Source organism: Clytia hemisphaerica, unplaced genomic scaffold, assembly GCF_902728285.1.
Source record: "Clytia hemisphaerica strain Z4C2 unplaced genomic scaffold, Clytia hemisphaerica genome assembly, whole genome shotgun sequence".
NCBI classification, from domain to species: domain Eukaryota; kingdom Metazoa; phylum Cnidaria; class Hydrozoa; order Leptothecata; family Clytiidae; genus Clytia; species Clytia hemisphaerica.
The window spans coordinates 351,034-417,601 of NW_027103240.1; the positions used below are offsets into that span (position 1 = coordinate 351,034).

At 35.5% G+C, this 66,568-nt stretch overlaps 1 protein-coding gene across 1 annotated transcript; it reads left to right on the plus strand.

Annotated features, from left to right (window-relative positions):
- Positions 1 to 27,664: 27,664 nt before the first annotated feature.
- On the plus strand, positions 27,665 to 51,437 carry LOC136799122 (calcium-activated potassium channel subunit alpha-1-like). Its single transcript, XM_067055851.1, has 28 exons — positions 27,665 to 28,161; positions 28,718 to 28,782; positions 29,333 to 29,447; positions 30,145 to 30,259; positions 31,075 to 31,150; positions 31,562 to 31,637; positions 32,097 to 32,180; positions 34,344 to 34,433; positions 34,987 to 35,078; positions 35,514 to 35,624; positions 36,540 to 36,728; positions 38,101 to 38,170; positions 38,523 to 38,588; positions 39,328 to 39,414; positions 40,086 to 40,201; positions 40,640 to 40,708; positions 41,131 to 41,217; positions 42,653 to 42,732; positions 43,112 to 43,244; positions 43,634 to 43,778; positions 44,546 to 44,641; positions 45,020 to 45,106; positions 45,764 to 45,805; positions 46,853 to 47,009; positions 47,909 to 48,115; positions 48,447 to 48,580; positions 49,387 to 49,581; positions 50,141 to 51,437. Exons 1-28 carry the CDS (start codon positions 27,814 to 27,816, stop codon positions 50,378 to 50,380), a joined length of 3,372 nt encoding a protein of 1,123 aa, XP_066911952.1. The 5' UTR covers positions 27,665 to 27,813; the 3' UTR covers positions 50,381 to 51,437.
- The last annotated feature ends 15,131 nt before the right edge of the window (positions 51,438 to 66,568 follow it).

The following is a 66,568-nucleotide window of genomic DNA, read 5'->3' on the forward strand; positions in this document are numbered from 1 at the left end:
TTGAGACCAGATACTTAATAAACATTCCAAGAACATTGTAAAGTTTTGCAGACCTTGAACATGCAATCAAAATGAAAATAAGAGCATTTTAAGAACACATCAAGGCTTAAAACTAAAAAAGTTAAGAACAGCAGCAGGCTTGAGAAATTTTTGATGTTCTTATAAAAAAGATGTATCAACTCAGGCTGCAGGATGTTTTAAAAGTCCAACTGTGTTGGTCATGTAAGCTCTGGTGAGACACAACAATACATCCATTCTGTACAGTTGATTTAACAGTCATCGCGGAAAACGCTATTCTTGCATATAAAAATTGTTAACGGTACAAGTTCAGGTTTTTTCGATGGTAACGTTCTTAATGTTAAATTTTATGTAATTTGTTGATTTCAAGAAAAAGCGTCGAATTTTGGACATTATTTTTAAGAGGACAAAAGAAAGCTATGTTTTACGTTTTGAAAAGGGACGGATATACTAGATAAAATCGGGATAGACTGATCAATTTTGATCAATTTTTCAAAAAGAGCTTTTTGAAATTAAAGAAGCTAGTTGGAATTTAATATGACGCACCTGACAGATGACGTAGATTATTGATATGAAGGTATGAGGTAAATCCTTTCTGATCCATCTCAGAACTTTGTTCAATCGTATTCACTCACAGTCCAGGAATTAAGGGTGGAAATTCGCTTTATATGACATAACTTTATGTGATAAGCCGCAGCGGACCGCAGTACAATAGTAAAACAGCTGGCTTCAGAACGCAAGGTCTGGCAGGGTCATAACAAGGCTCCAAAATGGTACTCGTAGCCATTCTTCGAAATGCTTAGCAATGTAAGACAAGTAGCCATAAAGTAAGTGGAGAAATCCAGGGAGAAAGAGTGGCAGCCTCCCCTATTTTAGGGTAGATAACTATCAAAAGACTGCAATGACAAGATTTACTTGCTTATGACGTAACAGTTGCCTCTCTCAAATGGATGACACGTGAGGAAACATTTATTTTTCAAACGGAAAAAGAATCCAAAGTTGCGTCAACGCAGGAAGACATATCAAATGTACAATCAAGGTCATTATATTTGAGAAAAAAGGGAGATCCACCGGGAAGTTTTTGAACCACAATCGATTTGTAAGTGCTCTAAAGTAGGTTGGAAGGGTAGAGTTTTAACTCTGAGTTTTAACATGAGACTTAAGACTTTGGACCTTAGGATGTGAGGATCCAAAAGTTCAAAAATAGTCCAACAAGACTCAGAATATAGCCTGGAAGTCTGCCAACCCCTCCCAAATTGAAATATACGATTAAATTAAAAAGATAGCCAAAAATCGACTTTCTCGCCAGAACTTTAAATTTTGAAAATCGTTAAAATAACCAAAATTCTCAATATATTATGACCTTAATTGTAGTAATTTGATAAAACAATAGGGTTTGAATTGTTATAATAATGTTTAAGATGATGTCCCTAATTAAGGGCACTGACCATAGTGAAGTTTCATAATTGTCGTGTATAAAATGTGCTTTTCTGACTACCAGCAAAACTATGAAATGTTAAATACTTTTTGTTAGGCCAACTATTCCTGAATCTGAAAATTTAAAAATCGCAATGAAAAAATTTGATGAAGAAGAAAATGAGGACTTATGCGAAGACAAAAGTATTTCAACTTTGAGGACCTTATTTTCGGCGAAGAAAAAAAATTGAGGCTACTAGTCAAAAAAAAAAAAATTCGCACAAGATGCGAATGTGTATCTTTAGCCGAACAACAAGTAGATTTTCGGAAAAATTTTTGTACAAGCTTCTTCGTCTCAAAATCTTGAAAATAGTGGTTTTTGACCAATTTTTCACATCCCAATTTTTCGTACAAAAAGAGTCATAACTTTTAATACATCCATTTAGAAAGTTTTTTCCGAAAATTTTTAAGAAGTTCAACCTTTTGCAGACAATTAATAAAAAAAAACTGAAACAAAGAGGTTAATTGGGGGGGGGGGGGGTTTTCAGGGGTCTTAAATACCGTCATACCGACAAAATTTTGGGTCAAATACCGTAATACCGTCGGTTAAGGAAGCCTTATACCGATACCGATATTATATTTATGTTTTTTTTCGAAAATAATGAATTTTCAGTTATCAAATCTATTGTGTAGTAACAAATTAGAAACTGTACAAACAAGTCTTGTACTTTATGAGCCCCCCCCCCCCAGTCAACCGTCAATTCAGGTATTCACGCACAAATTTTTGCCAATTCACGTATTCAAGCGCGAAAAAAACCATTTTCACGTTCACACACCAATTTTGCTTTTACATCTTTGGTTAAACGATTGTGACCTTATTGGGCTAAATTTAACCTTTTTATGGTATCTTTTAAACAGATTGACCTATTCTTATACCAAACATTTTCGCCAATATATAAAGTTTTTTGCTAGTTTTGTGACTTTTACAGCTATTTGAGCTTTCATAAAGCAATATTTTAGGTCTGCCGCGCCAAAATTACTTGCTTGTTACGGGAAGCAAATGCAAAATTAAGCCTTTCCCCAAATAATTTCTTCCTCGCAGACCCGTAAGATGTCTTTTATATTGAGAATTAATTTAAAATCGAGGTTTGGGCCAACCATGGTCTGAGAAGCCGAAAGACTTCAACACAGGCTTCATAGAGGTGGTGCTGTGGTGCAACTAGAGGACGCGAAGTTTAACTCCCCTAACAGAGGAAAGAAAATAAATAGAGAATAAGAACCGAGCGAAGCGAGCGCGAAAATTTTTCGACAATTTTCGCTCTCCTTTGTTATTGAAAAACGGCCTTAATACGCTATTGTTAGCCAAGTATGCCTTGTTTGGTCACACAATTTTTGATTTTATTTAACACTGACCATTTGTTGGCAAAAAGAAAAATATGGTACGGTGAGCGACGTACCTGCCGTACCCGGTGCGGCGTTCCAAGAGTTTCGCCCAAGAAAAAATTTAAAATTTAGAATGCCTAGATTGCCAGAAAACGCATCATGTGCATCATGATGTGAATTATTTTTTAAATCGTTCGATGCTGCGCAAGATGTTTTACTAATTATTGAAGGAGTAAATATCGCCTTTACTTTTACTGTCTCTAAGTTACTGCAGTATCAGTATCAGTGAATACGGAGAGACGACCATATCATTTAGTGCTGACGGAGAAAATTTTATCTAGACTCATTCGTTGGATGCAGTATTTGCATCACAAAAAATGTCATTAAAAAATGCGCCCGCAGAAAAATAACGAAAATATTTGTTTAGATATCGTAAAGTTTTGCTTATTTTGAATAACCTCACCATGACAATAACTCAATAGGACATCCAAGATTGTGCGAGCGAAGCGAGCAAAAAAATTTTACTGGTTAAAATAGCGGAATAGACTTAAAAAATTTTCTGCATGAAACTCATGAAGAAACTAAAAGGTAAATAGTTTTATACCGAAATACCGTTTTTTATTGATAAAAATATCGAAATACCGACAAAAAAACAGGCAATTTACCGATACCGGTAGAAAATGAAATACCGTAATCCCGTCGTTTTTTTCTCGTAATACCGATTTACCGGGGGTAAAAAGGCCCAATACCGTCATACCGTAAAAGTGAAAACCCCCCCTTAATTACCCATTAAAACTAAGCACTTTTTGTAAAAGAGGGTAATATAACATTTTATTAACGTCTTTAAGGTTCATAATGTCATTTTTGTAATCTAATTGCTAATTACTCTTGATAGAATAAATTCAGAAACAACTTAAAGACAATTTTTTGTTAAAAGTGTCAGAACTCAAAACAAAAGTTTTATCTTCAAATTTCGTAACCGATCTTCTGATTATGTAGCCTGGATATCCAAGCTCAAAATTTTAGAAAAAACAAAATAAATTTACCTCAACATACAAAGTTCTAAAATTATAGAGCTTGGTCTCCCTAGAGAATGAAAGTGAAAACCCATGTTTCCTAGCCAACCCAGGGCAGCAAAACAGAAATTAATAAAAAGCAGTCTTACAAGATTTAAAACATCCAAAGATTAAACCAAAGTCCATAAAAAAATTTGCATGCATTATCATGACCAACCATGTTTTCTTGGAAAATGAACTTGCCTCTGTTTTCTTCTTTTTCATGTTTTCATGTAACAGAAAGCCTTATCTTCACTAGCAACTGGAGGACTATCCTATTTTTGCTTTAGAATTGCTCAACGCCGTGTAGATTGGCCCTTACGGTTTTAGCGAAGTGAGCGCAAGCAAGCGGACTGCATTCTCTTGAAGAGAATGCAAATCGCTCTAGGGAGACCAGGCTGTAAACCAGAACATAAAATATCAAAAACTAGACTGTGAAATAGTTTACAGCCTGGATATCCAGGCTACTGATTATGGTCACAAATTTGTTCGAGTCAAGATAATTTCAAGTTGTACAGAGTAAAGATTATAAGGCATTGTTAACTGAAGGGACTGGTATAAACTTGTTCGAGTTAAAGAGACCTTCTAGCTATAGAGGTTCGAGTTAAGGAGACTCCATTGTATACACCAGTAAATCTTTGTGTCGCAGGACGAGTTGGCCGAGTCAGGTAAGTGCAGTGGTTTCTCTGAATCCTGTCCTGGGCATGATCTTTTCTTTTTCTCTCTACCCGAAACAACAATCCTTTAGAATGGAACCATAATTTTGCATGATTTGTATTCTTCAGCTGGGCTGGTCGAGTTGAGTATGAAATTTGGAATCATCTCTGTTGTTGTTTGTTGAATTTATGGTAGCATTGTTTTGTGGAAGATGGTGACGAGTAGCCTCTTTGCCATGGTAACGGAAAATTTGCCAATAAACTGGTATGTGTTTGTCAAATGATTAGCCTTATTTTTAATTTCGCCTTAGCGAAAGTATTACGATAGGCATGGTGCGATATCGGACGAAAATTTAGAAAACGAAAGTACTTGATACGGTGGACAAACTCACTAAAATCAATTTACAAATTACACGCTCGTATAACCACGGAAGATCTTCGCAGGTTTTCTTTGGATTACGTCATTATATCTTTGTGTCTTTAGCTTCACAGTTTTGATTTTTCTTTATTTTCTTATAAGCATATACTTTATAAGAATCAAATCAATAACTCTTGATAGACGGTGATATACCTTTCGGTAATTAGTTCTTACAAAGTAAACAAGGGATGGGGCACAATATGAGCATATTTATTTTCTTATAAGCATATACTTTATAAGAATCAAATCAATAACTCTTGATAGACGGTGATATACCTTTCGGTAATTAGTTCTTAGAAAGTAAACAAGGGATGAGGCACAATATCAGCATATTTATTTTTCTTATAAGCATATACTTTATAAGAATCAAATCAATAACTCTTGATAGACGGTGATATACCTTTCGGTAATTAGTTCTTAGAAAGTAAACAAGGGATGAGGCACAATATCAGCATATTTATTTTTCTTATAAGCATTTACTTTATAAGAATCAAATCAATAACTCTTGATAGACGGTTATATACCTTCCGGTAATTAGTTCTTACAAAGTAAAGAAAGGTTGGTGTACAATATGAGCATACTTGTTTTTCTTATAAGCATATACTTTATAAGAATCAAATCAATAACTCTTGATATACGGTGATAAACCTTTCGGTAATTAGTTCTTTTTACAAAGTAAACAAGAGATGGCGTGTAATAAGAGCATTTCTTTTTTTTATAAGCATATACTTTATGACAGTTTTTAAAAATTAAACAACAATTGTTATTAAATTGGTCTCATTTTTTAAGCGATTTTAAGCCTCGTTGTTCTTGTTGTAAAATTGTTTCACCAAGGCTCGATGTAAAGTAGATTTCAGATTAGCTTCATCTACTTCTTGTTTTTCCCATGTAGTTCAAATTCTAGGCGAAATTTTCGACTTCAAGTCGTCTTGTTTAGCATTTCTGAGTCTCATTGTTCTTATAAAATTTATTCCATAAAGAGAAAGTGCTCTGACCAAAATAGACTTGAAACTGTCTACCTAAATCAACGGAATTTAACAAAAAATCAGTCACAATTTTGGGACTTGGCAAGAAATAGTCGAAATTTATTTAGGACAAAAACTTTAAATTCTAAAGAAATGCTAGGTGACCAAAGTTTTGTTCCCATTTAGACGATGTGACGTGAATCGGGGAAAAATTTGACGGAAATGACGAAAATGACGGAAATGACAGATTCTTTTAACAAAACAAAGAGTCTAATGATTTCAATCAATGTGTTCAAGTTTTCATATCTTTCTCAGATCTCAGACGGCACACAACGTCAAAACAACGTCCATCTAACGTTCCTAACGTCCAAATAACGTTATTTGAACGTTAAAACAACGTGGCGTGCAAGCTGGGATCAAAACTTTCAGCTCTCCGATGCAGATAAGTAGGGATTTTTTGTTTTTTAAACACTTTTAACCTCTTAGAGACGGTAAGGTATAAATAAAGCACTCATTTCCTACCCAATTAAGCATCTCTTTACTATTTAAAAGTTAAATCAAATCATTATAATGGTCTGTAATAGCCTTAAACATAATCAAAAACAGACTTTTTCTTCAAAATGATTTCAGTGCCGTAGCAACTGGGGGGGGGTTTGGGTAAGGGGTGGCTATGCCAAAAATGGTTATTTTGCAAAATGCAAAGTTTTTCTTGTTTTTTCTTGAAAGCATTTTGTTTTGAGTGCATTTTTAAGCAATCTAGAGCTTAAATTTTCAAAATCCCCCCCCCCTCGGGCCAAACCATGGTTGGCCCTCGCGGTGTCACTAAACTTTAGCCCCCCCCCCCCAATAAGAAAATGCTTCCTACTGCACTGAATGCATCTTGTATGCAAACGATAATTCGATAATCTTCTTTTTAGATGAATCCTTAGATTACGCGAGTTGGTGTAAAAGAAAAACTTGGAAACAGAGTTTTTCGAAATCTGGCGATAGATTTTTATACATCCAATCAAGTGGCTTCATTTTCAATACACATTTTTTTAAGAACAAGTTAAGAACATTTCAAGGCTTTGTGAACTCTAAAACACCCAATTTCTTAGGAAAATTGACACTCACAAAATGGTGAAATTAAGAACATGTTAAGTAACAAAAAGTGAAAGAGAGTGAAACTCAAAAAGTTAAGAACATCTGAAGGCTTCAAAAATTTTGGATGTTCTTATAAAAAACGTGTATAAGAGAATTAGTCCCTTTTAGGCTTAAGCCGCTGTGGTTTTTGAGGCTGATTCGCATAATTGATCCATTTGAAGTAACATAGATGACAAGTGTTTTATTACTGGTTAACGACCAACTAAATCAAATAAGAGCTTGTAAAAACTTCAAAACTTCCAGCTTTTCCAAACCGCTCCATAGTCACTCAACCGTCCTAAAAAGAGCCCAAATTTAGCATGTAATACATACCTCAAGCAAAAATTTGGCATTTTTGTGGAAATTTTAAGCATTCCTGGGGTGTCTGGGGAATAATTGGCAATTTAATGATAAAATGTTCTACAAATTGGCATTATTCTTAGGTTTAGTTACCGAATTCCATGATGGTGGTAATCTTACCATATTCTTAATTTTTTGGCCAATTTCATCATAAATATTCTTATAAAGTATATTTTTATTAAAAAAAGCGTGTATCCTAAGTCCCTTCGGGTTATCTAATCCAATGGACGAAAATGCAGTAAACAAAAAGAGATCTTTATTATACAGCACATTAGGATTAATAATCGATTGTAATTAAACGAGAATTACCGATTTCACCTATCACGTGATATGTAAAGACATAAAAAAGATGAAGTCATTATAAAGTGATTAGTTTTTACATCCCATTAAAAAAAAAGGTTTCCATGAAAAAAGATATATAGACAAGAAAATCAAAAAGTTGAACAGGTTGTGGTGTGCTGTGGTTCCTTGTGAGGGACTTTTCTGATGAACACCAGACCTGCGTTAGAACGTTTTAAAGAGGAAAACTTGAAAGGATTTTGAATTTCTTTGGGTTGGCATTTTATTCAAATCACTATGATATTTCTTTCTCTTTTTTGCTTATTTCGACCCTTGATGTGCACTTTGAGAAGCTTGGAAAAAGGACCCTTAAGGGCCGCTGGTACGGTCAGTCAGGACCTCTTTGGTCTTTTTTAACATTAGTTCGGATAGAATAAAAACATACCTGATCAACACAACCAAACCTTCTGTCTTGCGTTTATTCTTTCCTTCCCAACAACTTTCGCTTTTGCTTATGTAGGTTTTAAGATCCACAAGTAATGAACCTCTTATAGCTTTATCTGAATAAATCTGGTTGAAAACCTTTTGTCAGGTTTCATTCCGTACGTTTTTTATCCACGTGGTGAACCGGTTTCCCCGATTTCCCGATAATTAAAAATTGGAAGTTTCCCGTGGGCGTGATTGGGCGTACCGCCATCGCGAAATATTTTTCGTGAAAATTTACCGTATTCTAACGCTAATATAATCTAGATAGGAAACAAATATTAAATTTGATCTTTTTTTTCTCGTATTTCTAAATTTCAAGATAAAAAGAACTATCTACGAATTATTATTATTAACGGGCGTTGAATCGACATTGACATATTTAATGATGTCCTAATCAATGCCGTGCATATTTTGTCAGAGCCGTGCATATTTTGTCAACATCCTTTTCATTGGATAAATATCACTAAAATATACAAGATAAGTAAAAATAAATTTATCGCCCGCGAGCACGGCTTAGCTAAGCACACCTCTCTTATTTATTATCTAAGAATTGAAGCGGGCAAAGATTACCGCGCGGCTGATAGCGGACGAAGGTTTTTTTGAAGATATTTTCAGTTATAATCCAAGGTAGAACAAACTAAACATAGAAAGGGAGTATTTTTTAGTGCTCTATACGATGATCGGTATTTTTTTTGAATTCTATGTTTAGATTTTTCTACCCAGCCCCGTTGCTATGTACGCGCGCCCTGTTGCTAAGACCTTTGCTTGAAATCGAAAGCGAAACCAAGATTATTTAGCGCACACTGCCGTTTGCGTAATATCGATAAAGTGAAATGAGGTCCTGACTGGGTACGGTAGGTCGTTTAACTTGAGTGCCACCTCTCCTCAGAAATAAGTTAAGAACATTTTAAAACATCTTGAGATCATTCTTAAAACTCAAAAAAGTTAATGAAGGTTTCAAAATTTTGGATGATACACGTTTTTTTATATTGAACAAACTATATAAGAACATAAGGCCTCGATGGCCAAAATGTTAAGAACAAGTTAAGAACATGCTGAGGCTTTGTAGAATCGAAGACACCTGATGTCTTAAGAAAATGGATAAGAATGGTTACAAAATGGACCAAAAGTTTAAAAACATTCAAAGGCTTCAAAAAATTTGGATGTTCTAATAAAAAAAACAAGTAATACTTTAATGGACCTACCTATTTATAAAACGAATAATTAGAATTTAATGGAAGTAATGTATAATTTTGGGCATTGCCATTTTACATCATTGTGCGAAAAATCATGAAAATCTGTCGAGTATAAGTTGAAAAAATGAAGGAAACCGTTTTACGCCGGTTTTCGCCTGTTCCGGCGATTTCTAAGGAGTTCCGGATTCAAAGGATGATTTTTTTGGAAATCAAACAATGCTAAGTTTTGGGCATCATCATAAAGAACATTTTTCTGTAAAGAAACAATTAAATAAGTTGAAAAAATGTGACGGAAATGTGAAAAAACGACGATTTCCGGCACATTTCCGGTTCTACAGACCGGAAAAAATTTTTTTTCGGCAAATGGTTTTCGACACCTTTTCGGCAGTATTAATGTGCATCTATGTGCAAAAAATCGCAAAAAACTAATGATAAAATCTCGAGAAAATCTCAAAAAACCACTTTTTCGGGACATTTCCGGTTCTACCGGCCGGAAAATTTCTTTTTTGAAAATTGGGCTCTGTCACATTTGGGCATTGCCATTTTACATCATTGTGCAAAAAATCATGAAAATCTGTGGAGTATAAGTTGAAAAAATGAAGGAAAACCGTTTTACGCCGGTTTTCGCTGTTCCGGCGATTTTTAAGGAGTTCCGGATTCAAAGGATGATATTTTTGGAAAATCAACGATGCTAAGTTTTGGGCATAATCATAAAGAACATTTTTTGTAAAGAAACAATTAAGAAGTTTGAAAAATGTGACGGAAATGTGAAAAACGACGATTTTCCGGCACATTTCCGGTTCTACAGACCGGAAAAATTTTTTTCGGCAAACGGTTTTTCGACACCTTTTCGGCAGTACTAATGTGCATCTATGTGCAAAAACGCAAAAACTAATGTAAAATCTCGAGAATCTCAAAAACCGCTTTTTCGGGATATTTCCGGTTCTACCGGCCGGAAAAAATTTTTTTTCGAAAATCGGGCTCCGTCACATTCGAGGGTTTATAGTAATGCACCTTTGTGCAAAAAATCAGAAAAATTGAATGAGCCAATCTCGAGAAAAGTTGGTAACTAACTAACTAACTAACTAACGAACACGGGTTAATTTATAGGACCTCCACCCCACCGGGGTAGGTCCAAAAATGTATTGAAGTTTCTATCGATCCCAAAGTTTCTATTCCAATATGGGTAGAAATTCTATTGTTCTCAAGTCAAATATGTCCAAATCAATTTTAAAATTTAGCTCGAATTATAAGGTATTTTTGGGGACAAATTTTTGACCTATGACACAGGGGTGTTTTTTTCAAAGTGTCTTTCTCCTCAAGATTTTTGGAGACATTTAAATTGTAGATTTTTATAGAACGTTTATTTCACTGAAGATTGCCACATGAAACTTTGAGTATGAAATTAACTTAAATCTTTTTCTTTACGTCTATATTAAAACCACGCAGGCCACGCTTTTTGGATGGGAAATATAGAAAGTGGTTTCATATCCCATCCAGGAGTTTCCAGGAGTTTCGACTCTAGCTTTGATGAAATCAATGTACAGGGTAAGTCAAAACTGCAGTCAATCAAATTTAACTTAAATTTGATTGAATGGAAAATCATGGTAAGAAACTTGCGTTTACAAGTGGCATTTAGCTTTTGCTGACTGATAGAATGGCAGGATCATGGATGGTTTCCCAAACTGACTACAGTTTTTACGAATACATAACTATGGGATAACATTGGCACGGGACAAGAGTATATCACGCAATAATTCCCCCTTATCAAGTAAATAAAACATTTCTCATCAAAAGTAAAGTGTTTTCTTATGATTTCCACTTTTTTTTATATAAGAACAAACTATATAAGAAAATAAGGCTTCGATGCCCCGGTGGGGGGGGCACTCGATTCAAAAACGACCGTACGTGCGGCCCAAAACTAGTTATAAGAAATTGGACCCTTACAGTTCAGAGAAAATTAAGCCAAAATTGACTCTTACGGTGAATTTTCTTAAAAAGATTTGACCATTTTAATCAGAATTTCCCAATTTTACACCCTTTAGAGTATACTGGGGAGAGGGGGTTTCAAGGGGTACTGAATACCGAAATACCGGCAATGTTTTCCCGGAATACCGGAATAACGGACACAATCATAGGCTTAGCGAGATAACCTGCAAAATTTATGGATGAGAGCGGTTTTTACGACACTGTAATTATTGTCTTTGTTTTATCAAAAGATAATGAATGTGTCATAAATGTCTGCACTCCCTCACAAATTTTGCAGGGTATCTCGCTTCGCCTATGAACTCCAAATACCGTCACCGAAAACTTTTGCATTTTATTTTGGGCCTATTTCGTGAGGGAAGGTATTTCAAATGCAAGAATTGTTGATGAAATAAGGAGTAAGAAATACCCTGTTGAAAACTTCATTTTGGCCAGCCAAGCCTTAAGTTCTTACATAGTTTTTTCTAATAAAAAAACATCGCAAATGATAATGATGACAGTTAACTTAACAGGCACTTCTTAAGAAATGAGTTTGAGTGGATACAAGGGAAACAAGTTTCAATTATTTGTTTTGTTAATCCTTTCTTACAAGATTATCATCAAGCGAAGTTCTTTTTCTTTCGATTTAATCTACTTCTTGGATAAACTATCACTTTTTTCACAAGGGTACTTTGTCAAAATGAGATTTCAATCTGAATGACAGTTATAGAGGATTTTCTCTTGAGTTGAATTGATTTGTGAGAAGCATTTTATTGATGATATCAAGACCATGTTCAAATGTTACAGTTCCGTTCCGAAACGAAACGGTTCCAAGACAAGTGTGAACGTCAAAATTCGAAACGTCTAAAAAGAAGACGTTACAAAGCAAAACAGATCGAAACGGTTTCGTTCCAATTTTTTCATTGGGACAGAACTGCTCCGTTTTCTTGCTCCGAAACGTTCCGAAACCAATATGAACACACTCGATCCGTAACGAAAATCATACCGGAGCGAAACGGAACAGTAACGTGTGAACATGGTCCCATTTTTAGAAGGGTTTGTTTTGAACGATACTTTACAAAAGTTTTGATCGAACTACTAATCAAAATTACGTTGACAGTTGGTTCTTTGGAATAATACACTTTTTCTTCTATATAAATGCAAACTATATAAGAACATAAGGCCTCAATGATCAAAATATTAAGAACAAGCTAAGAACATTTTAAGGTTTCGAGGACTCAAACACCCGATTTCTTAAGAAAATGGACAAAAATATAATCACAAAATTGTGAAAATAAGAACATGTTAAGAACATTATTTCTAAGGCTTAAAACTCATAAGAACATCCGCGAAGGCTGAAACAAGTTTTGAATGTTCTTACACGTTTTCTTTATTAGAACATCAAAAATCTTTGAAGCCTATGGATGCTCTTAACTTTTTGAGTTTTAGACCTAAAAATGTTCTTAACATATGTTCTTAATTTCACCATTTTGTGAGTATTTTGATCCATTTTCCTAAGAAATTGGGTGTTTTAGAGCCCGCAAAGTCTTAAAATGGTCGTAACTTGTTTTTAAAATTTTGGCTATCGAAGCCTCATGTTCTTATATAGTTTGTTCTTATAAAAAAAACATTGATTCTTATCATGGCATGATTCATATTCTATAAAAAGGATCATTAATTTTCCAAGTAAGACCGAAGTTTAACGTCATGAGAAAATTCCGTGTGTAGAAAAAGGATTTTTTCCTTTCTGATTAAACTTGGGTTTAAATTTGAAGATAAGTATAGCCTGATTATAGCACTCGTGGGCTTTTGAAACTAACCAGAAGAGGTTTTCGACAAATAGTCACGACTAATTTCAACATTAAGTGTTTGCCGATAATTATGTATAAAAAGCATAAGTAACCCAACCTAAATCATAAAAAATGGAATCGACTCTTTGGTCGCTTTGTGTCAAGCAAGTGAGATTCTGCATTGCCATGGGCCTGGATCGACAAGGTTTCCATTGGTGAAAATACACCTTTTCAATCGTAGTCGCGCGGCAAATTTTTATTCCGTAGACGGGCGGAAATATCTTTAATGGTCGGAAATATCATAGCGTAATGGTCGGAAATATCATTTGATGGTCGGAAATATCTTTTGATGGTCGGAAATATCCAAAACTCTAAAAATTTGAAAATTTAATGGTCGGAAATATCCCGCGCTTTTAAAGATGCTTCATCAGCAAAAAAATGTAAACGAAGATGGTAGCAAAGGTGGTGTGGTGTGGCCAACTTGTTGTGTACTCTTATCCTTTCCTCCTCTAGCCCCCACTGCTCTCAAATCACCCTAAAGCTAGTCCCAATCCTACCTGGACACCCTCCCATTCTAGACCTTACCCAGAGGGACGGGCACTCGATCTGAAAACGACCATACGTTCCACGGAAAATTTGGCTTTCAAAATCGAACCTTTACAGTGCATCCAGCTGGCAATGCATGCAGAGAAAATTTGTAAGGCCAGAGTTGGCCACACCACACTACCTTTGCTACCATCTTCGTTTACATTTTTTTGCTGATGAAGCATCTTTAAAAGCGCGGGATATTTCCGACCATTAAATTTTCAAATTTTTAGAGTTTTGGATATTTCCGACCATCAAATGATATTTCCGACCATTACGCTATGATATTTCCGACCATTAAAGATATTTCCGCCCGTCTACGGAATAAAAATTTGCAGTCGCGCGTGCCACTTTTATCCCACTAAACTCGATCCAATCCTTATTTGACACATTTTTCTATTGTCTGTAAGTGCGAAAAAAGGGCTAGGGCGGTTTTAGTGGGATAAATCGGACTAAAAAATGCCCGCGCGGCAATTGGCAGCTACGGTCGAAAAGGTGAGTTAAAATGGATTAAAACTGAGTTAATTATGCAATAAATGATTGCTGAGTATCTATTTTAAGCTAATATATATTTTCTTTTATAAGAACATCCAACATTTTTGAAGCCTTCAAATGTTCTAAACTTTTTGAGTTTTTAGCCTAAAAAATGTTCTTAACATGTTCTTTTTTTCATCATTTTGTGAGCATTTGTGGCCATTTCCCCTAAGAAATAGGGTACTTCAGAGCCTGCAAAGCCTTGAAATGTTCTTTTTTTACTCTTTATATAGTTTGTTCCTATAGAATAAAACGTGAATTTTGGCAGGTGATAGGTATTGATCCCGTATTGATTGCAATTAGAATTAGGACTTGAAGCAGCTCAAATTACAAATTTCGTGAACCTAATCAGTATTAAGCTTAACCCCCGGATCGATTAAGCTTCATTACAGAGTAGGGGTTAACTTTTGATGTCTGAACATGCCGTTATGGCTTCTATTCAAAGTCGAACTTAGATTGTATTTTCTGAGTCAGGAATAAAGTAGGTGTCTGTATGCATGTAATTACAGGATGTCCCGAAAAAAATAGCTGTGACGAACCACTTCCATAAGTACACGTTTTTTCATTAGAATATCCTACATTTTTGAAGCTTTGGGAGGTAGTTAACTTTTTTTCAGCCTTAAGCCTTAGAACTTTCTGCTCTCATTTTCTCATTTGTTCTTATAAAGAAAATGTAAAAAAAATGTTTTCTGTATAAAGGCTTGGGGACACGAGAAGTTTTTTTTCGCGTTGGTGCAATGCAACATGCTCCATCCCACCAACCTGAAACGCTTTTCTTTTTTTTTATGCAACTAAAACTCTGCAAGAAACATAATAAAATGCACAGATGTTTTTTTAGCGACCTTGATTGACGTAAATAACTCACGATGAAAATGGGAAAAAAGAGACGACTTGACTTTCAGCCAAATATGTCATTTTTAGCATATTACTGCAAAACTGATTTTGGGACAATTTTGTTGACATCTTTTATGATAGGATAGGATTTTTTTAAAGTTTACTTTTATAGTTTGAGACTATCTAAACCAATCATGATTGATAGCGTTTATGTTTAAATTACGTCCCGTCACAGATCAACAGTTACTTATAGATTTTTTCAGAGACCGGATGATGCTGATATAGGTATAGGTATATCTGAAGATGTAATTTAGCAGACTTCGTTTTGGTTGAGCAGGTAGCATATCTCATAGATTTATAAAGCCCGAAGGGTTAGATATCGTGCTTTGGCTGAAAAGTGTGCCGAGGTTAGGTAGGAAATCCTAACGTAACATTACTATAATAGAATTTCAGCGCTTGACCAATAAGAAGCTTCGCGGGTTTTCGAAAACAAAAGCAGTAACATTTTTTGCGATTTTCACTTTTTTTTGCTAGGAAGAGCTTAAAGCACGACATCTAGCCCTTCGGGCTTTACAAAAATCCAACCGGTTTATAACGAAAAACAAACAGAAAATTATGACCAAGAGATCGATTGTTTTTAAAAGTTTGGAGGTATTTTTGTGTTCTTATTATCGTTTCATAAACTTTGATTTGGTTGTAGAATTTATTTTATTGTTTTGTTGTTTTCATATAATTTTTGAAAGCGAAAGTGAAAATTCCAAGTTAGACGATATCCTCTAGTCTAAACACAGGACTCACAGGACTCATCGCCGTAAAAAGTATCAGGAAGCAAATCATTACTCTGCAGACGAAGTTAATTGAAAATCTCTCGGTGTTGGCATAAAAAGACGTTGTTTTTGACTGGCACAGTATGTTTATTAACGGGAATCAATTCTCTAGAAATTAGAAAATAAAGACAGTCAATTTTATGTAGTTAGAGAAACAGTGCATTCATTAATCGAGTTCTGATGAACTGAGTTGAACATGTTTTAGCACTGAGATGAGTAAACGGAGTTGTGATAACTTGCGTTTTGACGGAATGGAATATTATAAAATTTCTTGTGAGTTGCGATCATTTTGTTGGACGATGTTATTCGTAACAGTAGCCGAGTGGTAAGTATATAAATATTTATTGTGTTAGAATCTGGGTGGCATCTCATCGTAGGTGATCATCAGCACAATTTCACACGAAGTTTTTCATCTTCATCTTTTTAAGCTTTTTGAATTTTATCTGTTTGAATACCACCTGTATAACAGACCCGGTCAGACCCGGTGGGAAACCAAATCTACTGTAAAATTTGGTTTAAATGTTGTCCTCGATTTGAAAAATACACTATAATTTTCATCGATTTCATCCCTATTGAAAACTTAATTACTTTCCCCATTGGAATTTTGATAGGAATCTTCATTCCAATCCAACACTGAGAGAAAAAGTTTCACTGGGGCAATGAGACAGGCGTGTATTGATGAATTCCATTCGGGGGAGGGGTACTAGGGCAAAATGGGTTACGGGGATGCGCTGCTGGTCAGGGTACCTTTTTTAACCTCCACGAGTTTCAGGTAGGGTCGCAAAAACACCAAAATAAAAAAATCTGTCCCTCGTAGGGTGCCTTTTTTAGAAAATTTGGGGAAAAAGTAGAAAATTTTGGAATTTCAGTCCCACTCAGGGTCGCAAATTTCGGCAAAGTTTTTGAAAAAACGAGTCCCACGTAGGGTCCATTTTTCGACCCACAGCAGAGCACCCCCATCGGTCGGCAAGGGTAAGGTATCTAAATCGAATGCAATCATTACATCATAAATTTAGATTTATTTATCTTTATTCATGTTAGTACCTGCTTCATTTCACGTGTCACTGCGACCTTTAATATTGCGTCATTGTTTCCGTATTGCAAACAAAAGAAGGAAGTACAACATTAAGTTCAAAATGATATGTAATCTCAATTATTGAAATCGATTTCAATTAAAGAATTGCTATGTTTAATTTGTACGGTAAATCATTATGGTTAGGTTCCAATTAAGGGCGAGGTCGTTTTATTGAGGAAGATGTTTAATTGTAGACGAGACAGAAATTTAATATGGCTGATATGTGTGTGGTTGCAATAGAGATGTTATTGAGGTTGGTCGTACTGCTATATAAAAACGCATCTTGGAAACCTATTGAGTTTATAAATGTTTGTTTACTTGAAAAGTTGATTTTTAAATTTTCTAAAATTTATGATATCTTCGATTCAAAGTAAGCGAAGAGTTTTTGGCACAGGATATGCATGATATATATGTTGATATGTATGTGGTTGCAAGAGAGATGTTATTGAGGTTGGTCGTACTGCTATATAAATAGTGGGGTCGTTTAGCATAATTTACAGGAAAAAAATAATATATAGCTGAAACTTTCTCCAGACCTTCTCTCTATAGGATGCTTATGCCTCAGGAAAAAATCCCCTAAAATCCCACTGGTGGAACATCCTTTTTTTGGGCAATTTCTTTTTTCCCAGCCAAAACCCTAAGGTCAAAAATTTTTGAAAATTTCAAACTCTTTTTGAGACAACATCATGTATACCATTCGAAAGCTCTCAAAAAACTATACAGAAGACTTTTAAACGGGTATGGCCGATTTCATTACCTAACTCGAGATATTTCATGCGCAAGTTCCACTTTTCGCCACATTTTGGTCTAAAATTGACCAAAAATTGCATCTTCTGCGTGAATTATCTCGAGTTAGGTAATATTATTTTTTTCCTACAAACAGCCTGTACTTTTGTAACACGACCACACTAAAAAACGCATCTTGGACAGCTATTTTTTTTTCTTTTTTTTTTTTAGATTTGAGTATACGTTATTTTTCAAATGTAGCATTAGCCTATTACAATCAAATAACTCCGGAGGCTTTCCCGGCACGCTATAAAACAAATCTAGGTTGCCCAATTTTTTTTTATATATAAATAAATCACTGACATCAATTAGTCAGAGAAAATTTTCAAGATTATTGACGAATATTTGTCAATGCCTCAGTGACACCGACATCATAAATCGCCGAAGAAAAGTTCTGTGTGGTTCTACTACCACGAAAACACGTATGTATTGCTCTAATGAGCATAAAGTTCAGTTTGAAAAAAAACCACGAGACAGCCTCTGAATATCGTGATCGTTCTTTGTTTGAAATCATATATGAGAGTCTCTTAATAAATTTTAGACATTCTCGACCAGTTCCACCCGTTGCTGCGAATACGAGGGGAGTGAATGAGCCGTTCTCAATTTGAAGAACTCGTTCGTTGTACTCTCGTTTTTTATCATTTTCATTGATTTGAACGGTTGATTTTTAAATTTTCTAAAATTTATGATATTTTCGATTCAAAGTAAGCGAAGAGTTTGTGGCACAGGATTGTCGTTTGCTTTCTTTTTGACGACTTGCCTCCGATCGAATAAGCTTTAAAGAAATCGAAGCTTTGAAATGAAGTTTACAATGTGTGAGAGTACAACACTGACCGTCTATGTCCGTTAATTGGGAAAAAACAAATTGTACCAACATCCGGACATGATAATTATACTTCTATAATAATTATTGTTTATTTCGGAAAATAGATGAAATATATTGTGGTTGTCAAAATATCTTAATGAGAAAATAATTTGCTTGTAAACGGATGCACAAAAAGTTTTGGCACGCGCTCAATGTTATCGTCCGTATAATATATTATTATGATATAACATAGTTTCTATATTATAAAACGTAATATATTGCGCGGCGGAGAGAGTCAGCTTTACGACAGCTACCCCCAAAAAAATTCCCGTCTTTACGTTTGTTCCTCTTAAATGAAACTCGTCTTAGGCTATAGCATAGTCTATGTTAGGTGTCTTCACTCCGTATATATTGGATATATTTTATGAATGAGTTCTCAATTTCAGACCTTATCTCTAGATTGATCTCAGAGAGGGGGAGGGGTTCTTAGGCAAATGGAATCCCACTAAGGGTCAGGAAAATAGGAAAATTTCAACTTTTTGCCCCCGGAATGATCAAAATCTGGTCAGATTTGGTCAAATTCGTCCCAATAAATTAAATAAATAATCGTAAAATTCACAAAGTTTTCCTTTTTTTCCTCCTTTTTTAGTCTCGCTAAGGGTCCAAGGGTCAAAAGTCGGGCGGCACACCCCCGTCAACTCGCAACCCTAGTACCCCCCCCCCTCCCCCGGATAGTGACGAAGCTCGTTAACAGATCAAGCCTGAGATATCTATCATGCAGACGTTATTTTCACAAGTTGATAGTTCCTCGAAAGTGACGTCTGAGTGCTGAAATTTTTTTGTTCATTGACAGTAATGAATATCTGGAAAATATGGACGCACGTCCGGATGTTGATTCGTTCTGACTCAATTAACGGACATAGACGGGCATCTTAAACTTCAGTAAATTGTTGTTCTCTTAAAGTATTGGATCGCAGAGAGGTTGTCAAAGTCAGAATCACTATATAAGGGGGGGGGGGGCGTACGGGTTTGACGGTGTGACAGTATTAACCCTTTTTTCTGTCGGTGTTTCGGTGTTTGAAGAAAAAATTGACGGTATTTCGGTGTCAAACATGCCATGCGGTGACAAAATTAGGATTTTACCAAATTTTGCTGTCGGTGTTGACGGTAATCCAGGAAATATGCGTCGGTATATCGGTGTCTGTGTCTGCGACCCCCGTACGCCCCCTTCTATGTAAGAACAAAATTCTTCGAATTCAAGAACATTTGAAATATATTTTGAGTCTTGAATCAAAATCTAGATAAGAGGCTCAAAAATTGATATTTCTTATGAAAAACCTATACGTACATTATGAGGAATCTTTTTTATGACATAGAATGACATATGATGACAAAGCAGAACAATAAAATAATCTCTCAGAAATTGAACTCGCATTGTGTCAAAAGGGGAGAAAGTTCTTTTTCTGTTTTGTTTGAAATGCTGACGTGTAAGCATATTGTAGGATGCCCTTTAAGTTTGAATGCTAAGTTAGATCTTAAATTTAAAACGACCTAATTCAGTGCTGATTATAACTCAAAGCATAAAGAAAGAGATCGAGCTAAATCGAGATAGGCGAGACTAAGTACACGAAATACGGTAAAAAAACTGTTTGATAAATCTGATTAAAGCTCTTTTACGAAAGCTGTTTAAAACTTCGATTAAGTGTAAATTACATGCCTGATTTACTCTGGATAATCATATAGGATAATCGATTTTTAAATAGATATTGATCATCATTTCTTGTCTGTAGGCACGGTGTCTAGATATAGCATGTAATGCGCCAATCTTTATTATGAAAAGATGAGGAGAAAGCTATTTGTGTAAACCTTTGTAAACCTTCAGCGCTGGCAGTAACATGAAGCTAGAGGATCCGGCTATGAAGCGTTAGGTGTTGTTATACTGTAGGAAAGTCGTTTTTTCGTACTTGCAAATTGGGGAAATAAGTCAATACTCTCGGGTACCTAGCCGGGGAGGAGGTTGGAATAAGTGGGGGATTAAAAAATCTCAAGACTTATTAAGTTGGGGGCGGGGTTGGAATAAAGATGTCCTGGGTCGAAAAATTAACTAGTGGGGACGCTTATTAGGTACGCGAGAGTAATCAGGAAAAAAAGACGTGATATTAGTTTAGAAATAACGACTATGGAATTTTGCGATTTCAAGGTCACGTGATCTTACAGTCTGGTGTGGTAGGAGAAGCCAAGATAAAGAAGGAACTTTGTCGCGTAAGCTGCATTGCCCTAGCCGAATATTTTAATAGAAGATATCGGCTTAACGTGAAAACTCAGATTTGACCTCCGAGAATTCCCCACAATGCATTGTGCGGAAAAAATTTTTTCTGCGCAAAGCATTGTGGGGAATTCTCGGAGGTCAAATCTGAGTTTTCATGTTAAGCCGATATCGTCTATAGTCTAGATATGGATGTAGGTTTGACTCCAAGCAGAGTCATACGAAAGATCTCAAAATATTGCTTGATCCGTTTATGCTTGATGTTCTGTAATTGTAAAACAATGGTCAATGATAATTATGAGGAAAGGAGCGCCGCCCTTTACTTTGGAGTAGACAGCCATGTACAAACTTTAAGTGGTGCAACCGTGTTACCCCGCTGCTGGAGAAATATTCGTGTTTTTTTTTCTTTCTGGTTACGTTAGCCACTATTTACTTTATACTTCAACAAAAAAAACCTTTAAAACAAACAACTTCTTTTGAAAAGCATCACAACAATAAGTCAAGTAATTAAATGTTATGATATGCTGCCATGGGATAATAATTGTTTGTTAACGAGCTAATTAGCATCGCGTGCAATTAAAGATACGTATATACATCATCTTTTTTAGATAATTTTTCTTTCTTTGATTGCATTAAACAAGAGCTTTACTGACTGGTTTTAGATGCCCTGGTTTTTTTAATATCGAGACTTTTAATTATTATGAGCTTTCAATTTTGTAGTTTTTATTGGGTATGAAAGTTTTCTGGCACTTGTAGTATTTGTATCTTGGTTTCAGTTTTGCAATTTACGGTAAATTTACCCTGCTACATAACAATCTGACGAATATGCTATCTCAAAATCGTAAGGACCGCGTTCATCTAAAAGGACTAGGAACGACAACAGAATTGCGTGATTGTGTTTGTGAATTTAGGGCGCCGTATCAGTTTTTGACTTTCCGGCGCACAACAAGATTCTTGTTGTAGAATTTTCCACGGGAGGACTATTTTTCTCAGATGTATAATTTTCAAGCGGCTTTAGAGATTTACCGTGCGCGTAAGAAAATTACGAACATCTGTTATCAGGTAAGGTAGAACTAGATAAAAAGCTAAACACAGAACACGTGGCCGAGATCTTCGGCATGTACAAAGTGCGTAGAATTAGTGCCATTCAAGTCTTCCTGTTACAATACCCGTTTTTTTATAAGAACAAACTATATAAGAACATAAGGCTTCGATGACCATAATGTTAAGAACAAGTTAAGAACGTTTTAAGGCTTTGGGGACTCTAAAACACCCGATTTCTTAGGAAAATGGACAAAAATACCCACAAAGTGGTGAAAACAAGAACATGTTAAGAACATTTATAGGCTTGGTTGGTTGGATTTTATCTATTTAACAGTGATGTATTCTCATGGAAGTAATCGTAAAACTAAAATAGTTTTAGTTTTTAAAAGTGATATAAATCGTACTGACTTGTGCGTAGCCCAGTTGAACACAACGTTGTATGTCCACATAACGTCAGATGTGCGTTGAAACAACGTTGTGTTCCAGCATAGTAATATTTTCGAATGATGTGTTTGGAGGAATCAGATCTGTTTTCCGTGACTGGAATGAGACTGAATGAGGTGAAAAAAGCCGATGCGGTTTCGATTTTTCTCAAGTAATTATGGTTTGTCTGGAATCAAGACAAAAATATACCCCATGTCTCGAAAAAACGAATACGATTTCTTTGATAGAAATCATAATTTGTGCATAGCTAGGAAGATCAACAAACTAAATGGCTTTGCCCGAACCATTTTATATTTCGTAACGGGTTAGAGTACTTCAGATTTAAATGTAAATCTCAAATTAGTTGGAACATTGACGTATAATTTTCAACTGAAGACATCAAAGAAGGGTGCCGTGTTCGTCGTGACTAATTCAGTTTGCATATTAGAATACTTAGAAAATTCCGACTTAAACAGGCAGAGGGTATAGAAACGTCCTTATACTTCGAGAATATGTAAGATACCGCAAACAAAACCCGATAATAAAGCTTAAAGATATCAATATCTAGTTCTGACCAGAAAATCAATAAAATTCAATAAGTTCTAATCTGAATTCTGTAAACTTGATTAATCATTTTGGTGTTTTGAAATCTTTATCGCGTGGATGTTATGTGGATGTTATGTTGATGTTACGTGGATGTTACGTGGATGTTACGTGGATGTTACGCGGGTGTCATGATGTTGTAATGTTACATAAGAGCGAATAACACGATAGATCACACTCAGGAATAAATACACTCTGTACCAGAATGTATATTACAGTGTTCAAAGTTTTTCCGTTTCAAACGGATTTCCGTCTCAGCGAGGTGCAAAAAGAGGCTTTTCCGTCTCCGAAGTCAACAAAATTCTGCAAAACACTGAAGAATCTGGCCAGATTTGTTGTTTGAAAACCATTTCCGTCTGCGATGAAAACTTTGCTTTGACCACTGATATTACGTAGTGTAGCGTAGCGGAGCATTTTAAAATTACCGTTTGTATCGGCTTTGTTTACAAACAAGACAAAATTAATCTAGAAAGGACTGTAGGCTGTTCTGTTGGTACTTGGTCAAATAACCTTTTCCTAATTCTATCACCTTTTCTTAATAATGGTAACTAAAATCTAAAATAGGTCGGAATCACTGATAATAAATATATTTCTCTACTTAGCAGCCAGTGAAGAAGAGCACTTTTTATCAATCAGCAATTCTGTCCATCTTTTCTCTTTTTGTCTTTATTATCCCTAAGAGGGATGTCAGAAAAAGAAGGGAGGTTTTCGACGCTAGACCGAATCCCGGCAATTGTAGATTGATAAGCTAATAAAAGAGCAGCTTTCGGATCGCCTCCGATTGTAGACTTACTTTTAAGTGTAGAGCGTGTAAGTAGTGAGTCTGCGACCGCAGTCGGAGGTGACCTGAAGGCTCTTCTTTCGATAGCTATCTACCCGAAGGTAGAGAAGGGCGCCACTCTCTGGATTTCTCCACTTACCCTTGATCCTTCTTTTAATTGCTGAGCATCAAGAGGCATCAAGTACCATTTTGGGGATCTTTGGTATGACCCAACTGGGGGTTGAACCCCCAACTTTGGGTCAAGCTGGAGTTTTTACAAGTTCTTTGATGACTCGGTCGTTAAATGTTGAGACAAACGATTTTATTACTTTTTCTAAAGAACGCGTCATCCCTATTGTTTAAAAATAACCAATCAGCTAAGCATCTTGTAAAAACTCCAGCTCATCCCACAACTTTGCGCACCGTTAGCCGGATGCTCTACCACTGCGCTACGGTCGCTCTAGAGTTTAGAGTTTGTAAACGCAGGACAGAGATACTCGATTTTTTTGTCAAGAAAATTAAATCATTTGAAATTTCTTACTCACAATTTCTTCATAATCTATTGCAGTTGAACTCCCATGAAGTTATGTAACATAACTATAATATCATATCTATGGGTAGACTTGCTAAATAATATTGTTAAAGGCTGGTGCGTCACGTTTAACGTTTTTCTAACAAAGATTGCGAAAAACTGAAATTTTATTGCCCTAAATATTGGTTTTTATATGGTTTAGAAAGTCACTGTTTTTCATAAATTTGGTTGAATTTAAGAAGTTCAAAGGAGTCTGAAACTGTCTTTGTTGACTAATGGTTTCCTAAAGAATGGCATTTTTTAGAAAGGACTGGCGAAGAGGAATGGATGTTCACAGCTTGGTTACGAGACTATGCTATAGTCTAAGGACTGGTGAAGAGGGGTATGTCGAAGCTTGGTTACAAGACTATGCTATAGTCTAAGGACTGGTGAAGAGGGGTATGTCAAAGATTGGATACTAGACCATGGCCCCCGTATGGCCCCCCAATATTTTGCAAAGTAATTTTTTTTACTTTAAAAGATCTTACATATACCGTTTAGAAGGGTGAAATAAGGGTGAAAAGTCGAAAATTTTCTTCTTCGCCGAACCATGGTGGGCGACATATTTTTTTGACCCCTCAATTCCATTCGCACGCCGGGGGCCATGTAGACTAAGGTATAGTCTAACACAAATCACTATCTAAGAAATAAAGCCGCAAACGGGTTTTTCACCAAAAAGAGTTTCCAGTCGGTATAGAGCTTGACGGTCTAAATTCTACCACTGTTATTTCTTCCATAAATTGCCACACCACTGTTTAACACCACGCATATATATTTTTCCCGCTTAACTATTCCTTTAACGTTCGATAGCATTGTTTAATTGGTTACAATCATCCCAGTTGGCACACAACGTCGTTTCAACGTTTTTTTAATATTCATAACGTCCATATAACGTTAGATGAACGTTGAAACAATGTTATGTGCCAGCTGGCATGGCGATTTAAATTTCAAACACTGGTACGGGGTTAGACCATGGAGGTATAAAGAAACAGGAGATGTATGCTATTGTAACCAAGCTCGCCCTACGATTAAAAAAGTTACGATGTATGCATGCTCATAATCTCATATATCGTGCATTTTTAATGAGCTCTTTTATCCATAGGTGAAATCTTATTGGCTCATTTAAGCTTCAGAAATTAGATGAGACGAGATTCATTGTTTCTGACATCAGTGTAAGAAAATATTTGGACTAAAAAAAGGCCTGTAAACTTGGCAATCCTTCATCAAATGATAAGATTTTTGGATCAATGTCTTCTTTAAGGTAAACTCTATTGCTTGATACTTTCCTCCAAAATTCTCCAGCGACTTTATGTCTACAAATCGAGTCTGAAATCGTGTGTGCTTATAAAGAACTTTTCATTTACTGGCTTGAGAAAATATCTTTTCAAAACAAAATTGAACGGATAACGAAATGGAACATAAACTTGTTTCGTGGACGAAGTTTTATCTAAAGTCTGTCCTGATATAATTGGCAGTGGAAACAAGAATGCCTGTAACTTTTGATAGTCAAATATAATTATGAAAATTTTTTTTGCTTGTTTTAGAAAATCAAAAGCGCTATATTTGAATGTATTTTTGGTTCAAAAATTCGCGATCTTTAGCTGTTTAATTTGCGATTGTAAAAATTGAGCTTTTTTTCTACTTATGCTATAACGTTCATTTTTACACCAGTGGTAGTTTAACCTTAGGTTAAGAAATTTCAAGGCAAACAAAAGAGTCCTTCGGAAGATATGGGACCCGAAATACCCCTTGGTAGCACTTTTCTGTGAAATATCAAATCTCCAACTTATTACTAAAAACGGGGGTAGTGATAAAGCTCAATTTTTACAATCGCAAATTAAACCGCTAAAAATCGCGAATTTTTCAAACAAAAATACATTTAAATATAGCGCTTTTGATTCTCTAAAACAAGCAAAAAAAAATTTCATAATTATATTTGACTATCAAAAGTTACAGGCATTCTTGTTTCCACTGCCAATTATATCTGGACAGACTTTAATTTTTGTATATTAAAAGGCTAGGATCTTCAATACTGATAATTAGAATGTTCAGAGCAAACTTGAGTTCTACTAAAAAGTCTTATTTCATCGGGCGAGCTTAGAATTTCTTTTGATACATTTCATAAAAGAAATCAAAAGACTTTAACGACCAATTACCGACACATTCAACTCCTGTTTTTCTTAATACCTCTATGGTTAGACTATGTTATAGTCTAAGACGAATCACTATCTAAGAAAAAAGCCCAAAGCCGAAGAAAATTCGCAAACGGGTTTTTTTGCAGAAAAGAGTTTACAGTCGGTAGAGTTGCCGTTTCTTCGAAACTCTCCCGCCGATTTTTTCCCGTATACGGCCATAACGCCATACCGCCATATTTTCCCGCCTTTACTATCACTGTAACGGACGATAACATCGTCTAGTACGGGGTATAAAATTTAACTTAAAATAAAAAGTGACTGTCCCAAAAAGAATGTTTCGACGAACTAGAATTTCCATCCTCGTATTCGTTATTCGTGTACTCAAAGTTTTCTGACAGGCATATAGTTTGTACAATAGCATGCACCGAAAATCTAAACTTTTTTGTATTACTAAGAACTCTTTCAACAAAAGACTATTAAAACTAGGCTAGTTAACTAAGCACGTATTCACAAGGCTAGGACACGCGGCTTATGGCATTATAGCGTTTTCGGCGCTTTAAAGAGTTTTATATTTACGGATTTTAATTTTGCTTTGGAATACTAAGCTAGTTGTTTAGTCATAACTTACCATCCGATTTATCCTGGTAAGTGAATCATACTAGCTTAGATTTCTAGGCTACACTAAAACATCACATTGAAGATTAAAAAATATCTTTTGCAGTTCAAGAGTTTATGTAATGTTTAATTTGACGTCACATCTGGGAGGGGCGGTCTTCGGATAAGCTTTTGCTTGTTCAAAAGGCGGTTTTAACATGGTTTTAATGATAAGAATTTAAATTTGTATGTTTTTTCGGTCAAAACTTTTTAATGTTATAGAATTCTTTTTGGTTGATGAAATTATTTAGAGTGTCGACATTTTTTATTGGTCTCTCTCAATTTAGTACAGGTGACGTTCTTTAATTCGATTTTCAAGGGGGATTAAATTGTCATCTTAAAATAAGTGAACATATCGAATAGTAGAGCACCGTTTATGAAAGTTTCTTGTTGGAGGTGACTTTCAATTTATCGAATAATGAAGCGTATCGAATTGTAAAACATCAAAGTAAGCAAGCAACAACATTACTCGTAATTTCTCGAAAAACTTCAAAAATTTGAGATTTGATGACTTCGAACAATTTGAATAAGCCGGGTTATACGGACACGTACTACATGGTTGGTTTAATATTTATTGCTTTGATAGTTCTTTATTACAAACTGTCTGACGAAAGTTTACAATATTTTCTCATTCTACACTTTAGCTCAATAAGGAAAAATAATCTCCGATGATAAAAATCTGAAGCAAACCGTTTATCTTTATAACGGACTGAAATACTTTACATGGTTTTATATGGAAGAAATTTAAAACAAAAGATCTTGAAAATAAATTTCAACAACGTCATTAAGAAAATTTATAACAATGTCTAGTGATAGCACAAACGGGACTTCACTTTTAATGGGTAATGGCACTACGACGCCGATTCCAGACGGCTTCTGCGACGCTTCAATCGAGCTTGAATTCGGAAAACGTCGATGGTATATGTTTATACTAATCTCACTGGTTATTTGGGTCGGTGGATTAATTTGTATCGTATTGGGCCGTTGTTTACACGCATGGATTTTCAACCGAAGACGTGCCAAAGAGAAATTATACGGTAATAAATCACCTAGTCACGTGTATGTAGAGAATGGAAGTAATTGGTATGTTTTAATGACCAATATGGCGGGTGATTTGGAATCGGGACGCAATTTGGCGGGAAAAATCTTGGTAAGTGAACGGATAAATTCTCTGACACCCTCATTCTCATTTGTTTCTCCGCTAGTACAAGCTTTTGAGTAAATTTAGCTTTATTAATACCAGTGTAACCTTTATGGTGTCCATTTGGTCTTATTCTATACATGAGGACATCTCCTTTTAAAATGGCGACCTCTGTTATCAATAAGATATAAATAAGAAATTTTGCTTTAATTTGGAGAATCATAAAACTTATAAAGCTCATATTCTATTGTCGAATGAAGTTAATGAGTTTTAAAGCTCATATTCAAAAGTCGAACTTAGTCTGCTGCCTGTTTGAAATATTAGATATATCACCTACAAATTCGTTAGAATTAAAAACAAAATTCACAGGCCCTGTGGAATCGGGGAAACTGGGGAGACTTCAGCCTCCCCACTTTTGAGCAAAGCAGATTTTGTTCTCAAATTCCTAGCAAATTTTATCTCATTTTGAGTCTTCAGTCTTCAATATTTAAGGTTGTTTCAGATTCAGATGTACTCTTTCATTGGACATTACCATTAATAACTATCCCCAATTTTATACTTTTAGATTGCGTTATCATTTTTGGCAAATATGGCGGCCTTTGGTATTTACGTTCGACAAACAACAACACAGTAAGTAGATATCATCCCATCATCTATCTAACTGACAGCTACTTCTTCGTCATTTTAATTTTGATGGTGAAAAAGGCCATTGCTGTTAAAATTGTTTCTTGAGGTTTAATTTGGTCCTTCTCATTGATAGACCTTAATATGTCAGAGCAGTGACTTAGTTATCTTCCTAGTCTAATAGATCTTTTCATAAATTACGTCACAAACATCACTTGCTTCGTATTCAAACAATTACCATGGTGATTATGTCCCTTGAGGCATGAAATTATTTTTTTATAAATAGAAAGTAGTTTTAATAAAATCCGCTGGGAGTTCATCATCATGGTAATATTTTCAAAACGTGGCAAGTGATGTTCGTAACGTAATTTATGAAAAGGTATATTAGAAACTTCTACAAAACCCAAAAAAGGAGAAAAAGGAGAAAAGGGTATGTCAACGGGCTAGTTACTCGCTTGGTGCTTGGAAATTTTTCCTAAAAATGCTTCTTTAGTAAATTTTAATAGCCTCATTTGCAGCCTAATAAACATTGCTTTTTTCATTCTTTTTTTTTCAGTCCAGTTGAATATTGTTTCGACTACAAAAAGAACACTGGAGATGAAATTATAGTTGATATCTTCGTCGCTGAACTTGTGCTCTATATTTTCTTCTTATTACACTTTATACTAAGGGTAAGTTGGTATCCAGTCTAGTTGTGTTCTGGCAATATCGTTTCCTTTCTGACGGTTGATCCAGAAGTTAGAAGTCTCCCTCCTATCTACCTTATCGGCCAAAACTTAGTCGGCCTTAATGTTAGTCGGCCTTAAAAATAGTCGGCCTTAAAATTAGTCGGCCCTAATTTTTGTCACCTCGTGAAAATTTAGTCACTAAGGGCCGACTAATAATTAAGTTTTGGCCATTTCTAAATTTTTAGTCGGCCCAAATTTTAGTCGGCCCAAATTTTAGTCGGCCCAGATTTTTAGTCGGCCCTAATTTTAGTCACCAAGCCAAAATTTAGTCACTTAGGGCCGACTAAGTTTTGGCCGATAAGGTATTTGTGGTATACTTGGAGTGACAAACATCTCAGCTTCTATTTACTTACTGCATAGATCAGACTATCCAATCAAAGCTAGCTTTTCGACAAAACTACGAAGGCAAATGCTCTATCTACTGAGCTACCCGACCAGATCTAAAGAAAATGGGAAAATGTCAAATGTGGACCAGAGCACAGGGGCACTCAACACCCCCTTTCAACCTCTCAAAATCTAGTTGAATAAATATCAGTCTATTCGCTTGGAAGGCTGAACGCCGAATAATCACGAGTTTTATCGTATTTAGAAATCTTTTGACCTGCAATATCTAGATAACTTGTTCTCGTTTTTTTCACAGCTCATCTCAGCGACCGATAAATTTTCATTTTGGGCATGGGACATATACACACATATCGATCTATTGACGCTACCCTTAGTCTTTCATACAGATATCGGAAAAACAAGCTGGCTAGGTAAAGAAAGATCTTTTTCTACCCTTAGTCTTTCATACAGATATCGGAAAAACAGCTGGCTAGGTAAAGAAAGATCTTTTTCTACCCTTAGTCTTTCATACAGATATCGGAAAAAAAAAAACAAGCTGGCTAGGTAAAGAAAGATCTTTTTCTACCCTTAGTCTTTTTCATACAGATATCGGAAAAACAAGCTGGCTAGGTAAAGAAAGATCTTTTTCTACCCTTAGTCTTTCATACAGATATCGGAAAAACAAGCTGGCTAGGTAAAGAAAGATCTTTTTCTACCCTTAGTCTTTCATACAGATATCGGAAAAACAAGCTGGCTAGGTAAAGAAAGATCTTTTTTTGTTAAAACCTGTCCTTGAGTATTGATCTGTTGACAAATATTTTTCAAATTAATGCATCCTCGGTCTAGATAATTCGGACCTCTACAACTCGAATTTCCCTTAATTCGAATAAGTTTTCTGGTCCCATTACTTAACAATGTCTTATAAGCAAGTCTTCACACCACAAAATTTTAAAACTCGAACAAGTTTGTGATTCCTGTGCGTGTTCGAGTTAGAGAGACTTTGCTGCAATATCCCTATTCTGCCACACCTTGTTAGATTTTGAGAGTCTCCGGTTATTCAGGACTCTCCATTGTTAGCTACTCTCAGGTGAATAAACGGCGGATGGGGCTCGAATAATCCAGGGGTGGAAAGATTTTCAAATTTTAATAAATCTCCCACGTTTATCAAACGCATTTGCCGGGGATTGTCATAAATACTTTTAAATATCCAAATATCTAAATAAATATTTAAATATAAAATTTTTAGGGTTGCGCTTTCTGAGAATCATTTATGCCCAAAAAGCACCACTAATGTTACATTATCTCAACGTTCTAACTGCAGGGTAAGCATATATGTAGTTTGTTTTTACTGTTAATTTCCTTGAGTAGTAGTAAGTCTGCGACGATATTCGGAGGAGACCCAAAGGCTCCTCTTTCGAAAGCCGTCTACTCGAAGGTCGGAGAGTGCGTCACTCTTTTCCCCTTGATTTCTCCACTTATAATTGTCTATCATGTTGTGAAAATGGTTTCTAACTGCAGTTATCATGAATCGAATCCCACTATTTCCTATTCTAAATGTCAACGAGGCTCAAGTTAAATCTTCAAAACGTGAACTTGATTATTAAAGTCCGTCAAGTTTCATCCTGATCTTCATTGTTTTCGATTGTGAAAATAAAAGACTTATACTCAAAAGTCGTTAGAACGATAATCCAGATGAAACTGGGCGGACGTTATATTTTTTGTGTATTTTACAGACCTAATCTGACAATGGGGTATGTGGTTGGCAAAGTATTTGCATTGATTCTCGCTTCCGCTGGCATTATTCATTTGGTAAGTGGTAAACTTCCATCTTGCCTACAGTAGACTCTTTTTATTTTTACTATCCTCTTTTTCAAACCATATTTCAACGCAAACAAATGTTTATTAGACAAACGTATATACACCCCATCTGAAAGCCTCCTCTTGAACCCTGCAAAGCCCGGGCAAAGCCCTTTAAAATGAGTTTCGGCAATGAACTCCTCTTTGAGGCCGATTCTAATAAGCTGTTCCTTATTTTTTTTCAGTACGCGACTTTTTATAAGAACAAACTATAACTCTCCGATGGCTAAAATATTAAGAACAAGTTAAGAACATTTTAAGGCTTTGCGGACTCTTAAAACACCAGATTCCTAAGGAAAAACTCAAAAAGTTAAAACCATGCGAAGGCTTCAAAAATTTAGAATATTTTTATGAAAAGGGGTGTAATTTGGTGAGAACAAATGCAACCCAATATTTTCTTTCTCTTCTTAGCTGGAGAACACAGGAGATCCATGGGTTGATGGAGATAGTAATCGACAGAAGCTGACCTACTTTGAATGTGTCTACTTTATGATTGTGAGTTATTATACAGAACATTGTTCGGTAAAATACACCAAGAAAGCATCCCTCCAACAAGTTTATTTACCCTTTTATACAGAAAATTGTTCGGTAAAATACACAAAGAAAGCATCTCTCCAACAAGTTTATTTACCCTTTTATACAGAAAATTGTTCGGTAAAATACACCAAGAAAGCATCCCTTCAACAAGTTTATTTACCCTTTTATACAGAAAATTGTTCGGTAAAATACACAAAGAAAGCATCTCTCCAACAAGTTTATTTACCCTTTTATACAGAAAATTATTCGGTAAAATACACCAAGAAAGCATCCCTCCAACAAGTTTATTTACCCTTTTATACAGAAAATTGTTCGGTAAAATACACCAAGAAAGCATCCCTTCAACAAGTTTATTACCCTTTTTACAGAAAATTGTTCCGTAAAATACACAAAGAAAGCATCTCTCCAACAAGTTTATTTACCCTTTTTTATACAGAAAATTGTTCGGTAAAATACACAAAGAAAGCATCTCCAAAAGTTTATTTACCCTTTTATACAGAAAATTGTTCGGTAAAATACACAAAGAAAGCATCTCTCCAACAAGTTTTATTTACCCTTTTTTATACAGAAAAAAATTAATTCGGTAAAATACTCAAAGAAAGCATCTCTCCACAAGTTTATTTACCCTTTTATACAGAAAATTGTTTCGGTAAAATACACACAAAAAGCATCTCTCCCAACAAGTTTATTTACCCTTTTATACAGAAAATTGTTCGGTAAAATACACAAAGAAAGCATCTCTCCAACAAGTTTATTTACCCTTTTATACAGAAAATTGTTCGGTAAAATACACAAAGAAAGCATCTCTCCAACAGTTTATTTACCCTTTTATACAGAAAATTGTTCGGTAAAATACACCAAGAAAGCATCCCTCCAACAAGTTTATTTACCCTTTTATACAGAAAATTGTTCGGTAAAATACACAAAGAAAGCATCTCTCCAACAAGTTTATTTACCCTTTTATACAGAAAATTGTTCGGTAAAATACACCAAGAAAGCATCTCTCCAACAAGTTTATTTACCCTTTTATACAGAAAATTGTTCGGTAAAATACACAAAGAAAGCATCTCTCCAACAAGTTTATTTACCCTTTTATACAGAAAATTGTTCGGTAAAATACACAAAGAAAGCATCCCTCCAACAAGTTTATTTACCCTTTTATACAGAAAATTGTTCGGTAAAATAACACAAAAGAAGCATCTCTCCAACAAGTTTTTATTTACCCTTTTATACAGAAAATTCGGTTCGTTAAAATACACAAAGAAAGCATCTCTCCAACAAGTTTATTTACCCTTTTATACAGAAAAATTGTTCGGTAAATACACAAAGAAAGCATCTCTCCAACAAGTTTATTTACCCTTTTATACAGAAAATTGTTCGGTAAAATACACAAAGAAAGCATCTCTCCAACAAGTTTATTTACCCTTTTATACAGAAAATTGTTCGGTAAAATACACAAAGAAAGCATCCCTCCAACAAGTTTATTTACCCTTTTATGGATTCGGAGGGACTGAAGCGATATGAAATAACCCGCAAAATTAAGGACTTTAGCCGGACCTAATTCGCGAACCCCTCTCTCAGAAAAGTCATAAAAACCTTTCTACTTTCGAACTAACCACATGTGTTTGAGTCCCATGAAAAATGTCACGGATCCTAAGGGTTGGTCCCCTACTAACGATAAAGGTGCTGGTTTACCGTCGCTCTCAGTCAGGGAAAAGAAAGCATAGGTTCGCTATTTAACCCTTTTTTATTACCGAATCGTGGTGCAGTGGTAGAGCATCCGGCTACGGTTCGCAAGGTTGTGGGTTCAACCCCCAGCCGGGTCATACCAAAGATTCTCAAAATGGTACTTGATGCCTCTCTGCTTGATGCTCGGCAATTAAGAGAAGGATCAAGGGTAAATGGAGAAATCCAGGGGAGCAATCCAGGGAGAAAGAGTGGCACCCTCCTCTACCTTCGGATAGATAGCTATCACCCTCGACTTACTGAGTCCCATGAAAAATGTCACGGATCCTAAGAGTTGGCCCCCTACTAACGATAAAAGTGCTGGTTTACCGTCGCTCTCAGTCAGTGAAGAGAAAGCATAGGTTCGCTATTTAACATTTTCTATCACCTTCTTAGGTGACCTTATCGACAGTTGGTTATGGAGATTTTTCATGTAACACATACCTTGGCCGTGTCTTTTGTATGCTCATTATCATCTTTGGTTTGGTAAGTAGCACTCTTCTGATTGGTTCAATTGGTTGATTGAAGAAGTTCTGAAGAAAGAGAAGATAATAATATTCTAAGACCAGTACTGTAGCTAACGGGGCAAGGCTTTGCCCTCAATGTACGTTTTTCTTTTAAGAACAAACTATATAAGAAGATAAGGCTTAGATGGCCAAAATATTTAGAACATGCTTAGAATATTTGCAGGCTTTGCGGACTCTAAAACACCCAATTCTTAGGAAAATGGACAAAAATACTCAAAAAATGGCGAAAATAAGAACATATGCTAACAGCATTTTAGCCTTAAAACTGAAAAAGTTAAGAACATCCGATGGCTTCAAAAAACGCGTATTCTTTTGAGAATTTTCTGATCTATTTTTCAAAATAATCCTTTTACTCTGAATGCATTTTCCGGTCATCTTGAACTTAAATTTTCAAAATCCCACAAGTGAGTTTAGCAAAAAGATTTAAAGGTTTCCCTTGGAACTACATAAGTTTACAGGTAAAATATTCGAACCATCTGATTATCCCTTTAAAAAAACTTTTAATCTTTCAGGGTTTATTTGCTTCATACATCCCAATGATTTTCGACTTCATTTCGTCACATACAAAATATGATCGGAAATTTAAAACAACGCCCGGCAAAAAGTAAGTATACTTCTGTTTGATAATTTCCAAAAGCGCCGCTATATAAAAGACCAAAATCAATCAAAAGTCAATGAGATAATTTCCAAAAGCGCCGCCAGCACCACCGCTCAAAATTGCGAGCAAAATTCATTTGCTTACTCGTTAATTTTAATTTACAAGCTTTTTCACATTGAATTGACATGTGTGGAGCATACTTTGCTTGTATCAGCATAATATAACAATAGGCAGCCATCGTCCTGATATGAAATATGTGTCTGATATGAAACGGGAACACTCATGTAAAAATAGTTTTTTTCAATATGCTTACTTTATTCACTTATCCAAAAGCGTTCGAATGCAAAGATTGTTCTAAATTTGTTCTTAGGCGTTGTAATGAAAAAATGAGCCTCATATTCTTACAAAAAATACTCATGAAAAAACTTTTTTTTCATACAGGCACGTGGTGGTGACCGGACATATTACGGACGAGACCGTGTCCGCATTTGTTCAAGATTTTCTACATCCGGACAGAGCGTTCAATAACACATCTGTTGTATTCTTAGCTCCGTAAGTAAAATCAAATTTCTAGTCTAACAAATGATGGTAGGTATGGTTAGTTAAGTCTACCTCATCAATGGCAGTTTAAAAGAAATCTCCTATAAGGGTAGCCTATACTAGACGTCACGGCTTTTTTCTACGCTGTAACGTCTATTCCACTTTGCGACTTTTTCGAATGTTTTGAGCCCAGGTTTTTGGGCTCTAAACATTCGATTTTTTGACGTCACTTTAAACGTTTGAAGCTCCTGCAGTATCAAAAAAGTCGAACTTGCGTCAAAACACTTGAAAGGCTTCTATTTTTTGAAAATCGTCAAAGTGGAACTCACTAAGAAACGGGATGAAAAACTCCGGTTTTTGGTGAGGTGCTCGCTACTCTGAGGGCTTCTCGGAGTTTATGTGCCAAATGATTTTAGGAGCAGGTTACCTTCGAGAATTGAGTTGAGCCAGAGAGCTTAAGTACTTCAATAACTTCAAAGTCTCTCTAAGGGTTACACAAATTAGAAAATTTTAAAGTAGTCCCTCTAAGGGTCGGAAATTTACGATTTTTAGGAATTTTTTTTGATTTCGAGAGAAAAATTTGTAAAAAAGTCTCTCTTAGGGTATTACATTTTTCAAAAATCGAAGGAAATTATTTCAAAAAAGTCTTTCTAAGGCCGTCTAAGGGCACTTTTTCACTAAAAATTCGGTCTCTCTAATGTCAGTTATTGATTATCCCGTCCGCACATACCCCTCAACCGCCAATCCTAGTACCCCCCAAGTGGTCTTAAAAGGTTTGTTGTTAAGTGTTTGTCATTTAGAACACTTTCGGTCAGCTATCCCTCGGGGGAGAAGACCACAAATAATCATACAACGAGTATACTTGTAGTCGGCAGCGAATGTGTTGAAAAGGATTCCCTGATTATAATAAAAAACATGTTTATTTAGAAACCACCCGACAGTTGTCATACAATCCATCTTGCAACGTTATTTTTCGAAAGTCAGTTATTTCGTTGGTACTATATACAAGCACCACGATTGTGAAAGAGTACAGATGCAAGAAGCAGACGCAGTGATTATTCTATGTGATAAAAAATGCACTAACCCTGATGCGGAGGATGCTGGGAATATTACAAGGTAAGAATTTGGAGAATTTAATTGGTTTATTATTTAACCCACGTGACCCAAGTTAAGAATTAAACCAATCAGCGCGCGTTATACATTCAACTAGATCAGACGCTTTTGCAACGCTCTTCGAAAAAATGGCTGAAAACAAATAAAAACATCAAAATTCATGAAAACAACATCAAAATGGATAAAGATCAGCCTTTCGAAGCAGCCTCACCACCTCAAGCTTGCACGCCGTCAAGATGTACTGAAGACGAAGACCTGGATCGCTTAACATGCAAAAAATGTAAAAGATCAGTTCATTATGAGTGCACACAGTTACCCCTGTATCAACTACAAATATTCGTGACATCCTACAACGATCATTACTTATGTTCAAACTGCGTACGAATAACGAAAAACCTAAGAAATAAAGTAGGGAAAAACACTCAACATATGATGCAAAATGAACTTCAAAAGAAAGACGACGTCATACAAAAACTGAACAATGAGGTCAACACCAACACAAAAACCCGTGATTCCATCAAAAATGACCTCAAAACCTTTCTGGCAGGAAAACTACAAGAGATGGAGGAAAAGACAAGAAGCATGATAAAGGAGGAAATAAAGCACACAGCAGAAATAATAAAGGAAACATCAAAGAAAACATACGCCGAGATTACCAAGAAGCAAAAAGAAGATATAAAATCTGCCGAAGAACAAAAACGGAAGGAAGAAAGTGAAAGGAGAGACGTAGAATCTAGAAAACTGAATATGATCGTTCACGGGTTTCTCGAATATTCAGGCCCAGATAAGGAAAAAGAAGAAAATGGGGAAAAATATGACATATTTCGGTTCCGAGAACTCCTAGATGACATCAATGTTCCAGAAATCAATGTTACTCACCATAGATTAGGAGACAGAAAAACTAAGAATGGCCGTCCTCTGAAAGTCACCCTGCAAAGTCAACATGACAAAGATCTTATCATGAAGAATTTACACATGCTAAAAGAAACTTGCTTCTTTCAGGTAAGTATAACGGAAGATTTCACAATCAACGAACGGAAAAAGATCAAGGAGATGCACGAACAAGCAAAGAAACTCAACAAAAGCAATAACCATAAAGGATTCAACTGGCGCGTAAGAGGAAGCCCAAGAACAAAACTACGCCTCGTTAAAAAATTACAAAACCAAACAAAAATATTTTCAAATTACAAACCAAAATGCTCTACAGAAGAAATCGTCAGCGATTGGGCATTAACAGATGATGATGAATGATTCATTTTGTAAAATAGGCAGTCGAGCTCTATTAGCTTTAAAGCTAGTACAGATTTGTACACATTTTTCGACTTTAAAGAATATATACATTAACATTAACATTAACATATCTCTTATTTTTCAGGGTCATCTTGGTCAAGAAATTCTACCGTCACGTGAGATGTATTGTTCAATTAATGAGAAAAGCTAGTAAAGTAAGAACTTCATGATATTTATTACTGCTTTTTAACAGTTTTTCGAATATATAAATCTAAGTAAGTCCGTGATCGGACGGCTCCTTTAATAGCTGTCTGCTCGGAAGTAGAGGAAGGCGCCACTCTTTCTCATTGGATAGTTTTCATTATGAATCGTCCGGAGATCACAACCTTGCACACTGTAGCTGGATCTTCACCTTTACACTATGGTCTCTTTTGATAACGCTCTTTCTGATTACATAGTATAATGTGTAAATATGCCTTAAATGATTTTTTTCGAGAAGAATATTCAAAAGATATCTTCATAGATATTGCATTATGGGAATATGGAATTAATCTTTTTGTATTTCAGGCACACATTTACAATTGTCCACAATGGAAAGAATCGAATGGTGATGCTATTGTTTGTATTGATGAGGTAAAGTTTAACCAGGAGTTTATTTTTTGTTTCTTCAAACATTGAGGACAAAAGAGTCGTTTTAAATTTTACACCCCCGTGTCACAGACCCAGTAGATCCCTCAATGTAAAAAATATCCGCTAAATTAGCCTAAAATTTTAAACCCACTGGGAATGTGTCCTATAGTCTAGCAAGCTAGACGACTAATTCAGACATAGCAGAAGTAAAGCAAAAAGTAATGGATGGATCAATTTTAGTCATAATGAAATTGATTAAAACTATTTTATACAATCTAAATCCCGTAACGATAATTGTATTATCATATAACACCTACACTACTGTATTTACACGCATTATAAACGACTCCAGTCCATGTGTCATATAGCTTTATCCCATTCGGAAACATTGAATGGAAATAATTGCACTCATAACCATCTCCACTGACGTTCGAAAAATAGATTTTTCATCCCCATTTGATAGAAATGTGTATTCCAAATGAAGGTCTGTGCCTTCAAGCAGGCACTGGACACAGGGGTGCGAGGCTCAAAATATGTGTACGAATCAATTGATTGATCCGAAAAAAAAAATTAGATTAATGTTAAATCCCAGCTGGCACACAACGCTGTTTCAACGTTCACCTAACGTTATATCGACGTTGTAACATATAGGTGGACGTTGAAACAACGTTGTGTGTCAGCTGGGGTAACTCTTTAAGAATTTGATTGTTTGTTATGACAAAGTCTTTATCATTTTCTTCAGTTGAAACTTGGCATAATGGCTCAATCATGCAATGCACCAGGATTTTCAACACTTCTTGCTAACTTATTCGTTATGAGAGAAAATGAGGTTTGTGATTGGCAATTTCTATCATTGTTTGCTCCTATGTGCCTGATAAATGACCCCCTCCTGGCCGTTAGTAAATTTTTCAAATTTTCTCAACCCCTCATACCTCATTAGGGGTTAGGAGTTAATCTATACCCAGCTGGCACACAGCGTTGTTTCAACGTTCATCTAATGTTATATGGACGTTATGAACATTAGATAAACGTTGAAACAACGCTGTGTGCCAGCTGGGTAACTACCTTTTTTTGGGGGGGAGGGGGGGAATAGTGTTATTAAGTGCAATTTTTCAAACCCCGGCAATAAGGTTTTTAAATTTTATAAGACGATTTTCCGACCCCCCTCCCGGGGGAGCTTCAATTACATTTCCTCAAGGCACTTCAAGTAACCCTGTGTATCATTATTTAAAAGATGACTTCAAAAGGACAAACAAAAGTCATTCACCCCCTCATTCATCCTAGTCTTGGGGCTTACAGCTAGACTGAATTTAGCTTCACTTAACTTGTTGACAAAACTTGGTCAAATTTCAGTACAGACAGAAATAGACTCTAAAGCCTATTCACAAATGAGCTCAAGTCTATTCAACTTGTTAGACAATCTTGTCAGGTCTTAACAAGTCTATTATCCATAGTTATGCGCTGGGAAGAACCTATTCTTATTTTTTTTTCGTTCTATAGAACAAACACTACCAAGACAACTGGCGAGAGACGTATTTATCTGGTGTCTCTGTGGAAATGTATTCCACTTTGTTATCAGATTATTTCATTGGAATGTCTTTCCCAAAAGCTGTCGAGTAAGTATATCGCGTGATGACGTGATAGGGACTTTATTTTTGTAACTTGATTACGTGATTTAGAAATTATTTTTCGTGATTGCGTGATGAAAGGTCAAAACGTGATCGTGATTTGAAAACATTTTTGAGCCGTGATACGTGATTTGGACTTTTTCAAAGGGATGCATGATTAGCCATTTTTTTTGCTGATTTTCGTGATCGTGATTGAAGACAAAAAACTGCGTGATATCGTGATCAGAGTTACCACTGGGGGCCTCATTTATAATACGGAAAGATGGGTGATCTGTCATGGCATAACCATTACCGAAGCTTTTACATGCTTAGCCTATCATTAGCAAATGGTCATTCGCTTTACAATTTACAATAAATCAATCTACATTCACTGAGCACTAATTTTTCCTTTTGCCGATTACCAAATTCAATATCTTATAATTTCAGGATTTGCTTCACAAAGTTGAACCTATTGTTAATTGCTGTTGAAGTACACCACAAAGATAAAGGAGAAATGTAAGTCATAGAGATCTTATCAAGTACAATATTGACTCTCTCTGATTCGATCTTCAAGGGACTTCAGGTTTTCTTCGAATTATAGAAAGATTCGAATTACAGAGAGTAATTTATAAGACTTTCCAGCTGAGGGGATCGTCGATGAGGGGATCAATATTTTAGCTCGAATCGTAGAAAGATTCGAATAATAGTTGTTCGAATTAGAAAGGGCCCACTGTATTTTATGAGGCATCTATATCGGCATTTTGAGGAATATAGATTGATACTGTCTTAAGAAGATACTTAAACCCCTGGATATCTGCTTTCAGAGATGGATTTCCTTCCTTTATACCTGCTCTCGGAGAGATTATTTTCCTGGATATCCACTCTCAGAGATGGCTCCCCCACCTAAACATATCACACATAAATCTTTCTTTTCATAGATTTGCGATCAATCCATCTAGTTCGTTGAGACTAACAAAAGGATCACGGGCATTCTTCATATCCCAGGATGCAGATGATGTCTCAAAGTAAGTTGACACTTCCCGCATCCCACCCCGCATACACGCACTGTTCGAACTTGTCCTTTTTTCCGAAACATTTTTAATTACCTTATTACACGAATATTACTAGGCAAGTATTCAACGGCCTTGGAATTAACACTCCAAAAATTAACAAAAATGTTATTCATGAATATTGCCCTTAGCCTTATGTATTACAATGAAGTGAATACAATCGCTCTCATAGTGTTTTCTGACCAGCCACCACAAATTTTATTGCTTTTTCAAGGACACCACGTCTGGTTTTAATTAAGGGGGTTTTTATTAACACGAAATTTTTCAGTTCGTGTTAATAAAATGACTAAAGTCTGTCTCAAAATAATTTGCAGCTGGAGAAAAAATGGCTGTAACTTTTGATAGAATTCGAATCAAGTTGCGATTTTGTGCTCGTTAAAAAGATATTCGTGAATGGAATATTATCAAGTAAAAAATTTGAGAAAAAAAAGGATCGAAAGTTGATCGACAAAAGGCTGTTTTTTTGTCTTTTTTTACTACTTTATAGAGTCAACCAGCAATAAACTTTGTTTGATATCTTTTGATTGAATGAATATTTTTGAAAAAATTTTCGACAGTGATGATGATTTAAGATTGAAGAATCACTCCTGTGAAAATAGTAATTATACCACATTTCTACAAGAAATTGATTTTTTTCTTCTTCATTTTTCATTTTCATTTTCCTTTTTTTCCTCAATTTTTTTACTTGATAATATTCCACTCACGAATATCTTTTTAACAAGCACAAAATCGCAACTTGATTCGAATTTTATCAACAGGTACAGCCATTTTTGTCTCCAGCTGCAAATTATTTTGAGACAGACTTTAGTAATATTCGTGTAATATAAGGTAGCTTCAAAGGTGTTACTTTTTATCAAGCCCTGGGGGGAGGCACTTAAGGTAAAATGACCTACCGCACGTGCAGCCCTTAGGGGTATATTTTAAAGCTTCCCAAAGTGCTCTGTCAGGGTCAAAATCAGCAAAGATGAGAAAAATTAAACCTCTAAGTGTGTAAAATTTCGAAAATCTGACCATATTTTGCCTGGAAATGGTCAAAAAATATAAGGGTAGACTTTTCGCTCAAATTTGCTCAAATTTTGCACCTTTTTCTCTGCACTGTAAGGTTTCCGATTTCAAAGACCTAATTTTGGGCCGCACGTACGGTCGTTTTTGAATCGAGTGCCCCCAACCTCTCGGGTATCAAGCCTTTTAAAATTAAATAGCAAGGTATACGTTCTTTTATTAGAACCAGAAAATTCAGACTGACACTCAGATGTTACTACGGATTGAAAGAGAGCTTCAAAGTCTTCATTTTGTAGAAAATAAATGAGTCAAATCTTTTAAATTTGAATATAACGAGACACAATATTTATTACTTAACAATATTTAAAATCCTATTACCTGTGTTTAGAGCTCGTTTTTATTGTGATCGATGTCACACAAATCATACGAGTTCGAAACGCATGCTTCCAAAGTGCAAGTGTATGTCAGGTAAGTTCATCAAAATTATTTAGGAGTTTACTAGGGATAAAGATTGGAATTTGATCTGAGTCACAGACCTCTACAAAACCGCAAGTTAATAAGGAGCTCGTATAATACAAAGTTTCTTTGCTAGATGTGATTTAAGCGTATAGCTTTAAGGAACGCAATCTCCCTTTAACATTTCCCTAGAAGAGAAGCTCTTCGAATACATAAACTAAATGACTGTGTAACACCTATCGTTTTCAAAATATTTATTTTAATAATGATGCCTTAGCTAGAAAATTTTATGGTTCTGTTTGTCAATTATAACACGTCATTTGAAATCAACCCATCTCAAAATTTTCAAGTTTTCTGCTACCAAAGTCATCATTCTCCGCATCATTCTTAGGTAGTTCAAGTAATGTGTCATTAGAGGGATCCTTCGAAAATTTAAAGAAAGATCACTCGACAACTAACGGCAAAAATCACGTGACTGTTTCCCTTGACAACCCAGGGTACAACAACAAAGTTACCATGAATGGGTGAGTAGTGTTACGTCATAACAGTGTCCATTTAACGTCAGAAGACACACATACCCTGCACATGAAATTATATTTTTAGTCGGGAAATTTGTCGGTAAACATCGGGGAAACATTTAAAAATCAGGGAAATCTGTACAAAAAAAGGAGAAAATTCACTAGTCACACAAAAATAGCGTTATTTCATTCATTCACGCAATCAAAAAGTGGATTTTCAGATGTCCACGCAAGTTTCTTCAATTCACGCATTCACGCAACTAAAAAAGCCCCATTCACGCATTCACGCAAACCACTGGCAGGGACCCATTAAACGACTACAAGCTTCCCTGAGCGGTACAGTAATAGATACAAGACTGTAATTTTATAATTTTGGTTCTCTCTATCTTTTTCAGAAAAACTTTGAACAAATTCAACAGTAGCAGCATGAAAAAGAAGACATTACCACCATTAGATTATAAGAACAGTAAACGAGAAATGTTTGATGAGACTGGAACATTCTTTTGGTGCCCTGAAAAATTACTTGAAGACGCCATTATGGTAAGTAGTTGATATTGTTGCTAAGACACGCCCCCGGGGGGGGGGACTTTAAGTAAAAATGGGTGCTGGATGTGTGCGGACGGTAAGGGTCAGTTTTTACACCTCTCTTGCAAAAATCAGAAAATTCGAAATTGGTCTACAAATAAAACAGCCGTAATGACGACTGCAAACGTCGGTAATTGTCATTTTTGAATAGCGAACCATTATGCAAACATCTTTATCGCGGTCAACCTTTCTTAATATATCTAACATAAAATTTAAAAGAGTATACCCTAGTTAGTGCGAGCGCAAACGCAAACCAAATCGGGAAATCAAATTGGAAATATCGGGAAATCGAACCCGACTATCGTGATTAATCATACTTGTATCGGATTTACGCACAATCACAAATGAAAACACTGATTTTAAGAAACTCCATAACCGGAGTTTAACTAGTGCATACGAGAAGTAACTCTTGAGCTTAAAGCTGAAGACCAGAGGTGGATCTTCAACCTTTCCCAAGGAACAAAAAGTGAAGCCTTAAGATTTGCGCTGTATTTCCGGGTTACGGATTGAATCTAGCACTTTCTTTGTTTCCGCATTCTACATTTTCAAATGTTACTTCCAATCTAGCATTTCTATGAAAACCACTCGGGTCGCACTACTTATGAAGGAAAAGTGGTTTAAAATCCTACATAATAGGACATTCGACAATCCTGCTGCTATACCTTATTGAGTATTTTAGCTCCTAGAGTAATATTTAATTAAAATCAATCTTTCCTTTGCAGTCATTAGAAGTAGCAGAACAAGAGATGTTTGATGGCCACGTGGTCATTTTGGTCATTTCTGATGTTCGTGCACCTTCACTTGGATTACAACAATTGGTAAGAAATCAAAGATCTTGATCAATATTTTAATGTTATCTGTAGACAGGAGACCCGTCCTATATTTTTATAATCGGATGTATGTATACAGGGACGTTCTCGACCTTCAGGCAGATTTTATATTTTGTATTTAAAAACTTTACAGTAGGAAATTTTGAATTATATTTTTCGTCAGCGATTTCGAACATCCTATTATATCCAGCTTTAAAGAAGGGTGTCGAAATTAGATGAGGGATGTCGATAATAGACCAACCTATAGTAAATATTTTGACGCTGCAAAGGTTGATCCCCAGATTCACAAAACAACGAGTATGTAATACAAAACTTACGGTATCAGATTTCTTTCTAGTTATTCCATCTTTAATTTTTCGTTTGTAGATTCAGCCATTGAGAGCGAGCAACCAACCATACGAAGACCTAAAGAAAATCATCATTTTGGGAGATGATAAATTCTTAGCAAGAGAGGTAAGAGAATCTTACGAGAGATATATATTAGGATTCCACAATATTTTTTTCTTGGTATAATGCCGTTCATTCTTAGATATCAAGTTTCTTGGATCCAGTTTATCACTTTCATTAAATTGGATAAGTCAATTAAAATTGTTAGTTCGAAGCTCAAATAATAAGGGAAGGTTAGCACCAATGTCGAGATTTTAAAAATATTTTAAGACCATGTTCACACGTTACTGTTCAATTTCGCTCCCGTATGATTTTTGTTACGTGTCAAATGTGTTCATATTGGTTTCGTAACGTTTGGAGCAAGAAAACGGAGCAGTTCCGTTCCGATGAAAAAAGTGGAGCGAAACCGTTTCGATCTGTTTTTCTTTGTAACGTCTGCTTTTTTGACGTTTTGAATTTTCACGTTCACACTTGTTTCGGAACCGTTTCGTTTCGTTTCGGAATGGAACAGTAACGTGTGAACATGGTCTAAGGTTTTGTGGAATCTAAAACTCCCAAATTATTAGAAGATCGTGAAATTAAGGTGATTTTATAAGAGCATTTTAGGCTTTAAACTCTTAAAGTTAAGACAATTTGAAGGCTTTAAAACTTTTGGATGTTCTTATAAAAAACCTTTATTCCTATCCAGGAAGATTTTCAACTTAATCTGTTCTTTTTTCATAGTGGTCAACAATCAACACATTCCCAGATGTTCATATAGTCACTGTAAGTTAGGCGGGACCAATTTTATATGTGTTCTACGGGAAGATCGTTAGTAAAATATGACTCGGTCGGTCGGTAAAATAAAAATAAGATTTTCATTAATCAATGAAGGTAATTAGGCTTTAAGTAATATTTTCAAATAATCCTGGTCGAAAATTCATCATTCATCTTTGATGGAGTTTGTAATAGAATAGCATTCATGATTCTAGATTCTTTTCAACTTTTTAAAAGTGTTACTAGTGTGACTAGTATTAGAATCTGTGGCATAGGAAATTCAATATTATTATTTTTTCGTTTGCAGCAAATGCTGGGTCGGTCACGCCCGTAGAACAACAAATTAAATTGACCATATAGATTTTATTTAAAATTTTTATAATTTTTTTACTTGTATAAAACATATAGTTTAGATCTTAGGGCAAAGTTTGGAAATTTACAAACGAATTATCTAAAAAGATTCTTGTAGAGGTTTTTGCTGTTGCTACGTTCTAAAATAATAGTTGGAAAGCTCTCCTGGTAGCGTTGTTAGGGTAACAGCACGCCGCGGTGAATCTTGAAATAATCACTAATCACCACAATTTATTTCTTTGTACGATTTTCAATCCCATTCCATCCTTCTTTGCCTTAATTGTTTTTACACAATTGATTACATACTATATAGTGACCGTAGTGCAGTGGTAGAGCACGTGGCTACGGTGCGCAAGATCCTAGGTTCAGTCCTCGACCGGGTCATACCTAAGACTTCGTACTTAGTAAAAATGGTACTTGATGCATCTCTGATTCGTGCTCAGCAATTAAGAGAAGGATCAAGGGTAATGGTGCCCTCTCCTACCTTCGGGTAGATGGCTATCGAAAGAGGAGCCTTCGGGTCGCCTCCGACTGCAGTCGCAGACTTACTTACTTTACTTACAATATCAAAAAACAAGTATGATTTTCCAATCATTCCGAAATGAATTGTGGGATTGAAAGTCGTACAAATCTTTAGCTAAAAGAATTATGACGCTGGCGTTGCTACGGCAATTTGTTTTGACCATGTGATTCTTTTTTTTTTAGGGTTCACCGTACAGCCGAGTGGATTTAAGGGCAGTGAACGTGCACACAGCGGATATGTGTATTTTGTTATCACCCTTTAAAAATGTGGTCTTTGAGCAAGAAGAACATGAAGCTATGTCAGATAAAGAAGTGATTATGGTCGCTCTCAATTTGAGAGGTAACGGGAGTTATTCTTTTATACTCTTAGGTTCCAAATAAACGCCCCCCACCGCTTGTTAAATTTTCCAACCCTCCGGACCTTATTAGGACCCCCTGTTTATTAATCTTTAAGAATAGTTTCAGTTGGCAAAAAGAAGTCCCCTTATTTTGCTTTAAAAAGCCTGATTTTAGCCTATATTTACCATATTTTTGGGTTTTCAGAAGTACAATTTCCAACCCCCCCCTCCGGCAATTAGGAATTAGGTCCCCCCATGTTTAAACATAAAAAGCAATGTGTAACCAAATCAAAATAAAACATAACACATTTTTCCTATAACGATATTTCGACCTCCGTGCCTTTTTCAAGTTCATAGGTTCAAGTATTTTCACTTTTTAGCGGATACTAAATTTACATGAATCGCAATCGAAATACTTTTTTCAAAGGGAAATCAAATATTACGGATTTCTTACGCGCATTTTGCGTGTATTTTCGTGAATTAAGAAACTTTAAAGCTCGGTACTCACTTGTGCAAAAAATATCGCGTCTAAATGCGCTTAAGTGCGTTTAGTGAACGTATTCACTAAAAAGCAAAAATGTTTTCGACCCACTTATTAAGCGCACATAGACGCACTTAAACCCGATTTTTTGCACAAGTGATTACCAAGCTTAAGAGGAAGACTGATGGGATAAAGAAGAACGCATGTAAATTGTAGCTTGACAAGCAACGTGTCAACCCTTAATGAAACCATGAATTAGACAAATCTTTTACTATAGGCAGGGGCAGTAAAATTTTGTAGTTTTTTTGGAGTTTTTTTGCGATTTTAGATCCATACATGATTTTCTGCGCGTATTTAATTTAGCGATTATAAATCGGTGAAAAAATTTAAACTGTATTAAATTCTTGTTTTTTTTTTCAGCAATGACATTTGACAATATCAGTAAATCAACTTTAACCTCACCAGTGCCTTATGACGAGCTACCTTCATACAAATCGAATTTCAACGTACAAAATTCTTTCGATATGTTATACTCGGAAAACGCTTTGATGGCAATCGGAACATGCAATTTAGATACGAACGGTGATACCATTACAGGAGAAAATATACGTATGATAACTGAGCTAGGTGAGTTTTGTACATACAATTTGACGCTCTCTAATTCGACATTGTTTTACTATCGAAAAGCCTTAAAAATCGAATTAGAGAGAGGCAACTGTACTTAATAATGAAATGAAAATCATTCCAGTTTTGCCACACTCTTTATATTTTCAACTGCAATGGGGTTTCTACATATAGGAACAAATGTTCACTTTCTTGAAATTTGAAGGCAAACTACTTGAAGTTTATAAGGTAATGCACATTTTGTCTGCCAGCAACTATCTTAATAATAATGAAAACGAAATATCATGTTGGTCTATATCAACAAATTTTCATTTAAAATTGACTCTGATTTCAGTATACGATTCGAACACTTTATATTTGGACGACGAGAGACAGTCGCAATGTTCCTCGGAAGGGATTTGGATGACTCAATCATATGCTTGTGGCTCTGTATTCACTGTATCTGTTCTTGATTTCCTCGCTAGTGCGGTAAGTTGTTATTAAGGAGATAAAACATTAAGGGGATAAGTTATCAAGTTAAGGGTGTTTGAATCTGAAGGACTTTGGATGACTCAATCATATGCTTGTGGTTGTGTATTCACTGTATCTGTTCTCGATTTCCTTGCTAGTGCGGTAAGTTGATATTAAAGAGATAATAAATATTAAGTTAAAATGAAGGGTTTGGATTTGAAGGAATTTGGATGACTCAATCGTATGCTTGTGGTTCTGTTCTTGACTTCCTCGCTAGTGCGGTAATCGAATACAGTGGAGTCTCTTCAACTCGAAGCTCTATAACTTAAATGTCTCCTTAACTTGGACAAGTTATATGGTCCCTTCATTTAACAATGCCTTGTAAGCCTTACTCCATAACTCGAAGTTTCCTTAACTCGAACATATTTGTGTTCGAATTATGGAGACTCAACTGTAGTAGATTGACTACACTTACGTTCGGTTTTCACTACATCTCTTTTCTCGGCTTCTTAGACTTCGCGCAGTAAATTGGCATTAAGGAGATAATCAATCTAAAGCTTTATCTGCCTTGGTAGTATGATAAAAAAAGCCTGTGTTTTGATTTCGATCTTTAAATCTCTTTAGACTACTTGAGGATATTTAGAACATAAAATCAAACTCTTATCTTGGGTAACTTAACCCTAGTAAGGTCTAATTTTGAGACCTCCCATTTATTGAAAAGGAATAATAGAATATCCTAAAACATGCTCAACTACCATAGCAAGTGTCAAACTGTCTTCAAAAAAAGGTGTAAAATTTAATGTATCTCATCTGTTTATTATCAGACGTACTTCAATCAAGATACGCTGACCTTGGTCTTGAATCTGGTAACCGGAAGTGTCAACCCGGAACTTGATAAAATCCTAGCGGAAGGAAAGAAGCCGGACGGTGTATTAGAAAACGAAAGTATCGCAGCAACAAGAAATAGATGTCGTGTCGATCAATTATCGTTGGATGACCCACACTTTGCTGCAATGGGGGTAAGTAGTGAGGTCAAGTTGTCAGTAGCGAAGACAAGAGGTCTTCAAAATTTGTGTAGGAGAGAAGAGTTTTACGACGTTGTAATTATATATTCATGATACAAAAAGATGATTACTACACGTTTTTATAAGAACAAACTATATAAGAACATAAGGCTTCGACAGCCAAAATGTTAAGAACAAGCTAGGAACATTTTAAGGCTTTATGGACTCAAAAAACCGATTTCTTAGGAAAATGGGTAAAAATGGTCAAAAAATGGCAATTATAAGAACATTTTAAGAACATTTTTAGGCTTAAAACTCAAAAACATCCCAAGGCTTCAAAAATCTTGGATGTTCTTATAAAAAACGTGTATTTAATAAGAATCTGCTCTGCTTAAACAAATTTTATGCCCCTCTTATCTACCTACTTGTACTAAGTTCAAGTAACGCTTTTTGGGACACATTATATAATCAACGCATTCAATGTTCTGAGATCCAGCAATCCGTGGAGTCATTATGTAATTCTTATTTTGTCAACTTTAGCGCGTCAAACTGAATTCCATTTTTGTCATTTTAGCGCATCAACGAATACGGCGATTTATTTGTCAAATCAATTCAAGAACACAACATGCTGTGCCTTGGACTATACAGGCTACACACGAACAGTTCCAAAACAATGTCGCTGAACACTCGCTATGTTATAACATTCCCCAGTCGGGACATGAGGCTCGAGCCGACAGACCGTGTTTTTGTTCTGATGCAGTTCAAAGAAGATAAAGGTGATTTTTATACCTCAAGTGAAGATAGTCAAATGTAGTTTGGATTTAGAATAAAGGATGAAAGAGGATTTACGTTGTAAATGGCATGGGGACCACGCTACGTTGTGTTAACGTCCATCCAACGTTATTAGATGATCGTTAAATGGATGTTGGTTTGAAGTTTTATGCCGATGACATTATGGTACATTGCTTAACTCGCACATAACGTTGTTTCAACGTTTATCTATCGTTCACAACGTCCATATAACGTTGGATGAACGTTGAAACGTTTCGTGCTAACTGAGGAAAGAATTCAATCTTATGAGGCAAATGTGAGATTTTTTGTCAAGACAAGCAAACAAAATTTGTGCCAGATAGGATTGCTATTGGATACAGATAGTCACACTTACCATAGACTTACCCCAATTCGCTATTGATCATTGATAATGCAACTGAAAACCAAATTGGTAGAATTTTGAGTTAAAATCCTCGGGAACTAATATAATATTTGATAATTTTAGCCAAGATAATAAGTTCGCGTTCTTAAAATTATATAATTTTTGTAGATTTAAATGAGGGATTGACCGCATATATTATCTTCTAAATTTCAAGGAAACTTTAGGTAAGCAATGGATCACTATTTCTAAATTTATTAATTACAATAAATATAAAACAATTGAAGAACTCCCCCAAGCGGGGGGCCTCGTTAAACTGGGATACACAAAATTTCATCTAAAAACATCATCTGGGTATCAAAGGATAGCAAGAATTTGTCTCAAAAGGTTTATAATTGTTATATTCAGAAGTTTTGAGGTTAAATCAAATATTATTTCGAAATCTATTTTTCTTAATTTCAACTTTTTTAGAAATTTAGTAAAAGTTGTGTTTTTACTATTTTTTCATAATATTTTTCTATAGATATTCTTTAACTTATTTCCTCAAACAACAAACAGCAATTTTATTTTCAAAAATTGATTTGTTATTTTTTCTCGAATTTTTTTGTAATATTATTTCCCCTTGATAATTTATTGTTTCCAGTTTTTTTGTAGATTTTGTAGTTAAAACCTGTTTCGGTTATGTAAAATAGCGTTAGAGAGAAGAAACTTTGTAAGAAAATACGACTGTTTCAATCGTTCCCTGATATTAAAAGTCCATCCGCTTCAAGTGGAACATACACGCATTTTTTATAAGAATACACTTTATAAGAATGTCCATGATGAAAATGGCCAAAATTAATAGCCGTCCCCCCTACGCTTATTAATTTTTGGGAAAATGTTTTTGAAGTTCCTTCTTTTGTCCTACTTCTGCTGTATTAGCCTCCTTTTCAAACATTTTCCACCCAGGACATTTTTATACCAACCCGGGGTGGGGGGTGCTTATTGAGTTTTGAGATTTTTTGCAACCCCCCCTCCCTGCTTATTCCAATCCCCCCGGCTATTAGGTACCCGAGAGTACATAAATGTTGAATCTAGTCTGAATTAGGATCCTAACCTAAGAATACTGTAAAAATATTAAAGGATGATTTTCCCAAAAAAGTTAAGAATATCCATGACGAAATGGATTTACACCATTCTTATAAAAAAGCGTGATTCGATAATTTTTTTCAAAAATTAAGATGAAAATTAAGAAGAAAAAAAAAACCTTTTACAGTAGCGTAGACAAGGGGGGGGGACAGCAAAATTTGTGTAGGAGAGCAGATTCTTATGACACATTAATTATCTTTTTATATCACGAATAGATAAAGTCTGTCTCGAAATAATTTGCAGCTGGAGACAAAAATGGCTGTAACTTTTGATAGAGTTCGACGGGCGCAAAATTTGTGTAGGAGAGCAGATTCACGAATAGATAGTTACAGTTTCATAAAAATCTGTTCTCCTACACAAATTTTGCGCCCCTCCTGTCTACGCTACTGCTTTATCCTTTGATGATAGAAACTTTGTTTGCCTGGAGTCAAAAAGCCCCGTTTAATTGCTGTATAGTAGGGGGCCAAGCCTGGGGGCCAAGCCTGGGGTCCCGTGACATCTTTTTTACGACCTAACATTTTTTGTCTATTAAGGCCTGTTTCCATCGATCGCGCGAGCGTGCACGCTGGGCCTAAATTCTTAAAATAGAATTTCGGCCTAGCGTGCACGCTCGCGCGATCGATGGAAAGAGGCCTTCACAAAGAATGTATGGACTCACATAAACACCTAATTCCCAGGAGATTGCACAATAAAACTCAGAACATGGTAAAATCAAGAACATTTTAAGAATATCTTTAGGTTTAAGACTCAAATACACATTGTTGTTTTTATAAGAACATTCAAAATTTTTGAAGCCTTCGGACCTTCGAATATTCTTAACTTTTAGAGTTATAAGCCTAAAATTGTTCTTAACATTTTCTTATTTTCACCATTTTTGAGCATTTTTGCCCATTTTTCAAAGAAACCGGCTGTTTTAGAGTGCGGCAAAGCCTTGAAATATTTTTAACTTGTTCTTAACATTTCGGCCATCGAAGCCTTATGTTCTTATATAGTTTGGTCTTATAAAAAAATGTGTAGTTAAGAACATCTAAAGGCTTCAAAATTTTTACATGCTCTCATAAAAAAACATGTATTTTAAACTGGAATATGGTTTTCAGTGCTTATCAAGCATTGATATGTGAAGTAATATTCAAGATTGCCACTGGGCGAAATAAGAGATTTCCAATCCTGGAAATATTTTGAAAATATGATATTTCCGTATACGTTAGTAAATATCGAAATATGACTTTTCTATATATTTCCAAAGTTTAAGATATATTACTAATATATATGGAAATATCAGTCATATTTTCAAGATATTTCCAGGATTAGAAATCTCTTATTTCGCCCAGTGTGCCATTTTTCCTATTCTAACCTATTCTAAACAATTTTTATAAACAACCATGGTGGAAAGGCGTTTTGAAAACAGCAACAAACACACACTTCTGTCAATCTACGTAAATTGCGGCTTCAAAACAGCACGGCCAGCTCTATAAAATCGAACGTGTGCAACGGCCCGTTTAATCTTTGTAAACAAACGGCCCGAACACCGTTTAAATGCCTCGCTCTATTGGTCAAGCGTGTTGAATGAAGGCTATTAATTGGCTATCACACTTCTATTGTTTACTTAATAATCATTCACGCGTATCAATTAACATAAATTATGCAGAAAGTATAAACAAAGGAAATGAATTGATTGCTTTGTTAAAGAGACAATGGATAGTCAATGATTTTGATTGAACTTGGCTATAATTTTGATTGTTATGTTTTATGGAGCGAATAGTTTTGTTGGCTTATTTATAAGGCGTGTTTTTTGAGGTTATAAATTTTATCATTCTTTCCCAAATAGTATTTCGAAATTAGGATGGGGGTCTTGTCTATATTAAATGATTTTAAAATAGGTTACACTAAATCCAAAACGGGTTTTAACCTATTGGCGCTTACCAAGTTTAGCTTTCTCTGAAATTTATATGAGACGGATTGTAAATGGAATGTCTCTAGCGCGTTATTCAAAGAATCAAAGATAGAAAGTTAATATTTTGATGCTAAGCTTAATCATATAATTATAGCATACATTTGGTTTTTTACAATTATTCTGAGACTTATGAATATCAGTTTAATGAAATTCTCCGACTCCCAAGTATGCAACAGTAATTACCTATTCATTAATGAATTTTCAATAGCGCACCGCGCTGAATCTAAAAATAGATTTTATTTTTGACATAATCATTACTCTCGATGTGTTTGTACGAGTTCCAATCCCATCAACCTTTGCGTTAATCTCTTTTGCACGCTAATTGCATCGTTTGACAAAAGATATATAACAGCTTGCACGTATCTTTAATTGAGCCGCGTTGAATCGAGGGATTGCAACTCGTACAAATGTCAAAAAAAGTGAAAAGTAATAATTATGACGTATGCGTTGCGGAGTTTACCTTAATCGATTCCTAATTATATAAAAATATGTATGTCGTGTTTTGAGATGACACTCTTTCACTGAGTCTGGCCTACATTTGTTAGTTGTGATTTGATTGTTTCGGCGTTCATCCAAGAACTTGGATGATTGCCATGGTTACTTTTGTTCTCATTGAATGCTCACTGAATAGAACCGTTATTTGTCGTCACAGTGTCACAGTGTAATACAGGGTGTCCGGAAAAAAAGTATCGAGTTCGAACATGATTCTGAGTAGAATTAACTTTCTTTAAAATTTCATGACGTTAAAGTTATTGAGAATTGCTGTTTGTAAAAGTTATTCATAAAAGATGTCCCATGACAATTAATATGAGACAGAGAGAAAATTTGATAAACATTGCAAATTTAGTGAAACACACACAAGAACTTTCTTTCTATAGAAGTGGTACGACTCGATACTTTTTTTCCAGACACCCTGTATTCATACACTGTGATTCTCAAGGTAGTTAGCCGCTAACAACAAATACTAAAGGCTTGGGGACACGAGAAGTTTTTTTCGCGATGGTGCTATGCAACATGCTCTATCCCACCAATAAATACGAATCAATTTTGCTTCATTGTCCCATAGGGACAAAAGTGAGAGAAGCACAAATGTTATTTAAAGAAAATGGGGTGGAGACACGAGAAAGCGTTTCAGGTTGGTGGGATGGAACATGTTGCATTGCGCCAACCCCGGGGGGGGGGTACTAGGGCAAGATGGGTTACGGGGATGCTCCGCTGGTCAGGGTACCTTTTTAACCTCCACGAGTCCCAGGTATGGTCGCAAAAACACCAAAATAGAAAAATCAGTCCCACGTAGGGTATTTTTGGAAAATTTGGGGAAAAAGTAGAAAATTTGAGAAAATTTTGGAATTTCAGACCCATTCAGGGTCACTTTTTTCGCCAATTTCGAGTCCCACGTAGGGTCCATTTTTCGAACCACAGCGGAGCACCCCCGTCGGTCGACAAGGGTAGTACCCCCCCCCCCCCCGGGGCACCAACGCGAAAAAAACTTCTCGTGTCCCCAAACATTAATAAAATTCCTTGGTGTGGTGATACAGATTATTTGACTGGACTTTTAATTAAATTTTTCCATAAAAACTCAAGCGATATTTGAAGTAAAAAATTAGGTCACATTACTACTTTCAAAAATGCCCTATTGCTATTTGGCAGTTGAAATCAATCATCAAAACTGGAGCGTAAATGATTGAATCTCTCAGGAGTAAAGCTGGTCTTTTAGTTATCAGTGTTGTTCTTATAGATAAAATAAAATCAAAAAATACATTTTTTTTTGCAAAACAAAACAACATCATCTAACTGGTAAATTTAGTGAAGAGCTTCGACATATTCTTATAAATAGTGATTCATTAGCATTTAAGGTAAAAAAAATATGCTTCAGCTACCATTTATGATGGTACATTACTTTTATAGTAAAAATTAGAAATCACATCACACACTCAAAGGTAAAAAAAAACACATTTTAGACGTTTTTCGGTTGAAATTTACCCAAAAAAATCTTTTTTCGAAAATTGAGCTCTGTCACATTTTTGGCATTATCATTTTGCATTTTTGTGCAGAAATTCAAAAAGAAAATTCCTATTATCCAATTCCGAGAGTCCTTGAGTTTTGAATTTTAGGTAAATTAAGAGATCAAAGTAGCAAAAATAGTGTTTCGACGTTCGGACCCTTTAGCGGGACTAAAAAGGAGGAAAAAAAGGAAATTATTGTGAATTTTACGATCCTTTTTGGAACTAATGTGACCATATTTGGAAGTCCAAAAAAGGTACCCTTAAGGGCGGCACATACCCATGCTCTTCATTTGCCTAAGTACCCCCCCAGGGGTATCAAGCCTTAAAGAGGCTCATCCCCCAGCGGTAACTCTGATCACGATATCACGTAATTTTTTGTTTTCGATCATGATCACGCCAGAAAAAAAACTTAATAATCACACATCCCTTAAAAAAGGGCTACTTTCGAAAAAGCATTAGACAGGAGGCCCGTCCTGTATTTTTATAATCTGATGTATACAGGACGGGTATGACCTGTGAGGTAGATTTCTGCCTCAAAAAATTTACAGTGAGAAATTCAAATTTAGCGCTGTCCTCACTTACTAAAATAAAAACCAAATTTCGGAACTTGCGCTTTCTCTAAGAAAGTGTGACCAGTAAAAGAATAACAAAATTTGATTGGCTATGTTTTAACCGTAATTAGGATCTGGTAAATTCAAACTCTCAGCCCATACCATGCTACATATTTCGCCATCAGTATATAGAATAAGAAATCATAACATGGATCTCCAGGCTAAAACAGCATCATACTTTTTATCATACTTTCAAAGGAGAATTTGAAAAAGATAATTTTGACTATATTCGAACACCCCTGTGTAACTAACAGACCCGCTGGAACCCCATCCCCACTTGAAAGTTTGCACAAATTTTGTCCTCGGCAGAAAAAATACCATAAAATTTCAGCCCCACAGGGAAATTAACACCCCACCTAAGATGAGACCAATTTAATTTATTGTTCTCCGGGCAGATTGTTAGCAAAATATTGGTTCGGTCGGTCGGTCGGTAAAATTAGAATAAATTTTTCATTTATCAGGGTTGGTAAAGTACCAACAAAATGTTTTCCAAAAATATCTGGATCAAAAATTCACTTTTTTTTATCTCTGATGAAGATCATAAAAATCTTAGTGTATGGAATGGTTTGATTTTCTAAATTTTCAATTTCTTGAATTAATGTTCAGTTTTATTAAATTTGATTCTTATAAATAACTAGTGTGTAAAATATATTGTAGTGGAAATTCCATATTATTATTTTTTTGATTTTAGCAAAAACAGGGTCGGTCGGGCCCGTAGAACAACATAGGGTCGGTCGGGCCCGTAGAACAACAAATTAAATTGGTCTCGCCTAAGATTCAATGGAAAAACTTGCACTCCAAAACCATCCGCACTAGAATTTTTGGGCTCGAAACAATAGAATTTCAATACCCATTTGGATTTTAATAGAAATCTTTATCCCCATTCAGGGACAAACTTTCCCCAGGGCTGTGAGACAGGGGTGTATTCTAATCTGAAAATTGGACAGCTGAGGTCACGTCATAAAAAGTGTAGTATGCCCTACCTAGCCCGCCCAGCCAGTATGTACGAAAATTAGGCGATTCAAAGAAAAATTGAAAGCCTAAAATCTTAATCGCATACACGATTTTTATTTTATTAGAACAATTTTTTAAGAACAACGAGGCTCAAAAATGCCAAAAAAATAAGAATAATTTAAGAGCAACCCTTTTGGCCAAATTAAGGGTAGAAGCGGTAAAGGGTACGGTAGGGTATCGCAGCAGAAATAACCCAATTTCCTCTAAAAATTAGAACAGGATAAAAACAATTTGAGACTAAAAGTATCAAAAAATAAGAACAGCCGAGCCTAAACAAAAGTTTGCTGGTTCTCGTAAAAAAAGAGTGTACATAACCGCAGCTAGCATATAAGGACCACTAACAGTCAAGAATACCTTCAAATTAGCCTATCATAGGCTGATTAGCCTATCATAGGCTATTTAGACTATTTTATATAGGCTATTTAGCCGAAAATCGATAAAAACCTTGATTTCTGACGCGTCTTCTCTAAGGAATACATGGTTTCTCATTGTCAGAGAAATGCTAATGACAAATTTTGACTTTGGGTCAATTTGGTTTAGGAAATATTCCACTTTTTGGTACTGCGCATGCGTGCGCATGCGGCAGGGTAAAAAATCGGGCTTTTTGTCGATTCAGCAGAACTTCATTATCAGAAAATTAGCCTATAATCGGTTAGTTAGCCGATGGATAATAGATTTATTCATATTTCTGTTTCCAAAATTGAATGTTATATCAGTTTAAGTGAAAAAGATTCTTTTGGCTTTGGGCAATGAAGTAATAGTGAAAAAAAGACGCGACTATTTATATTTCATCAGAAATCGAAGTTTTTATAAGAACATTGCAGATTTTGCCATTTTTTATCAAAAAATATGAAAGGTCCTTAGGAAAACGAAAAAAATGTGTCCAAAATAGGGCAAAGCCGCTAAAATTAGTTCAAAACTTTTGAACATTCTTATTGAAAAACGTTGTAGTCAGTAGAGCAAGACTCTACTGTATATGAAGATTTTTATCTTTGAATATATTTGTTATCAATTTCAACGTATGTAAATACTCTTAGGTGCCAAATAAACAGGGGGGGAGTTGGAAAATTTTCGAAATTTCAATAAAAGGTGGGGGCCAATTGCCAGGGGGTTGGAAATTGTACCTCTGGAAACCAAAAAATAAGGTAATAATAGGCTAAAATCAAGCTTTTTTGAGCAAAATAAAGACTTCTTTTTGCCAACTGAAAATATTCTTGTAAAAATTAATAATCGGGGGGTTCTAATTCAACATATGAAAATAAATAAATAAACAAACATTCGCAATAAATAATAAAAGAACAAAAAAACAAACAAAAAAAACAAACAAAACAAAATAAAACAAAAACAACTGTTTAACCAAACAATATGGTTTGTTTGTTACACAATAAAACAAAAGACAGAAACAAAAACGAACAAAAGATCTCCCATTCAGTATATTTCAAATGGTTCTACGGTCAAAATGTCATCTCTGTATTATATCCATGGTATTACTAATCGCTGCACTCAGATATGACTATCAGTAACAACATACAAATTTTCGTCAAAGATCATCCAAATTTTTTTGAAGCCTTCTGATGTTCTTAATTTTTTCAAAATGTTCTTATTTTCACTATTTCGTGAATATTTTTGTCCGTTTTCTTAAGAAATCAGGTGTTTTAGATTCTGCAAAGCCTTAAAATGTTCTTAATTTGTTCTTAACATTTTGGCCATCGAAGCTTCATGTTGTTATATAGTTTGTACCGGGGGGGGGGGGGGGGGGGTTCAAGGGATACTGAATACCGGCAATCTTTTCCCGAAATACCGGAATACCGGACACAATTAACTCCAAATACCGTCACCGAAAATGTTTATATTTCATTTTGGGCCTATTTCGTGAGGAAAGGTATTTCAACTGCAAGAAATGTTGATGAAATAAGGGGTAAGGGATACCCTATTGAAACGTTATTTTCAACTGTTATTAGCTCAGTTTATCAGACGAACAATCTAATTTCCAAGTGCAAATAGCATAGAAGAAGTGAAGTTTAATTACTGACAACTGTCCAACCATAGTTTGTGCCGACCGAAGAAAATTTCGATTTTAACACTTTCTTATTTGGCTAAAAGCATGTTTTAGAATGGTTTTACTATTGTAACTAACTACCTCAAAAAGCTCTTTTTATGGATAATTCTTTAGTTCTAAGGGGCTCCCCCAGGGGCTGGCGTGACACGTGAATGAGCCTTTTTCCACCGTGAATTCGTGAATTGAGATTTTTAGCGTGAACGTGAATAGCAAATCATTGTCTAAAACACAAGGAAACTCTAAAAATCTAAACATAAATCTGTAAATTTTTCTTTGCTCGCTTCGCTCGCATAGTCTTGGATTAACTTATTGTCATATTAACTTATTATTGTCATGTCATTCAAAATAATCAAAACTTTATAACATTAAAATCATCAAAGATATCTAAAGAAATATTTTTGCATCGAGAGCGTTTTTAGCCAAAAAAGTCAGCGTTTAATAATGGTCGTCTCCGTCTCCGTAGTCACTCATATTCTACTACAATACAATACACAAAATGATACCGCGTTAACTTAAGTTAAGGATTTTTGCTCCTTCAATAATTTGCAAAAGTAGGGGTAGTTCTAAAACATCTTGTATACATGGATGTAGCATCGAACAATTAAAAAATAGTCCTCATAGATAATGGATGCACGTGATGCGTTTTCAAGCAGTCTAGACATTCTAAATCTCAAAAGTTTTCTCCTGAGCGAAACTATTGGAACGCCGCACCGGGTACATAGTATCACCCCCCCCCCCATTTTTTAAGGGGGGGATCCGCGTTTTCAAGGAAGGCTTTATAGGGGGGGATGGGCAATTTTCCAGTTAAAATGGGGGGTTTGAGCTAATAAAAAATAAAAATAGGGGGGAATGTAACTTTTTGTCTTATTTCTTATTTTTCCTAGTTTTACTATTATTAGTTTACTGTTTATTTGCTAGTGTTTTCAAGTTCATTGACTATTGGTACGAATTCACACTGAAAAATATATTTCATTCATCAAAATTCTTCCCCAATACTGGGAGTACAAATTATATGCTGGGGGCTCGGACCCCTGTAAATGGTGCGGGATCAAAAAATTTTAAAAATAGGGGGGATACCTTTATAGGGGGGGATGAAATATTAATGGGGGGTTCAGACCCCTCTGCACACTATGGGGTAAGGCAGGTACGTCGCTCGTCGTAACTGATTTTGCTAACAAATGGTCAGTGCTAAATAAAATCAAAATTTTCAAAAGAATTGACAAGGCAAACTTGGCTAACAATAGCGTATTAAGGCCGTTTTTCAGTCACAAAAGAGCGAAAATTGTCGAAAAATTTCGCGCTCGCTTCCCTCGCATTTTTGTCTTCCATAAATTTCCTTCCATGAGATAGGGGTCAAGCATTGGAATTGGCGTTCTCTGGTTGTACTACCGCTCCACTTATTCGAAGCTTGTTTTGAAGTATACGGCTACTCAAACCATGATTGCCTCAACCTCGATTTAAAATTGAAAAAGAAAACCATGGAAACCATAAAAAGGTAATATTTAGCCCAATAAGGTCACAATCGTTTTAACCAAAGATATAAAAGCAAAATTGGCGCGTGAACTTGAAAATGGTTTTTTTCGCGCGTGAATACGTGAATTGGCAAAATTTTGTGCGTGAATACGTGAATTGAGGGACGACTGGGGGGGCTCTTCTAATTTGAGAATTAGGTAGTACCTATCCCATCACCTTCCTTTGAGAAAAGGACAATAGCATGGTAGCTTGACCAAGATTGGGGAGGCAAATCAAAAAAAGGCAACCATTTTAATAAAGGGGAAACATTTTAACAAAATAATGCAAGCGAAGCGAGCGCGAAAATTTTTTGCAAATTTACAGCTCCGCTATTGTGGCAAAAGTGTGTTTTCTAATGTGAAATTAGGGAAAGGGACTCCATCTTGGTTTAGTTCTTCCATTTGCCTATGGATCAAATTCTACTCAAATACAGAAAAAAGACATTTGTAAGTGCTTGAGAGAAGGTAGCACTTTTTTTGTAAAAGGTTATTATTTAAAGGATAGTGGATGGACTATAACCACAAAAAGGTTGCCACTAGACTGACTAGAGGTGGAACTGTTTCTGGCCCATGTCACCACGCTGCTGTTTGGGAGTTAAAGTGGTATATACATACTGTGTCAAGTTTTCTAAAATTTAAGAAAGTTTAGCGCCGCAGGCGATTTTTGGTCTTTTTAGTCTCTTTATGAAGAAAACAGTTCGGAAAGATTTTAAAGTTACGGAAACACCGAAGTTTTACGAGTAAATACCGAAATACCGAAGCATTTTTAGGCAATTTACCGTCACCGGCAGCATTTCAAATACCGGAATACCGTACTTTTTTCTTAAAATACCGAAATACCGGACAGAAAAAAGGCCGATACAGTGTCACCGTAAACCTTGAAACCCCCCCTGCAAGAATCTTTCCACTACACCTGTCTCAGTGATACGATGCACCTGCATTTTCTTGAACAATTTTTACCATTTTCATGTAAAATGTGGTCAGATTTTCCAAATTTTACACCCTTATAGTTCAATTTTTCTCATCTTTGCTGATTTCGACCCTTACATTGCACTTTTGGAAGCTTGGAAAATAGCGACAAATTTATAAAATACACGTTTTATATAAAAAAGTCCAAAATTGTTGAAGCTTTAGGATGTTCTGACTGTTCTTAACATTTTGAAGTTGTTAAATGTTCTTATTTTCCCTATTTTTTATGCATTTTCGTCAATTTTCCTAAGAAATTGACTGTTTTCGAGTCTGCGAAGCCTAAAAATGTTCTTAGCTTGTTCTCTTAAAGTTTTGGCCATCAAAACCTTATGTTCTTATATGGTTTGTTCTTATCAAAAAAGGTGTACTACGAATTTGCCCTAACATTAGGATATGAATAAGCACGGCTAAAAGTACTGAAAGTTTCTCTTCCTTATTCCAGTAACGTCACAGAACATCACGATATTTATGGGACCACATGACGCGCGCATTTTCACTAATTTGTAAGTATTTTTGGGCAATTTTCTAAGAAATTGAGTGTTTTAGAGTCCATAAAGTTTTATAATGTTCTTAACTTGTTCTTAATTTTTGACCATCAAAGCCTTATGTTCTTATATAGTTTGTTCTTATAAATAAAAACGTGTATAATGTCAAGAAAATTCTTTTGTCAAATATAAGAAACATTCAAAACAGTGTTTCGCTGACACACCTTCTGTATAAAGATCTTTTACCAGTTTTTAGTGATCAACATTTTTAGTGTGAGCGACGTGAAAGAAATTGTCCAGAATAGTGTCTTTCAACTAAAAAAAAAAGAAATTGTAAAAAAATGAAGAATATGTACCGAACAAGAGGTTTCAGTGAGAGAAAAAAAATCACGAAAAAACTTTCTTCACTTAAAAAAAATTAAATTTGATTATTAACCATAAATAATATTTGAAATATTTTCTGGATTAGGGATCAAATTTGATATGGGGTTTATTATTAACTAGTGTATTCGTGTATTTGTTTTTTTGATCGTTTGTTTTCGAGTACCTTATCGGTCCTTTTAACATCGCTCCTTATTAGTGCCATCTTTGGGCATGTGACGAATAAATGGCTGGCGTGGAAATAAATTTGGGAATTGGAATTTGATTTGAGAATGGCTTTTTGTATTTCTCTTTGATGGCTTATTGTATTGTTTGTTTATGTATTTTTTGTCAGAAATCGTTTTCATTCGATCGGGTTTCATACTACATTGACCTTTTTTATAAGAACAAACTATAAATAAGACCATTAGGCTTCAATGGCCAAAATGTTAAGAATAAGTTAAGAGCATTTTATGGCTTTGCAGATACTAAAACACCCAATTTCTTAGGAAAATAGACAAAAAATGCTCAAAAAATGGTGAAAATAAGAACATGTTAAGAACATTTTTAGGCTTAAAAAAAACTACAAAAGTCAAGAAGATTCGAAGGCTTAAAGATTTTTGGATGTTCTTATAAACAAACGTTTATGGAACACAAACAGGATAGCTGCGAGGCGAAAAATTTAAGATCCTTATTTTTAAGAAGATTACTTGTTTTTTTTTTATAAGAGCATCCCTAATTTTTGAAGTCTACCTTATAATGAAATACGCCAAAAAATTAAGAACATGCTAAGAATATCACCATCATGGAATTTGGCACTAAACCAAAGAATGCCATTTTTAGAGCATTTTACCTGTAAATTGACAATTATTCCCCAGCAATGCTAAGAGGTTTCACAGATGTATGTAAGTTCAAAATCTAAGGATGAATTTTCCAGATTCAAGGATGAAGCTTCCGAATCTGTTGTTATATGAGGGTCGAAATGATGACTGAGACTACCCAAGGGCGGTTGAGGGGGTCAATGATTCAGACGACAGGTATTTGTAACGTTGATTGACGTATGTTCAAACTGAAAATGAAATATGATAAACTAGTAAGTATTTGATTGATTGATTTAAATGAAATAAATTTGATTGACAAAGTTAAGTCTTGAAATTGAATTGATTAGAAAAATAAATATTGAAAATGTTTGAGAAAATCTAAGTCCAGATGACCTAACCTAAGCATGCTGAAAATCCAAGATGGCCGCCAAAGCATGCTATGAAAACAAAATGGCCACAACTAACTGACAGGCAAAAAGCAAAAGGCAGAAAGAAAAGCAAAACAAGAAAGCAAAACCTACCAGCCTGCCAGCATGAAAGCATTGTGAATTTTGTCTGATTTTCAAAGTCTGAACTTGACTATTGAAAGTATTGAATGTTGACCATATTGAAAAAATTAGAGTTTTAATCTGAGCTCCTTACTCCTTGTGAGCTTGATTGTGAATGGCATGAAGAAGCATGCAAGCCCTAGTCTAGCCTCATGTGGACTGGACACCAAAAAGTGATGACTCATCAAAATGGTAGAAATGTAAACAATGTATAAAATACAGACCTACATTGAAAATAAACATTACCAAAATGACCTACATTGAGTATAAAATGTAAACATTGACAAAAATGACCTACAATGAGTATAAAATGTAAACATTGACAAAATGACCTGCATTGAACAAATATGATAAATTTAATGAAATGAAAATAACCTGAATAAATTTTTTGTGTGAATTATATAATATGAAAATTGACTGATTTTTCTACACTCCCCCCATAAAGAAAAAAAAAATTTTATTTGATTTTTGAAAAGTTCTTTAAAGTGTTCTTTCCCAATTCATAAAACAAATCAACTTCATCGACATGATTGATGATAACTAAATTTCGTGTGGAACGACGTGTCTCACGAAATACTTTCTCATTAGCATTCATATAACGTATACTAGCATGACGAGCCAAACCATCGGAACTAAATTCAACATTAACAACCTTTCCATACTGATACGTTGAAGATATTTTCGAATCATTTTTCAAAAATAAAACAATATCTCCAATTTTGATTTCATGACTCGTAGTAAACCATTTCTCCTGTTTCAGTAATTTTGGGACATGTGACAAAAGCCAATTCTCAAACCATGAACTGAATATCTTACAATTTTCATCAACAAGCTTGCTCGGATTGCTTACAAGCTGAACTGGTTCAACTGGTGATCTTTCATTGTTTCGACCAAGCTTGAGGCGATTTGGCGTTAGAATATCGAGGTTTTCCAGATCTCCGATTGTACCCTTGATGGCTAAGGGCATATTATTGATGCTGTTGGCGATAGAGGAAGCAAGTGTCTCCCACTGAAGTGTAGATAACTTTTGTCGGTGTGCAACATTGATGGATGAATTGATTTCACGGATCTTTCGTTCAACTTTTGCCGTGTTCGTTATGAGCACCAACAGAACAAACTTCGAAATCAACTTGATTACTGATGAAGAGTTGATGTTTGACGTCGAGATAGCTGAACCGCATGTCTTGACAGCCTCTAATGAGTTGACTGCCAGCGTCGCAAAGTAGGGTTTTCGGATATCCTACTTCACATGAAAATCTTGTGAAGCCAAGGATGAACGACTGAGTGCTGTAATCGTCCATAACTTTTATGTTTGTTGTTGAAGTTGTGGCACAGCAGAAAACTAGAAGCCATATCTTGACTGTAGTGCGTTTGTGGTGTGCTGAGTATGAATCGAATGGTCCACAAAGATCAACTTGAGTTGAATAGAAGGCGGGGGGCAATGGTGAGATTGTGTCTGGAGAACCGGTGCCATTGCAACGTCTACGGCTCTTTTCAACAGATAGCGACATCTTTGACATGATCTGCGTACCATCTTCACAAGTGACCGTCCCTCAATGATGTAGGCTTGAAGATGAACAAATCGTAGAGTAGTTTCCACACCGGAGTGTTTTGCGGTGATTGTGTGATACCAATGGATGTTGTTGACAATTGCTACTGCTACTGGTGAGAATTTGTCCAAAAACAGGTACACGGAATGTTGATGAAGATAAGTCTCTCATTGAATTGGTAAATCTGCCAACAATTGTGATGTCATTAGTGTCAAGAATCCGACCGGTGTACTTCAGGATACCGTGTTGCTCTGATGTGATGTCCTTGATTCCTTTTGATGGTAGAAAACTTCTGATCTCTTGGGTGGCTTTTCGGAAGAAATAATTCTTTGCAGATGTTATGTCCTCCTCAACTAGGAAGACAAATGATGAATCAGCTTTGAGAGGAAGTGGTGAATTGGTTGGTGATTTTCCTCTTTTCCTCAATGCTCTGAAATATTTGAAGATGATTGCCATGATGTTCACGACTTTTCGAAACTGATACTTGAGCGGGTGGTGATATCAGGTAGTTGCTGAATTCCAGACGTTTGTTAACTTCATCCATGATCCTTATAATTGGGTTTGACTGCTTGGAGTGATGAACCTCAGCAGAGTGATAAATTTCTACGGCTGCTGAACTCTTCAGATTTGGACATCTTTAATCGGAAATCTTGACGATTGGCATTTCCGAATAGTTGAGTTCATCCAAGGACTCCTTTGAACCAACGAGAATCATTATCGACATCAGGGATTAAAGGTCCTCTTCTAGTGCCAATATCTGCGATCATTGATCCTTGAACGTAGAACCATTGATTGGATTGTGGTGACGTAAACTTTCGATAACCGGCTACGAACCC

What these genes read in the sequence shown, in the direction of transcription:
- LOC136799122 (XM_067055851.1), top strand. Translation starts at nt 27,814, where the DNA reads ATGTCTAGTGATAGCACAAACGGGACTTCACTTTTAATGGGTAATGGC. An exon ending in CACAAAGATAAAGGAGAAAT is followed by an intron (nt 40,709 to 41,130) that starts GTAAGTCATAGA and finishes TTCTTTTCATAG; the next exon opens with ATTTGCGATCAATCCATCTA. An exon ending in CACTTGGATTACAACAATTG is followed by an intron (nt 44,642 to 45,019) that starts GTAAGAAATCAA and finishes TTTCGTTTGTAG; the next exon opens with ATTCAGCCATTGAGAGCGAG.